The 72,089-nt window shown below is 48.0% G+C and overlaps 2 protein-coding genes across 4 annotated transcripts; both read left to right on the forward strand.

The window, feature by feature from the left end:
- Nucleotides 1-2,546: 2,546 nt before the first annotated feature.
- On the forward strand, nucleotides 2,547-7,567 carry LOC125514114 (SPX domain-containing membrane protein OsI_08463). 3 transcript variants are annotated; one of them, XM_048679377.2, is made up of 12 exons: nucleotides 2,547-2,908; nucleotides 3,007-3,115; nucleotides 4,209-4,283; nucleotides 4,471-4,591; nucleotides 4,726-5,037; nucleotides 5,165-5,269; nucleotides 5,363-5,817; nucleotides 5,906-6,210; nucleotides 6,311-6,480; nucleotides 6,563-6,753; nucleotides 6,861-6,994; nucleotides 7,116-7,567. In XM_048679377.2, exons 3-12 carry the CDS (start codon nucleotides 4,231-4,233, stop codon nucleotides 7,352-7,354), a joined length of 2,085 nt encoding a protein of 694 aa, XP_048535334.1. In that variant the 5' UTR covers nucleotides 2,547-2,908; nucleotides 3,007-3,115; nucleotides 4,209-4,230; the 3' UTR covers nucleotides 7,355-7,567. The 3 variants fall into 3 exon arrangements, with proteins under 3 accessions (XP_048535334.1, XP_048535333.1, XP_048535332.1); XM_048679376.2 differs by having other exon boundaries at nucleotides 3,007-3,096; nucleotides 4,215-4,283; XM_048679375.2 differs by having other exon boundaries at nucleotides 2,548-2,908; nucleotides 3,007-3,096.
- A 16,191-nt stretch (nucleotides 7,568-23,758) lies between these two features.
- Nucleotides 23,759-25,980, forward strand: LOC125512339 (protein HOTHEAD-like). Its single transcript, XM_048677429.2, has 4 exons — nucleotides 23,759-23,813; nucleotides 23,904-24,551; nucleotides 24,686-25,667; nucleotides 25,763-25,980. The coding sequence occupies exons 1-4, from the start codon at nucleotides 23,759-23,761 to the stop codon at nucleotides 25,824-25,826; spliced, it is 1,749 nt and encodes a 582-aa protein (XP_048533386.1). The 3' UTR covers nucleotides 25,827-25,980.
- Nucleotides 25,981-72,089: the final 46,109 nt, after the last annotated feature.

A 72,089-nucleotide genomic window follows, 5' to 3' on the forward strand; every position in this document is an offset into this window, starting at 1 on the left:
ACATATTTGTATTGTTGCTACTAAGGGTAAAACGATGGGGTTTAATCATATTGATTGATTCTACTTTGTCTATATTATGTCATCATGCTCCATGCATTACTTTGTTTGTTATGAACTTAATACCTCAAGATGCATGTTAGATAGTGGTCGAGGGATGGAGTATAGTATATTTAGTAAGATTAGCGGTCTACTTGTCTCGGACGTAATACCTATATATTGATCATGGCATGAATATCATCATAACTATGTGCTTTTTATCAATTGCCCAACAGTAATTTGTCTACACCCACTGTTACTATGCTCATGAGAGATAGCTCTAGTGAACGTTATGGCCCCTGGGTCCATTCACTCCATATTCACTAAAACCCTAAATTACTTGGTGTAATTTATTCTCTTTTATTTTCCTTTGCAATTTATCTATCACTACCTGAATTAAATCCTTGCAATTAACGAGTACAAGGGGATTGACAACCCTCTTGCCCGTGTTGGGTGCAAGTATTTGTTGTGTGTGTGAAGGTACTGTTGGAGTTTGTTTGTGTGAATGTCCTACTGGTTTGATAAACCTTGGTGCTTAATTGAGGGAAATACTATCTGCCACTATACTACATCACCCTTCCTCTTCGGGGAAGTCCCAACGTGTATCACACGTAGCAAGCTCAAGCCCTAAGCCTGATCTGACGAGGCATAGTTTTTGTCCCAAGCCCGATCTAACATCGGTGTTTGGACGCATGCGATCCGCTTACCCTTGATGTAATCTAACATCTCAAGCGGGAGACCCGGTTTCCTGTTCGTTGGGCCTAACATCCCGATGGTGGGTTGAGGTCTCGATCCAGCCTAGATGGCTGGTTGAATCGGCGAGAGGTTACTTTGGCGCCAACGTCGCGCCAACATTACGCCGATAGTCGATAATGAGCAGCATTGCACCACTTCGAATACCCAAAGGGACCTGCATGGGCCACCAATGATGGAGTCAAATCCAACAGATCTCGGGTAGAGGGTCCCGGACAAGTAGCCTTGGTGCGATGGTAATAGAGGCACATGATTTTACCCAAGTTCGCTTTCTCTCAAAGAGATAATACCCTACGTCCCGCTTTGATCGTATTCGATTTTGAGGGAGTACAAGGTGCAGGTTGATCTACCATGAGATCGTGTGTATATGAGGTGTCATCTATGATCCCTACCCCTCGGTTTGTATAGGTATCAAGGTTATCTAGGGTTTACACAAAGGTTGGTTACATCTAAGAAAATTGTGGCATAGACGATCTCTAAGTCTTGGAGTAGGCGCCAAGTTTTTTGAAACATCCTGTCTTGGCGCTCCTGGGTCTGACGAACATGGCCCACTGGTAATTCTTCATGGGGGTCCTCGGCCCGGTCCACCTGGCTGGGAGACGATGTGGTGAACACTTGCTAGTCTAGGACAACATCAGCAGGTGGGGCCTCGAGAGACGCTAGCTAGGTTTGGGCATGTTCTAAATTTAAATTTCACCTGTTTTTTATAATTAGCCAAGCAACCCCTTAGAGTTTACAGCAATACGGTCCTCCTGTACCCTTTTGTACGCGGCTCTCAGGAGATCATGCGCTAGGGTTCCCTGCCTCCCGCCAGCGCCTCGTCAATCTGCCTCGCCTCTTGTGGCCTTAGGGCCATGGAGGCGTGGTGAATCTAGGCCCTTGCCAGCGGGAGGGCTATGTTTTTAGATGTTTTTATAGTATGATTAGGGTTTGTGTCTTGCTCAAAAAGGCGAATCGACGGTGGCTCCGTGAAGATGGAATAAGGTCCCACCTACCTAGCCCCCACCCGGCGGTGCGTCTACCGTCGTCGGAGGGCGTGTGGAGGTTTGTCTTCGATTGATCCGCTTGGATCTGCTCTCCGTTCGTCTGTGTACATGAGTCTATAGATTGGATCCTTCTGATATACGATTCTCTTCATTGACGATGGTTGTTGTTCTCGCGTGTTAGGGACCTTAGCATAATGAATTCCCTTTTGTGTAATATAAAACACGGTCTTCCTGGCTCCAGTGAGGGCTTCGACTACATTGATTGTAGTCAACGGTAGGTGGTCTTGACGTAATTTATGTTACTTCTGGCGTTCTTGGTACTGCCTTGAAAGTTGATAAATACTCCCTCCGTTCCTAAATATTTGTCTTTCTAGACATTTCAAATGACTACTACATACGGATGTATGTAGACATATTTTAGAGTGTAGATTCACTCATTTTGCTCCGTATGTAGTCACTTGTTGAAATGCCTAGAAAGACAAGTATTTAGGAACGGAGGGAGTATATTGGAAGTTTTTCCGGGAAGTACTCCTTTGATTTTGTAAAAAAAAACTCCTTTTATTTTGATCATCAAATAACGGTTTAGAAAGAAACCCCGCAAGAAAAAACGGTTTAGAAAGAAAAAACCTAGTTGAGCTAAAGATTAGTGGCCGAGTTACCTCGCGCAGACCCGCAAAAGAAAAAAAGAGTTACCTCACGCACAAAGAAAACTAGGGGCAGTGAGGCGAGAGGCGTTTTTGTCCACAGCCACGGCCAGCGTATGCCAAAACGGGGCCGCGAGCCGTCCCGTCCCGGTCGAATCCGCCACGTCGGCATCGGCGACACGAGGGCGACGTCCCGGCCGCAGCCAACCCGCTCCTGTCCCGCCCCGGCCACATCCCCGGCGACGCCCCCCTCCTCCATCTCCATGTACTCCTCCGTCCTCTCTCCCTCCCCCACCGTCGCCGCGATAAATACCTCCCCCTTCCTCTCTCCCTCGCACCTCCGAAGCCGACCAAAGCCGAACCTATCCATTGCATTCGCACATAATACTGGTATACATACGCGCGCCATTACCATTGCGCCGGCCTCTTCCAACATCCCGGCCGCCTCATCTCCTTCCGGTGCCTCCCATTCGCAAGGGATCACTGTGGGTACGTGCGCGCGCCTAGGCGTATCTGTTCCCTTGTCTTTTGATTTCGGTTCGTGCTGAATCTTTTCTGAATGCGCGGTCAATTTGTCGGTGTTGCAGGCGCGATCCGTTCGTTGATGGTCATCTAATTCAGGAGATTATTTCGCCGAGCAAGGGGAGGGAGGAGCCGCCGAAGAACACGCGGACGCGGTAACCAATCTGTTCTACTGTAATTTCCAGCCCCTTGTCCGAAACAGAAATAACAATACTCATTTTTATTCAGAAGAATCAGGGACTCGTTTCCCTCGGCGTGTCTCTGTCGGCTTTAATTTTGGATTCGCCTGAAGTTATTTTTTTCCAAAAAAATTCGGAATACCTTTCCCATTTCCCGATTGATGATGCCAGAATCCCCTCTCACTGTCTCGCCGGGCCGGTGATGCGATGCGAGCGCCGAAGAAGAACCATCTGCATTTGGGCAAGCAACCGCCCCCAAGATCGCCGGAGCACCACGGCGGTGACAGGCCACCCTCCTCAGCTGAGCGGCGCTTTCCTAGGTTTATTTTAAGCAGGATACTGACAAGAGAAGCAGAGCACCACGGTCGCCGCTAGCGCACATTTATGTTTCTTGACGTGTGACCCTCAGCCCTCTCTGGGTCTTTTGCTCCTCATCATCCGGCCTGATGGTTCACTTTCCTGTAGCACATTGACTATGTGGCAAACTCCACGATAAAAACAACGAGAAGAACTGCACCCGCGCCTTTCTGGTAGTACAGTGCTACTGTAGTCTGAAGGTGATCTGATGCTCTTGTCTAAGGCACGTTCTTAGCAAGGCCAATTCAGAAAAGGAATTGTGTGCGCGCTTTAATAGAGATGCTTAGCTCTTGGGAGACCTTGGAGCCATTTTATTATGTGCCCTCTCAAGGGTTTTGTCTCACTATGTCACTAGTCGATTCTGTGCCATCTTGCTACGTGCCCTATCCCTTTTGGAGCTGTCTCGAATATCTCAAGCTTTTGCCACACATGTTAACATTATCTTAGCTTCTCCACTTATTATGAGCTATTATGTCTTTGGTCCATGTACGCACTTTGGCGCTTAGTGTGCGCATTAGTTTTTTGTCTCAAGCTCATTAAGATCTTTTGCTGAAAGCTACATATTAGCGGTGTGTGTGTGTGTGTGTGTCTTTCTTAATTTACTCTGGCATCTGAACCAATTATCTGGCTGGTATTCTAAAATGTTGACTAAATCGAAGTATTGTGCTTGAGTTGATTGGTTCTAGGCTTCTAGCCTCTATCGCTATGCTAACGATTTTGTTGATTTTTAGTTGCAGGTAGCGAAACGCCAAGATGGTTAATTTCGGGAAGGTACTGATGTCGGATCAGTTGGAAGAGTGGAAAGAGTATGTTGCCTTGCTGCTCCAAAATTTAGTTCCATGGCATTTTACTGTTATGACTGAATTGGTTAGATATGCATAACTTATGTGTTGCTGTTTTCTCGACGCAGATATACACTGACAAAAAATATCAAATTATAAGCTTGTTCAATGACCATTTCGAATCTTATGAATCATTTGCTCACTTTTCCAGATACTATATTAATTACAAAATGATGAAGAAAAAGGTAAAACAGTATGTTCAGCAGACTCAAGATGGTGGAAGTAATCATGAACAGGTTCTTAAGGAGTTCTCAAGGATGCTTGACGATCAGGTAATACCGAGCTGAGTTGCTGATAGATTCATATTTCATACAGATGCTTTATTATTGATGTATTCGTTCAACCATCAATGTTTATTCTTTTTTGCCTCACACCATCTGTGTTCATGTGAGTTTCTTCATTGCAGATTGAAAAGGTTGTGCTCTTTCTACTGAAACAGCAAGGTCATCTTGCTAGCAGGATCGAGAAATTGGGACAACAGCGTGCCGTACTCATGGAACATTCCGATATATCACAAGTTTCTCAAGTGCGAGAGGCATATAGGCAAGTCGGGCTTGACCTTGTGAAGCTCCTTAGATTTGTTGATATGAATGCTACTGGGATCCGGAAGATTCTTAAGAAGTTCGATAAGCGCTTCGGCTATCGATTTACAGATTATTACATCTCTACTCGTGCAAACCATCCCTATTCTCAGCTTCAGCCGATCTTCAAGCAAGTGGTAATTTTACTTGCTTGCATCTTCAGTTCATAAGTGGGGCTTCAGTGCATTTGTTTCTATGGTGGCTGTCCTTGATTCCTTGTAGTCTTCATCATCTTTTGCACTTATTATGCAGTTCTGAATGCAGGGTATCGTAGCTGTTGCTGGTGCTTTGACACGTAACCTTGCATCTCTGCAAGATCACCAAGGAAGCTTCATGTCCATCTATGATCATCCATCAATTACCTTGAAGGTCTCTTCTAGATTCTTAGCTGCTTCCATAATCAGATAATGCAATTCTCATATGTGCTCTAAATGAACATCTGTACACCTTTTCTATGTGCAGGACCCTATCATCGAACAAATAAATAATTCAGTACAGAAACTCACGCACAGCACAACCTTCCTTCAATTCCTTGGACAACACGCACTGATCATTCCAGAAGACGTGCAAGCTAGCTCGGAAGATCTCGTTGATGACCAGAGCTACCATTTCATGTCGCTGATGCTCAACCTAGTGAACACATTCCTCTACATGGTGAACACATACATCATCGTGCCAACTGCAGATGACTATTCTGTGAGCCTTGGTGCCGCAGCGACTGTTTGCGGTGTGATTATCGGGTCGATGGCAGTTGCCCAAGTGTTCTCTTCAGTATATTTCAGTGCCTGGTCCAACAGGTCATACTTTAGGCCCCTCGTATTCAGCAGCATCATGCTGTTTTCCGGGAACCTGCTGTATGCTTTGGCGTATGATCTGAACTCCCTAACTGTTCTCATACTTGGCCGGCTGCTCTGCGGGTATGAATTTTCTTTCTGTTCCCTAATTTACTGTTGTCATGTTTAAAATGTTTATCTGATCGATCAAATCGGCCACATTTGTATGCAGGTTGGGTTCTGCCAGAGCTGTGAACCGTCGGTATATCAGTGACTGTGTGCCTCTCAAAATGCGGCTGAAAGCCTCCGCGGGATTTGTCAGTGCTAGTGCACTTGGGATGGCATGCGGTCCTGCGCTGGCTGGTTTGCTGCAGACTGAATTTAAGATCTATGCAGTAACTTTTAATCAGAACACCTTGCCCGGGTGGATCATGTGCCTTGCTTGGGTTGGTAATTTGATTTGGGTATGGATTTCCTTCAAAGAGCCAGATCACTTTGCTAAAGAGAATGCTGTCAACGCACAGTCATCTGATTCCGGTAATCCTCGTCGTTTGCTTTGTTCAAAAGCAACTCTTGTCGTGGTCATGGAACCTAGGCTCCGGATACATTTATTGACTTAAATTCTTTGCCGTGATAGGCCATGGACGAAATGATAATCTGGAGGGCGGTTTAGCACAGCCTTTGCTCACAGAGGCAAAGGAGAGGCAGGGTGAAAATGCAGACAACAACGAAAACGACCCTAAAGAGAGTCATAAAGCAGCAACATCGATTGCCGCAGCATACAGATTGCTCACGCCATCTGTGAAGGTTTCCTCCTAACCCCTTGAATCTGATCTCTTTTTGCAGTTGTTGAATGTACTCTTACACCTGCTCTTCACAAATATATCAGGTTCAGTTATTGATCTACTTCATGCTCAAGTTTGCAATGGAGATTCTACTCTCCGAGTCTAGTGTTGTCACTACGTTCTATTTTAACTGGTCCACGAGCACGGTGGCCATCTTTCTAGCTGTTCTAGGACTGACGGTTCTTCCGGTCAACGTCATCGTCGGAAGCTATATCACCAATCTGTTCCAGGACAGGTAACTTGTGTGCTTTCATCACACCGCACGCTATAGAGCAGTTCTCTTCTCTTGATCACTGCAGTTCTCTGGCCGTTTCACATCCCTTTTTCTTTCTCCATCTGAAGGCAAATCTTGGTGGCGTCTGAGATCATGGTCCTGATTGGCATCGCCTCGAGCTTCCACTTCGGCTCCAGCTACTGCGTAGCTCAGTACGTCGTGTCGGCTCTCATCACGTTCGTATTCGCCGAGGTGCTCGAAGGTAAAGAACCTAAACAGCCCACCACCTCCAACGCAAAGCCTGAACCAGACGTGAAGTGTTACCTTTTCTGAAACTTGCATCGCATGTATTTCTCTTATGACCATGTGTCTGAACATCGCAGGGGTGAACCTGTCCCTCCTCTCCCGGGTGATGTCGTCGAGGCTCTCCCGGGGCACCTATAACGGCGGGCTCCTCTCGACGGAGGCCGGGACGCTGGCCCGTGTCGCCGCGGACATGACGATCACCGCCGCAGGGTACCTGGGGCAGAGCCAGCTCCTGAACGCCACCCTGCTGCCGTCCTTGGTGATCTGCGTAGCCTCCATCGCGGCGACATTCGGCACTTACAACACCCTGTACTGACAAACGGGCCCCCTTGATGCATATAGTTAAGCATGGATCAATGCGCGGCAAGGCCGAGCTGCTGTTCGAAGCTTTGCAGCGTCGCTGTAAATGTTAGGCCGTCGGTGCCAGTGCTAGGTGCTGCGTTTGTGGCGTACCGAAGCTTGTGGTATCCAAGCTAGCAACTGTTGTAGCAGACACACGGTTCTAAATAAAACTGTACTGATCCATCCAGTGCTGCAGATCGTGTAAGGTACTCGCACAAGCCAACGGGAAGAGCTAAAAGTATGTAAAGATTTGGAAATTTGGAGAGAGGCGCCAAACCGTTTCGGTGGCCAGGCTTTTCTTTCCTCACGCTCCTGCCGCTGGTTCCTATTTAACGCTTAGGTCGCAACGTCTATTTGGGCCGGCCCAAGTGGCGCAGGCTCCCTCTTATAGGTTTTTTTATTTTGGTTTTCTCATTTTCTTTTTCACTTTATTTTTCAGTTCTTTTTTTATTTAGTTTTCTATTTTTATTTTTCTCATGTTCGTTTTCCCTTTTCTTTTTTATGTTTCTCTTCTTTTTAGTTTTCATTTTCCAAACATTGTTCCAAGTTCATGAATATTTTTTAAAACCTTAACATTTTCTAAAATTGTGAACATGTTTTAAAATCATGAACATCTTCTATAAATTCGCAAACATCTTTGAAAATTGTGCACCTTTTTTAAAAACATGTAAAGTTTTTTTGAATCGGCGAACAATTTTTTAAATTCACAATTTTTATTTTGACCAACATTTTTTTGAATCAGCAAACATTTTTTGAATCGCTGAACATTTTTTGAAATTTGCAAACAATTTTTTAGTCCATGAACATTTTTTGAATCATGAAAAGTTCTTGAAATTAATAACTTTTTAAAATCCTGATCATTTTTTCAATTCGAGATTCGCGAATAGTTCTCAATGTAAAAACACGAAAAACAAAAGAAACAACAAAATGAAAGTATAAGAAGAAAACAAGAGAAAGACAGGAGCTCCCAGCACCCACATGGATCAACCCAAAATGCACGGTGGGGGGGGTGCGATTGGTGGCTACTTGCTGACCTACGTGCGAAATAGGGGCTCCTCCTCCTGGCATGCACACCATGGTAACAACTGGACCCTTGCACGTGTACGTTAGGGTAGCCTGGACAATGACCCTTCAAAAAATCGTGACCCAACCGGACTCCTCAAATCGGTTCTTTACGTCCGGGATGACCGTCACACCTACATTCAGCTCATATATGGGGCAGATATGGGAAGGCCCGGGCGCATTGGCCATGTCGGACCGATCCACGCAAGCTCACCTGACCCAAGAAATATCCTCACCTCGGGCAAACCATAGTCTTCCGGTCAAACACTCTCGAACAGTCCACACTCCACTGCCCGTTTCCTCCCCTCCCCTCTTGGTCCCGTCCCCTCCTCTCCCACCCCTCTCTGTCATGTCCAGTGTCGGTAGCGCGACCAACGGCGAATCTGGTTGCGACTCAGACCTCATTGACTGGGACATCCCGCTTTGCTCGGAGGACGATGAGGAACTTGCCCTTCGCATCATGTTGGCAGGATCGTGTGTGGATAGGGGTAGGAGCTTGAGCTCTACTCGTCCCCTGTCGCTCAGCACCACAATGCGAACGACGACACCGGGTCCACGCGCTCTGTTGTGCGCTCTGCATGCTCTTTCCACTAGTGAAGGAGCAGAGTCGAGCCTTAGGTCACCTCACGGGCTTCATCTCCTCTGACTCCAACGATAGCGACACGGCCAACACAGAAGACGATGACGCCCCTCCGACCACAGACGCCTACATGGAGGACAACTACCGCCACTCCGATGATTGCAAGAGCAAGGGCTCGGCGCAGATATGGTGAAGTCCGGCTCCTAGGGGTGGCGCTAGGCCCCAGGCATCGGGGACCTTGGCCTAGGGCGCGGCTGCTCCCTCCTTTGTTCATTGATTCACCGGTGCAGAGAATGTTCATTACTGTAGTTGTACTCTTGGCCTGGGATGTAGACTATTCCTAGCTCCGCTACTGCCAGCACCGTATCTATCTAGTTTACCTATCTAGTGCCTGGCGATTAACTGCCTCTTTTGATTTGGTTGTACATGGTTGCTGATGAATTTTGTTGCTATGCATGTTTCTTTCTATGATTGCTATGTAGTTTATCTCATGTTGCATATGTTGCGTGGATTTGGAAGGCCGGATATGAGGGGGACGACTGCGAACACTAAGAAATCCACAAAGTTAGCACATCTGGATTTTGGCGTTTGCTCAGACATCTGCTTCGGTTACTCCTTCTGTCACCTCGGACCATGTACCAATCTTAGTCCAGTTCTGCAATGACAAAGTCAAGAGCAGGTTTTTCAGGATGGAAAATCATTGGCTTGAGATGTAGGAAACTCGGACGCTCATTACCAACTGTTGGTGCAATGACACGAGACCAATACATTCTGCTGCCTCCCTTATCAATTTCAAGATGAGCCATGTTCGTGATTGAAGGAAATATGCCCTAGAGGCAATAATAAAGTTATTATTTATTTCCTTATTTCATGATAAATGTTTATTATTCATGCTAGAATTGTATTAACCGGAAACATAATACATGTGTGAATACATAGACAAACAGAGTGTCACTAGTATGCCTCTACTTGACTAGCTCGTTAATCAAAGATGGTTATGTTTCCTAACCATAGACAAAGAGTTGTTATTTGATTAACGAGGTCACATCATTAGTTGAATGATCTGATTGACATGACCCATTCCATTAGCTTAGCACCCGATCGTTTAGTATGTTGCTATTGCTTTCTTCATGACTTATACATGTTCCTATAACTATGAGATTATGCAACTCCCGTTTACCGGAGGAACACTTTGGGTACTACCAAACGTCACAACGTAACTGGGTGATTATAAAGGAGTACTACAGGTGTCTCCAATGGTACATGTTGGGTTGGCGTATTTCGAGATTAGGTTTTGTCACTCCGATTGTCGGAGAGGTATCTCTGGGCCCTCTCGGTAATACACATCACATAAGCCTTGCAAGAATTACAACTAATATGTTAGTTGTGAAATGATGTATTACAGAATGAGTAAAGAGACTTGTCGGTAACGAGATTGAACTAGATATTGGATACCGACGATCGAATCTCGGGCAAGTAACATACCGATGACAAAGGGAACAACGTATGTTGTTATGCGGTCTGACCGATAAAGATCTTCGTAGAATATGTAGGAGCCAATATGGGCATCCAGGTCCCGCTATTGGTTATTGACCGGAGACGTGTCTCGGTCATGTCTGCATTGTTCTCGAACCATAGGGTCCGCACGCTTAACGTTACGATGACAGTTATTATGAGTTTATGCATTTTGATGTACCGAAGGTTGTTCAGAGTCCCGGATGTGATCACGGACATTACGAGGAGTCTCGGAATGGTCGAGACATAAAGATTGATATATTGGAAGCCTATGTTTGGACATCGGAAGTGTTCCGGGTGAAATCAGGATTTTACCGGATTACCGGGAGGTTACCGGAACCCCCCGGGTGTCATATGGGCCTTAGTGGGCCTTAGTGGAAAGGTGAAAGGGCTGCGCGCCTCCCCCCCTCCCCTAGTCCTATTAGGACTAGGAGAGGTGGCCGGCATCCCCTCTCCCTCTTTCCCCCTTGGGAGTCCTAGTTGGAATAGGATTGGGGGGGGGGGAGTCCTACTCCCGGTAGGAGTAGGACTCCTCCTGCGCCTCCATAGGGCTGGCCGCACCCCTCCCCCTTGGCTCCTTTATATATGGAGGCAGGGGGCACCTCTAGACACACAAGTTGATCATTGAGATCGTTCCTTAGCCGTGTGCGGTGCCCCCTGCCACCATATTCCACCTCGATCATATCGTTGTAGTGCTTAGGTGAAGCCCTGCGTTGGTAGAACATCAAGATCGTCACCACGCCGTCGTGCTGACGAAACTCTTCCCTGACGCTTTGCTGGATCGGAGCCCGGGGATCATCATCGAGTTGTACGTCTGCTAAGAACTCGGAGGTGCCAGAGTAACGGTGCTTGGATCGGTCGGATCGGGAAGAAGACGTACGACTACTTCCTCTACGTTGTGTCAACACTTCCGTTGCGATCTACAAGGGTACGTAGATCATACTCTCCCCTCGTTGCTATGCATCACCATGATCTTGCGTGTGCGTAGGAAATTTTTTGAAATTAGTACGTTCCCCAACAGTGGTATCAGAGCCTAGGTTTTATGGTTTGATGTTATATGCACGAGTAGAACACAAGTGAGTTGTGGGCGATATAAGTCATACTGCCTACCAGCATGTCATACTTTCGTTCGGCGGTATTGTTGGATGAAGCGGCCCGGACCGACATTACGCGTACGCTTACGCGAGACCGGTTCTCCCGACGTGCTTTGCACAAAGGTGGCTAGCGGGTGACAGTTTCTCCAACTTTAGTTGAACCGAGTGTGGCTACGCCCGGTCCTTGCGAAGGTTAAAACGGAGTCTATTTGATAAACTATCGTTGTGGTTTTGATGCGTAGGTAAGATTGGTTATTGCTTAAGCCCGTAGCAGCCACATAAAACTTGCAACAACAAAGTAGAGGACGTCTAACTTGTTTTTGCAGGGCATGTTGTGATGTGATATGGTCAAAACGTGATGAGATATAAGTTGTTGTATGAGATGATCATGTTTTGTTGAAGTTATCGGCAACTGGCAAAAGCCTTATGGTTGTCTCTTTATTGCATAAGATGCAAGCGCCAAATAATTGCTTTACTTTATCGCTATGCGATAGCAATAGTTGCAAGAGCAATAGTTGGCGAGACGACCACGTGACGACACATTGATATAGATCAAGATGATGGAGATCATGGTGTCATGCCGGTGACGATAGAGATCATGACAGTACTTCGGAGATGGAGATCACAAGCACAAGATGATGATGGCCATATCATATCACTTATATTGATTGCATGTGATGTTTATCTTTTATGCATCTTATCTTGCTTTGATTGACGGTAGCATTATAAGATGATCTCTCACTAAATTATCAAGAAGTGTTCTCCCTGAGTATGCACCGTTGCCAAAGTTCGTCGTGCCCAGACACCACGTGATGATCGGGTGTGATAAGCTCTACGTCCATCTACAACGGGTGCAAGCCAGTTTTTGCACACGCAGAATACTCAGGTTAAACTTGACGAGCCTAGCATATGCAGATATGGCCTTGGAACACGGAGACCGAAAGGTCGAGCGTGAATCATATAGTAGATATGATCAACATAACGATGTTCACCATTGAAAACTACTCCATCTCACGTGATGATCGGTTATGGTTTAGTTGATTTGGATCACGTGATCACTTAGAGGATTAGAGGGATGTCTATCTAAGTGGGAGTTCTTAAGTAATATGATTAAATTGAACTTAAATTTATCATGAACTTAGTCCTGGTAGTATTTTGCAAATCATGTTGTAGATCAATAGCTCGCGTTGTTGCTTCCCTGTGTTTATTTTTGATATGTTCCTAGAGAAAATTGTGTTGAAAGATGTTAGTAGCAAAGATGCGGATTGGATCCGTGATCTGAGGTTTATCCTCATTGCTGCACAGAAGAATTATGTCCTTGATGCACCGCTAGGTGCCAGACCTATTGCAGGAGCAGATGCAGACGTTATGAACGTTTGGCTAGCTCAATATGATGACTACTTGATAGTTTAGTGCACCATGCTTAACGGCTTAGAATCGGGACTTCAAAGACGTTTTGAACGTCATGGACCATATGAGATGTTCCAGGAATTGAAGTTAATATTTCAAGCAAATACCCGAGTTGAGAGATATGAAGTCTCCAACAAGTTCTATAGCTAAAAGATGGAGGAGAATCGCTCAACTAGTGAGCATGTGCCCAGATTGTCTGAGTACAACAATCGCTTGAATCAAGTGAGAGCTAATCTTCCAGATAAGATAGTGATTGACAGAATTCTCTAGTCACCATCACCAAGTTAGTAGAACTTCGTGATGAACTATGATATGCAAGGGATAACGGAAACGATTCCCAAGCTCTTCGCAATGCGGAAATTGACGAAGGTAGAAATCGAGAAAAACATCAAGTGTTGATGGTAGACAAGACCACTAGTTTCAAGAAAAGGGCAGAGGGAAGAAGGGGAACTTCAAGAAGAACAGCAAGCAAGTTGCTGCTCAAGTGAAGAAGCCCAAGTCTGGTCCTAAGCCTGAGACTAAGTGTTTCTACTACAAAGGGACTGGTCACTGGAAGCGGAACTACCCCAAGTGATTGGCAGATAAGAAGGACGGCAAAGTGAACATAAGTATATTTGATATACATGTTATTGATGTGTACTTTACTAGTGTTTATAGCAACCCCTCCGTATTTGATACTAGTTCAGTTGCTAAGATTAGTAACTCAAAACAAGAGTTGCAGAATAAACAGAGACTAGTTAAGGGTGAAGTGACGATGTGTGTTGGAAGTGGTTCCAAGATTGATATGATCATCATCGCACACTCCCTATACTTTCGGGATTAGTGTTGAACTTGAATAAGTGTTATTTGGTGTTTGCGTTAAGCATGAATATGATTTGATCATGTTTATTGTAATACAGTTATTCATTTAAGTAAGAGAATAAATTGTTGTTCTGTTTACATGAATAAAACCTTATATGGTTACACACCCAATGAAAATAGTTCATTGGATCTCGATTGTAATGATACACATAATCATAATATTGAAACCAAAAGATGCAAAGTTAATAATGATAGTGCAACTTATTTGTGGCACTGCCGTTTAGGTCATATTGGTGTAAAGCGCATGAAGAAACTCCATGCTGATGGGCTTTTGGAATCACTTGATTATGAATCAGTTGATGCTTGCGAACTATGCCTCATGGGCAAGATGACTAAGACTCCGTTCTCCGGAGCGAGCAACTGACTTATTGGAAATAATACATACTGATGTATGCGGTCCGATGAGTGTTAAGGCTCACGGCAAGTATCATTATTTTCTGAACTTCACAGATGATTTGAGCAGATATGGGTATATCTACTTGATGAAACATAAGTCTGAAAGATTTGAAAAGTTCAAAGAATTTCAGAGTGAAGTGGAAAATCATCGTGACAAGAAAAATAAAGTTTCTACGATCTGATCGCGGAGACAAATATTTGAGTCACGAGTTTGGTCTTCAATTAAAACAATGTGGAATAGTTTCACAAACTCATGCCACATGGAACACCACAGCATAATGGTATGTCCGAACGTCATAACCGTACTTTATTGGATATAGTGCAATCTATGATGTCTCTTACCGATCTACCATTATCGTTTTGGGGTTATGCATTAGAGACAGCTGCATTCACGTTAAATAGGGCACCATCTAAATCCGTTGAGACGACACAATCTGAACTGTGGTTTGGCAAGAAACCAAAGTTGTCGTTTCTTAAAGTTTGGGGTTGTGATGCTTATGTGAAAAAGTTTCATCCTGATAAGCTCAAACCCAAATCGGAAAAGTGTGTCTTCATAGGATACCCAAAAAGTTACTGTTGGGTACATCTTCTATCACAGATCCAAAGTCAAGACATTCGTTACTAAGAATGGATCCTTTCTAGAGAAGGAGGTTCTCTCGAAAGAAGTGAGTGGGAGGAAAGTAGAACTTGATAAGGTAATTGTACCTTCTCCCTTATTGGAAAGTAGTTTATCACAGAAATTTGTTCCTGTGACTACTACATCAATTAGTGAGGAAGCTAATGATGATGATCATGTAACTTCAGATCAAGTTACTACCGAATCTCGTAGGTAAACTAGAGTGAGATCCGCACCAGAGTGGTATGGTAATCCTGTTCTGGAGGTCATGCTACTTGACCATGACGAACCTACGAACTATGAAGAAGCGATGGTGAGCCCAGATTCCGCAAAATGGCTTGAGGCCATGAAATCTGAGATAGGATCCATGTATGAGAACAAAGTGTGGACTTTGGTGGACTTGCCCGATGATCGGCAAGCCATTGATAATAAATGGATCTTCAAGAGGAAGACGGACACTGATAGTAGTGTTACTATCTACAAAGCTAGAATTGTCGCAAAAGTTTTAGACAAGTTCAAGGTGTTGACTACGATGAGAGTTTCGCACTCGTATCTATGCTTAAGTCTGTCCGAATCATGTTAGCAATTGCCGCATTTTATGAAATCTGGCAAATGGATAACAAAAACTGCAATCCTTAATGGATTTCTTAAAGAAGAGTTGTATATGATGCAACCAGAAGTTTTTGTCAATCCTAAAGGTGTTAACAAAATATGCAAACTCCAGCGATCCATCTATGGACTGGTGTAAGCATCTCAGAGTTGGAATATACGCTTTGATAAGTTGATCAAAGCATATAGTTTTATACAGACTTGCGGTGAAGCCTGTATTTACAAGAAAGTGAGTGGGAGCACTACAGCATTTCTGATAAGTATATGTGAATGACATATTGTTGATCGGAAATAATGTAGAATTATTCTGCAAAGCATAAAGGAGTGTTTGAAAGGAGTTTTTCAAAGAAAGACTTCGGTGAAGCTGCTTACATATTGAGATTCAAGATCTATAGAGATAGATCAAGACGCTTGATAAGTTTTTTCAATGAGTAGATACCTTGACAAGATTTTGAAATAATTCAAAATGGAGCAGTCAAAGAAAGAGTTATTGCCTGTATTACAAGGTGTGAAGTTGAGTAAGACTCAAAGCCCGACCACGACAGAAGATAGAAAGAGAATGAAAGTCATTCCCTATGCCTTAGCCATAGGTTCTATAAAGTATGTCATGCTGTATACCAGATCTATTGTATACCCTGCACTGATTTGGCAAGGGAGTACGATAGTGATCTAGGAGTAGATCACTGACAGCGGTCAGAATTATCTTTAGTGAAATAAGGATATGTTTCTCGACTATGGACGTGACAAAAAAGGTTCGTCGTAAAGGGTTACGTCGATGCAAGTTTTTGACACTGATCCAGATGATTCTAAGTCTCAATCTGGATACATATTGAAAGTGGGAGCAATTAGCTAGAGTAGCTCAGTACAGAGCATTGTAGACATAGAATTTTGCAAAATACATACGGATCTGAATTTGGCAGGCCCGTTGACTAAATTTCTCTCACAAGAAAAACATGATCACTCTTTGGGTGTTAATCACATAGTGATGTGAACTAGATTATTGAATCTAGTAAACCCTTTGGGTGTTAGTCACATGAAGATGTGAACAAATCACATAAAGATGTGAACTATTGGTGTTAATTAGGTAGGGATGTAAACTAGATTATTGACTCTAGTGCAAGTGGGAGACTGAAGGAAATATGCCCTAGAGGCAATAATAAAGTTATTATTTATTTCCTTATTTCATGATAAATGTTTATTATTCATGCTAGAATTGTATTAACCGGAAACATAATACATGTGTGAATACATAGACAAACAGAGTGTCACTAGTATGCCTCTACTTGACTAGCTCGTTAATCAAAGATGGTTATGTTTCCTAACCATAGACAAAGAGTTGTTATTTGATTAACGAGGTCACATCATTAGTTGAATGATCTGATTGACATGACCCATTCCATTAGCTTAGCACCCGATCGTTTAGTATGTTGCTATTGCTTTCTTCATGACTTATACATGTTCCTATAACTATGAGATTATGCAACTCCCGTTTATCGGAGGAACACTTTGGGTACTACCAAACGTCACAACGTAACTGGGTGATTATAAAGGAGTACTACAGGTGTCTCCAATGGTACATGTTGGGTTGGCGTATTTCGAGATTAGGTTTTGTCACTCCGATTGTCGGAGAGGTATCTCTGGGCCCTCTCGGTAATACACATCACATAAGCCTTGCAAGCATTACAACTAATATGTTAGTTGTGAAATGATGTATTACAGAATGAGTAAATAGACTTGTCGGTAACGAGATTGAACTAGATATTGGATACCGACGATCGAATCTCGGGCAAGTAACATACCGATGACAAAGGGAACAACGTATGTTGTTATGCGGTCTGACCGATAAAGATCTTCGTAGAATATGTAGGAGCCAATATGGGCATCCAGGTCCCGCTATTGGTTATTGACCGGAGACGTGTCTCGGTCATGTCTGCATTGTTCTCGAACCATAGGGTCCGCACGCTTAACGTTATGATGACAGTTATTATGAGTTTATGCATTTTGATGTACCGAAGGTTGTTCGGAGCCGTTTCATGCTAAAAGGGGGTTCAGGCAGGGCGATTCTATCTCACCACATCTTTTCATCTTGGTTGCTAATATTCTGCAAAGGCTATGCTGCGAATAGTTTGAGTCTGGCAATTTGATCCATCCTCTTGGCTCAAATAGGTTGTTTCCTGTGTTACAGTACGCAGACGACACGCTTATACTTTTCCAGGGTAGCACCCAATAAGCTTATATCATCAAGCATATTCTGTCATCATTCTCAGCATTCTCGGGTTTACAAATTAATTACCATAAGAGCACCTTGATCCCCATCTGCATGGATGCAAGTACTACTACAGAGATTGCTGAGCTGTTCGGCTGTCCAATTTCAAGTTTCCCCTGCACTTACCTTGGCCTACCTTTGTCTCAACACAAAATCAAGCATGGCTTGCTCCTACCAGTCATTCACAGGGTTGAAAAAAGATTGTCAGGCTGGTTAGCTATTTTTTTGTCATGAGGAGGACGTCTCACCTTAATAAATTCTGTGCTTGCCAGCATCCCAAGTTACTATATGGCTTGTTTCCCTTGGCCTAAAGTGTCCATTGCTAAACTTGAAGGTTTTCTCAGGGCTTTTTTTGGCAAGGAAAGAACTCAGTCAAGGGAGGCCAGTGCCTCGCGGCGTGGCAGTTTGTTACTTTGCCACGATCTTCTGGTGGTATAGGAGTAAGGGATCTATCAGGACACAACCAGGCGTTGCTTACTAAGCTTACTGCTAAGATTCTGCAATTTTCTGAGGTCCCTTGCTATCAGTGCCTAGCTCAGCAATACTGTCAGAATATCATACCTACGAAGAACTCGAATTGAGACACCGCTATATGGAAAGGCCTCAAGTAGTTTATTCCTCTGATCATGGCCTCCTGATGGTGCTCTTTGGGATATGGTCAGCTTCTTTCCTTCTAGCATGATTGCTGGCTACCGGTGGGCCGTCTCCGTTTTGCTCTGCCTACTCTTTTCAGCTTTGCTAGGATGGCTGCTGCACTGTCGCCTCCCAATTCTCTCAGGGAACCTGGTGCCTTCAGTTGCACCCCAATCTGTCAGCAATAGCCAACCGAGAATTGCAGTTACTCAACGATATTTTGACAACCACTATGCATCCTCTAGCCACACTGATACACGATCGTCTGCTCTCCACAATAAGGTGATAAGTACATCGTATATTTACAAGCTTCTCACCTTCATGGGGATTTCTTGCATATCTAGTTCCTGGACCTAGGATCCCATCATTCCTTTGAAGTACCGTATTTTCCTGTGGCCGACCTTCCGGGGAAGACTGAATTCATGTGACAACATGGTGAAGAAACATTGGACGTCCATTACCCCCCACCAAGATTGTGATATCTGCCCTGCCAGCGAATCTATTAATCATATTGTGTTGTGCTGTTTTCCGGCGCCGGTGCTCTGGGGTGCTTTACACATGTTTGATCTTGCTGCCAATTCCACAGACCTCATCAACTTCATGCAGGAGGCTCTGCAGGTCTGGTCGTCCTCCAGCAAAATTCATATTATGTTCGTTGCGTCGGCCGTTACACTTTGGGACGCCAGGAATGATTGGGTGTTCAACGATAAACGCTGGTCTCCAGCCTTCATCAAACAATATGCAGCACAATTACTATGCTTGTGGCAGAACAGAACGAGGAAGCCGGAAGATAGGGATGCTATAGCAGCCTGGGTACAATGGCTGATCCCTAGCTAACCTAGCCTATCCCCCTCCTTTTCCTTTTGCTGTATCTCTCCTCACATCACCCCCTTGTGCTTCTTTCTCTCATTTGTTTGGCAGCTTATAGCCAAGGCACCACAATGGTAAATATGAGCTTCATGTAATTGACCTTCGGTCTGTTTTGAAATATATAAGGTACAGCGTTATCTACCTTTCATTTCAAAAAAAAGTTAGCACATCTTTTTTTCTCTTGCGAAAACATTGGTTAAACTTATTTTTTGAGAAAGGTTAAACCGTATTATGACTACCGTGTACAACAACGAGCACCTTTTGTCTCTCCAGGGAATATATAGTCACCTTTGGTCAATAGCTGGCCAAAAATGATCTTGTTGGTTGTCAAAGAGTTGAACTGATGGTGTGTATATTGGAGTGGCTATACATTCTCGACGACCCCCTGGCGTTTTTTAAGGAAAGCCTGCTGGCACTTTAAATTATAACATGGTAATGTTACATCAAGAAGTACAAGTGGTAATAAGAAATTAGGAGTAACATCTAACCAAACACAACTAGTCTTAGACTAAAACAAGTCCTAGCCAGAAAGTGTGCCAACCTGTTTGCTTCCCTAGGACAGTGATTGAAAGAGATTGATGTAATACCATGAGCCAAGTGAAAGCAATCTGCAAGTAATGCGGAATTAGGTCCTCGAATATCCATCTTTCCGTTGCATGCACCCATCAGTTCCAAACAATCGGATTCCACTTCAACTTTTGAACATCCCAAATCAGATATCATTTGGAGCCCTCTCTGTAATGCTAGTGTTTCAGCAGCCTGTGCATTTTATGCATGATCAAACGTTTCAGAAGCTCCTGAGATCGCTTCTCCACGACAGTTGCGCAAGATTGCCGCTACTGCACCCACACCATCATCGAAGAAACACACATCAGTATTCAACTTGTATGACCCCGGTTGTGGTTTTTGCCATGTCTTTTCTAGGATGAGAATATTTTGCTTCGGAGCATGGTTAACTGTGATTGCTTGAATAGAAAAGGCTGAACTAGCGGCCTGCTTAGTCGACTCACCCTTCACGGCTTCCCGACGTTCCCATCAAATATACCATGCAGCTACGGCAACCGTTTCCTGTAAACCCAACTGTCCAAGTACCGATGATTTTCTTTGCGGGAGTCGCAAGATTTCCTCCATCACCATAGATCCTGATCGATCACTTTTTAGGGATGTATTCACAACTTCAATGAGACCCAATGACTCCCAGATTTTGCGAGCTCGTGCGCAAGTGAATAATAAATGCCGGATATCTTCGGGACCCTCTCGACACAAAGGGCACTCGGGACTGACCTTAATATGTCGATTATGCAGTATGCACTTCCTTGGAACCACTCCATGTAGTGGTGGCCAAACAAAAATTTTGACTTTACTCAGTACATGTAGCTTCCACAGGACATCCCAAACCGGATTATCTCTAGATGTTTGTGGTCGCTCTCGACCTAATCTTGCTCCAAATTGATGCTCCCATTCAATATAGTGCGCAGATCTCACTGAAAAGCAAAACGACAAAGTCTTCCGGCAAGTGTTCAGACAATGTGATTTTCAAAATTCTTTTCATGTCTATTGGAACAAAGATGCTTCTGATAAGAGCTTCATCCCATGAATGAGTGGTTGGGTCAATAAGATCTTCCACTTTCTCAGCAAGAGCTTGGCTCCTTCTGGTTAGAACCTTTCTTGTAGGGCTCTCTGATATCCATGGGTCATTCCAGATATTTATTTGAGAGCCTGTATCCACTCTCCAAATATTACCCCTCTTGAAAATTTTTGAACCAGTCACAATGCTCTGCCATGTGAAGGATGATCCCTTCGTTGTCCCTGCACTTAATAAGTTGCCATTTGTATAGTACTTAGCTCTAAGTACCTTCGCACACATTGTATCCGGATGAGTAATAAGTCTCCAACTTTGTTTAGAAAGCATGGCAAGATTAGCCTATGTAATGTTCTATACAAGGTCATTTAAAAAATGATAGCTTTCAGACTCAAATCTTTTTTAGATGACATTATATCTCCTGTACAGAGTGCTTTTGTACCAGGTAGACTTATCACAGATAACATCCTTCTGACATATGAGAGTTTGCATACAATAAAGAACAAGAAGAAAGGGAAGGTCGGATATTGTGCTGTTAAGTTGGATATGCATAAAGCTTATGATCGTGTTGAATGGAAGTTTCTAGAAAGAATGCTAGTGCAATTGGGTTTTCACAGAAACATTGTTGACTTGCTAATGACATGTGTGACTTCGGTGAAGTATAAGGTGAGATTTAATGATCAGGAGACAGAAGGTTTTGTGCCTACCAGGGGACTTCGTCAGGGGGATCCTCTATCACCTTATCTTTTCTTGATTTGTGCAGAAGGTTTGTCAAGTGCTTTGGCTCAAAAAGAGAAGGTTCGTGGCATTGAAGGTGTTCGGGTGTGCAGAAATGCACCATCAGTTTCCCACTTATTATTTGCTGATGATTCCCTAATCCTTATGAGAGCAGATATGACTAATGCAACCTCATTGAGACAGGCGCTGGATGAATATTGTGCAAGTTCGGGCCAATTGGTTAGTGATGGAAAGTGTAGCATATACTTCAGTCCAAATGTTGATGTTGAGGTGACAGCTCAAATATGTGCAGAACTGAATATTATGACCGAAGCTATTTCAGATAGATATCTGGGTTTGCCATCTATGATAGGTCTTGATAAAAGTGAAAGCTTTGAATTTTTGGTTGAAAGAATTATAAACCGTCTGAAAGGTTGGAAGGAAAAAGTACTGTCTATGGATGGTAAGGAAATTTTATTGAAAGCTGTCATCCAATCCATCCCTGTTTTTGCCATGGCAGTTTTCAATATCCCAAAAGCTCTGTTTGGATGTAGACATTCAAGGGCTTGGCATTGTATTGGCTCCAATGCCAATATCTCAGGACATTGATATTGATCTTCAATTCCAATTTTAGTGTTTGGATGTTCATATATTTGATGCTTGGAATTCAAAGTGAGCACCAATTCCAATTTGTGTTTGGATGGATAGAGATTGGAATTTCTCACTTTCTTAACATTCACAGTTACTCACACATAAACACATGGAAAGATGCATCAGTTTTAAAAAATTGACCAAGCTGTGTACACACATGAAAATTATAATGAAAAAATTAATCACTACTAAGCCCTGAAGCATAAGCAAGACTACAATTTGGGTCCAATTAACATTTGCAGACTACGTAATTCTAGTTAGCTACTACAACCTCCTTGCACCGTACCTACATGCCATACGTCAAGCTGAATGGGTTGGCATCAGTTTTAAAATTTGACAAATGTTGAGTGTCACGATATGCCGCAACTGAATGGGTTGGCATTTAGTCGAGCAGCTCATGGGCGTGGCGGCCTTAGTCCACGGCGGGCAGCCGCATGTCTTGGCTGAAGTGGGAGGATTAGGCAGTGGCTGGAGAACATGCGTGGTACGTGCAGAGCGGGTGCAGCTTAAGATGCCGCAGAAGCTTGTGTACCCTGAGGCCTGCAGCGCTCGGCTCCGGGCCACTGGCTCCCGCGCTTGCCATTGCCACACATGGTCGGTTCTGCCAAGAAGGTTGTGCCGTTCATCGAGAAGAGACGGTAAACAATGGCGACATTCAGCGGAGACAGGGATCTCGTGGATGATGTGGTGAGGAACTAGGGGCGGTGGTCAGCGGCAAACTCCATCGATGGCGGTTGCCAGTGGAGAGGTCGCGGATGGACGGCCGGAGAGGCAGCACCGGTGGCCTGGACGGCCAAGCCGTCGGTCGGAGAGGCGGTGGCAGGGCGGATTGACCTCGATCTCCTAGCGCTTCATTTTTTTTTTCCGCGTGCGAGAACGACGAAGAGATAAGCCAGCCAATACAACCCAATACGGAGGGTCGGGGCTCTGAATTTGCGAGGGGGTTAGCCAGTGCTCGGGTTGGCCTCTCGATATTGGGACCGAATTCCAGAGACGAATATCTAGACCATCCAAACGGTGGCATTCGGGACCGACAATGCCAATTCCGAATACTTGCTCCAAATGTCTACATCCAAACAGGCCGAAAAAGAAGATTTGTAAAGCACAGATGCCATGGCTAGTTTCTGATGGGGGGACAGAGAAGAGCATAGGAGAATGCATTGGTCTGCATGGTGGCGAATGTGTTTGCCCAAATGCAAAGGTGGTGTGGGTTTTCGACGACCCCCTGGCGTTTGTTTGCCGGTAGTAGAAATAGCAGACAAGTACGGGACAGAGCCAGTTATCATTGCCGAACCCGTCGAACAAATTTAGCCGACGCAAAGGCTGCGGAGCACCAAGAGCGGAGGCTTGTTCCACTAGCATGCGCCGTGGAACTACCAACCCATGCAAGATGCAACACAACGGTTTCTTTTGAAAACTCTGCTGCTTGGCCAGTATATAAAGGACACCCGCTGCTGCAAGTAAGCCACATCAGACACAGAAGTTCTCAGCGCAGGCAGACACAAGGTCACAGGCTATGGCATTCTTCATCGTCGCCATCTTGCTTGGACTCCTCTCCGTCTCTCAACCAGGTGATCAATCTTCTTCCGTTGCCCATTTCAGTCGCATTCTTGAGCATTTGCGTCGTGCGGTGTTGCTGATCTTGCGATTGTGCATGGCAGCGCGAGGTGTAAACTACACGTTCATGAGGGAGGCGATGCACGCGCCGCCGGTGACCTACTACGACTACATCGTCATCGGGGGCGGCACGGCGGGCTGCCCGCTGGCGGCGACGCTGTCCAGGCGCTACCGCGTGCTGCTGCTGGAGCGCGGCGGGTCGCCCTACGACGACGACCGCGTGCTCAACATGGCGCACTTCTCGGACGTGCTCTCGGACACGTCCGCGTCGTCCCCGTCGCAGCGGTTCGTGTCCGAGGACGGCGTGATCAACTCGCGGCCGCGGGTGCTGGGCGGCGGCAGCTGCCTCAACGCCGGCTTCTTCACGCGCGCCGGCGCCGGCTACACGAGGGCCGTCGGCTGGGACGCCAGGGAGGTGCTTAGCGCCTACAGGTGGGTGGAGGACGTGGTGGCGTTCCAGCCGGAGCTGGGGCCGTGGCAGGCGGCGGTGCGCCGCGGGCTGCTGGAGACCGGCGTGGTGCCGGACAACGGGTTCACGTTCGACCACATCCCCGGCACCAAGGTCGGCGGGTCCATCTTCGACCCGGACGGCCGGCGCCACACGGCGGCCGACCTGCTGCAGTACGCGCGCCCCGAAGGGATCGACGTGCTCCTCCGGGCCCGAGTGGCCAGGATCTTGTTCAGTTACAAAGGTATAGTCTTGTTTAAAGAACGCACTGCCAACTGACCGTTAAGTTCGTTAACGGTATAAAGTCAAGCAATATTGCCGTGGCGCGAATGATTTGGTCGACGAGTTCGGGCGCCAACGAGTTTTTTCGGTTTGCAGGGACCAAGCCCGTGGCGCGCGGCGTGGTGTACCGCGACTCGCTGGGCATGGTTCACGTGGCGTACCTCAACCAGGGCGACGCCAACGAGATCATCCTGTCGGCGGGGGCGCTTGGCAGTCCGCAGCTGCTGATGCTCAGCGGCGTCGGGCCCTCCGACCACCTCCGGTCGTTCGGCCTCGACGTCGTCGTCGACAACCCCGGGGTCGGGCAGGGCATGTCCGACAACCCCATGAACGCCATCTACGTGCCGTCGCCGTCGCCGGTCGAGGTGTCGCTCATCCAGGTCGTCGGCATCACCAGGTTCGGCAGCTACATCGAGGGCGCCAGCGGCTCCGACTGGACCACCCGCACCGCCTCCTCCAGCGGCGACGGCGCGCGACAAGCCCGCGTCTTCGGCATGTTCTCCCCGCAGACGGGGCAGCTCCCGACGGTGCCCCCGAAGCAGCGCACGCCGGAGGCCATCGCGCGCGCCGTGGAGGCCATGAGCCGGGTGCCGGACGCGGCGCTCCGCGGCGGCTTCATCCTGGAGAAGGTCCTCGGCCCGCAGTCCACGGGCAGCCTCGCGCTCCGCAACCTGGACCCCGACGACAACCCCATCGTCCAGTTCAACTACTTCGCCCACCCGGACGACCTCCGGCGCTGCGTCGCCGGCATCGAGGCCATCGAGCGGGTCATCCGCTCCAGGTCCTTCTCGCGGTTCGCGTACCCCAACTTCGCGTTCCCGGCGATGCTCAATGTCACGGCGGAGTTCCCGGCGAACCTGATGCGCATGCGCGGCGGTAGCGACCCCGCGGCGCTCGAGCGGTTCTGCAGGGACACCGTCATGACCATCTGGCATTACCACGGTGGGTGCCAGGTCGGCAGGGTCGTCGACCGCGACTACCGGGTCCTCGGCATTGATGCGCTGCGCGTCATCGACGGCTCCACGTTCAACGCCTCGCCGGGGACCAACCCGCAGGCCACCGTCATGATGCTCGGCAGGTAGTGTTTCCTCTCGTTTCACGCTAATTTCTGGCAGTGTTCGTGCCGCGATGGATCAACTGATGTGCGCCCGTGCTTTGTAACCTGACGGACAGGTACATGGGAGTCAAAATCGAAAAGGAGAGGACGCTGATCGAAGGAGGAGCGAGAAAACTGTAGCGGGGTATAACCACTAGGCTGTTATCTGCGTACAGGCGTACTGCAGTCGCTATTTGCTTTCAGGATTCTTTTAGGAGTCTCCATACAGAGTGGAATGCATGCTAATTGTAATTGATGAAGTTTTACAAATGGTGTAAGCCAATGCCGCACCTTATTGTGAGATTTGTTGATGCGTTAACTGAATCTATGTACTAAACCTGCTTTGGCCGTGTGCATCATGATGCTCCACAGGCCTAGGCCTTCCCCCTTTTCGGGAAGAAAAAGGTATACTAAACTTACGAAATCACTAATTGAGGAGTACTCGTTGCAAAGATCACTTCAATTCCTCCTGATTGTGACAAGTGGCGCACATGCAGCGCGTCACTTGTCGCAATCTGGAAGTTTTTTCCTTTTTTTTAGATTCATTTATTCAAAACGTTTTATCTCTTAAATCGTGCGTCCAAATCTCGAACCACTTTCGCTGTTGGATTCTTCGCGTTGAGATCTTCAAAACTAGATCCCATGTTGATAGGTTTTGACGAACTTTTTTTTCACGAAAAAACCCGAAAGAAAGAACCGAACCGGGAGCACGGGTTTTTTGCCTTTTCGAAAGAGGCACGCCCGTGCCTCTCACAAAATCACAACCGTACCTCTCGCGGAAGTAAAACCGTGACTCTTGCAGAACAAAAAAAAAGAAAACGTGTTTTTTTCATTTCCGAGGAGACACGGCGTGACTCTCGTGGAAGCACAACCGTGCCTATTGCGGAAGCAAACCCGTGACTCTCGCGAAAGAAAAAAAACAGAAAACATGTTTTTTCCCTTTTCGAGAGGGACGCCCGTGACTCTCACGAAAGCACAATCATGCCTCTCGCGGAAGCAAAATCGTGACTCTCGTAAAAGAACAGAAAACGCGTTTTTTTTCGTTCCCAAGAGGCACGGCCGTGACTTTCGCGAAAGCACACCCGTGCCTCTCGCGGAAGCAAAACCGTGACTCTCGCGAAAGAAAAAAAACAGAAAACACGTTTTTTTCGTTTTCGAGAGGCACGGCCGTGACTCTCGCGAAAGGACACCTGTGCCTCTCGCGGAAGCAAAACCGTGACTCTCGTGAAAGGAAAAAAAACGTGTTTTTTCGTGGAATTTTTTTTCCAATTTTTTTATTGAAAAGCTGAGGAAGACCGGTGGAAAACCAAAACATTGAAAAAACCCAAAAAAATCGTTTAAAAAGCCGAAAACATGTGCGGAAAAATAAAAAAAATCCGGAGGGAGCGCCCAGAGCGCGACACGTGGTGAATTGCTGAGAGCGCGCCAAGTGACGCTGATTGTTGCGAGACTCCCGAAGGAGCGCTCGTTAACTAGTTGCTCTCCTAAACTTGCTACAAGAATGTGCTTATTTTATTGCTAGAATGACGAGGAAACAAAAGAACTTTTATTTAGAAGAGGAAAAAAGCTTGACTTGCCAAAAGTATAGTTGACGCCTTGCCCCTTCCCCTCTCCTCCGGCACCGGGACGCTGCCAGGGACATCTCTGTCATCACCGTCACCATCAACTTCTCCTCCGTTCTCATGCATGGTGAAGTGTGAGTAGTTCATCATCGGGGCTGAGGGTATGTACTGGCAGCTCTGTGTTTGATCTCTTTCTTTGTCTCTCATGTTCTTGATGGATTTGATCTTGATGTATCATGAGCTTTATTAATAAAGTTGGATCATATGATGTTCATCTCACTCTATTTTTTTATGAATCGGGTCTTGCTCTTTGAAGTTTCTTTATGTTGGATTGAATACTTTGGATTTGAGATTACATGATGCATGTTCAGTAATTAACTTGCGGATACCCATAGTAACATTAGAGTACTCTTAGCATAAAAGTTGAACGATAAGTATTATATGTGTCGTCGTAGTACGATTTCTGGGATTGTCCTAGCACTTTGTGGGTGGTTCAATAGATCAAGATTGGAAAGACAATATGCAATTTCATCCTACTTCCTCTGATGGAAATAGAAACTTTGGAGTGATTCTTTGCTGCACTCAAAGGAATTAGCATGTGGTTTAGTTATGTTAATAATGTTGAGAGTTGGCATTAGCGAAAGTATGAACCCTAGGCCTTGTTTTCAAGGATTGATACACCATTTTTACTCACTTTTGTTAATTACTACCTTGCTATTTTTATTTGTTTAGGTTACAAAAATATATTTCTACCATTCATATTACACATTTATCATCATCTCTTCGCCAAATTAGTGCACCTATACAACTGATGATTGTATTAGGTGTGTCGGGGACATAAGAGACCACTTGTATTTTATTGCAGGGTTGTTTGAGAGAGAACCACCTTCATTCTACATCTTAATAAATCTTAGATCATCCACTTGAGGAAAATTTGCTACTTCCTACAAAACTCTACGCTTGGAAGTCCAATAAAGTCTACAAGAATAAAGTTGCGTGGTAGACATCATCGCCACATTTTAGAGGTGTTGTTGTTCTACATGGAACCTTACATGGAACTCATTACAAGAAACTTGATGGAATTGTCTTCAAAGTAGATTTTGAGAAGGCTTGTGATAAAGTTAAGTGGTCATTTCTGCAACAGGCCCTGTGTATGAAGGGGTTTCAAATTGGCCTGGAGGAAGCAGATCGAAGCCTTTGTACAAGGAGGCTGTGTCAGGATCAGGGTAAATGATAATGTAGGTCATTATTTTTAGACACAAAAAGAACTGCGTCAGGGGGGTCCAATGTCGCCTATCCTGTTCAAGATTGTTACACATATGTTAGTGGTGCTCATTGGTAGAGCCAAAGAGGAAGGCTAGGTCGTAGGGCTCATCCCACATCTTGTGGATGGGGGTGTGTCCATACTACAATACGCTGATCATACAATAATTTTCATGGAGCATGACATGACAAAAGCAAGAAATATGAAGCTGGTTTTATATCTTTTTGAACAATTATCTAGGCTAATTTTTTCATAAAAGTGAACTATTATTCAGGAGCACTAAGGAGGAATAGGAAAGTACAAAGTTGTTCGGTTCTGGAATTGGATCCCTTCCTTTTTGTTATATTGGGATCCCAATTCATCACCCAAAATTGACCAACAAAAAATGAAAATGCATTGAAGATCAATTTGAGAGGAAGCTAATTTGTTGGAAGGGCAAACTTATGTCTCATGTGGGTCAGCTCGTTCTTATTTAATTATGTGTGTACGAGCATGCTGATGTTCATGTTATCTTTGAAATACCCATAGGGGCACGAAAAACATTGGGCTTTTATCAATCGCGATTTTTTAGCAAAGTGATGAGAATAAAACAAAATACACACAAACTAAGTGGGACATATTATGTAGGCCTAAATACCAAGGGGGTTTGGGGATTAAAAATCCTGAAGTAATGAATAAATGTCTGCTTAGAAAGTGGTTATATTGGCTCTCCTCATAGGAGGAGGGGGTGTGGCTACAACTATTGTGTAACAAATATCTGCATTCTAAAACCTTAGCACAAGTTACGGCACAGCCGAATGATTCTCCCTTTTGGAAGGGGTTGATCGGAACTAAGGTCATTGTCTTCAACACGAGTAAATTTATCATTGGCAATGGGCGCACAACTAGATTCTGGGAGGACACTTAGCTAGGGAGACGTCTCTTGCTTTACATTATTCAACGATAATATTGTACACGTAAAGACACATTTATAAGTATAATACTAGGTTCGGTTCCCTTAAATATTCAGTTCAGACAGACACTAGCTAGGGAACGATGGGATACATGGCTACATGTAGTGTGTAGGTAGATGGAGGTCAACTTGTCTAAGCCAGATGTATTCCGATGGAAACTTCTAGTTTTAGGCGTGTTCTCAGTCAAATCTATGTGTGAGGACATGATTAATAATGGACCAATCCCTGATCTATTCATATATGGGAAATAAAGGTGCCTATAAAAATCAAGATTTTATATGATTTGTGCATAAGGGAGTGATTCCGACTAAGAACAATCTGGCAAAACATAGGTGGGAGGGGAGTAAGTGATATTGTTTTTGTAATCACGAGGAAACGATTCAACATCTATTTCTCATATGCCCACTAGCCAAGTTATTGTGGTGAAAAATACACGTGTCCTTTAATGTTGCATCGCCTAATAATAGTATCTCCAATCTGTTCCATAACTGGTTAGATGGAGTTGAGCCTAATACATCGGCACGAATTTGCATGTGAATTGTGCATTACTTTGAGCTATTTGGAACTCTCGGAGTGACGTTGTATTTAACAGGACAAATATAACAAACTTTTTGCAGGTTATCTACTGGGCGTCTGGATGGATCAAAAAGTGGTCATTACTACACCATGCAGAAGTGAGGGAGCTTATGGCCTTTGGATGCAACCGATGGGAGATGGTAGCACAAGCTATGTACAACCAGTTTGGATGACAATCCAGTAATAGGATTTGTGTTTAGGCACTCTATCCTATTTCTTCCTATTGTGGTTATTACATACTTTCGGAATGATGATATACGAGATAGAGTTAGGGTAGCACCAACTGAAGAGAAGCTTGTCCAACATCCTTTGAGATGGTTTGGGCATATTCATCGTATGCCTCCAAAAGTTCCAGTGCATAGTGGAAGGCTAAAGAGTGCGAGTAATGTCAAGAGAGGTCGCGCTAGACCGAATTTGACATGGAACGAGTCCGTGAAGAGAGATCTGAAGGACTTGAGTATCACCAAAGAACTAGCTATGGACAGGGGTGCATGGAAGCTTGCTATCCATGTGTCAGAACCATGAGTTGATCGCGAGATCTGATGGGTTTCACCTCTAGCCTACCCCACCGGGACTAAAGGCTTCATTGTTGTTGTTGTTGTGGTGGTGGTGGTGGTTATTACATACTTCTACGATTTTATTTATGTACCTGAGATGATACTCATACCTTGATGCTATATTCATTTAAATAAATGGTTGTATGCATCGCGTGATGTAGAGGCCTGGGTATTCCTCCTTTTTAAATATTTAGAATCCAGGTGGCCACCACATTACAAATCCTATAGTTTTCTATTTTTGTGTATCCTTAGTCTCGGTGACTGTGAGGCCCAATCTATAGCATAGTACACACTTATCTTTCTACCAAGACACATTCGAATCTAGCTCGAAAAAGAAAGAGGAAAACCTACACAAGAAGTGAAAATGCCAGCAGACCCAATTTTAGTGGGGCCTTAAAAGCTTGTAAAGATGATCACGAAGGTCGGTTATCCTATATCCTAGGGATGAAAAGGTTCATTCTCAGAACATTTGCTCCACCATATTAGGGAGAAAACACTTGGTCGGTAGTTGATGTGCCACCTTTAGGAAGGTAGAGCAAAAGGGAGAAAGAGGGGGAGGGGAGGGGGCGTTGAAGTAGGTTGACCAATGACCTTGAAAACATTAGGTCATCCATGAAAGCCCGTTAACCAAGATGAGTAACATCAACAAACCTAAGGTTAGAGAGATGGCCTCACTGAGTAGCGTCGCCCCCTTCTCAACGCTAGTGGTGGTAGATGGCCATAGCTAATAGTGAAGGCGATGGATAAGGGGGAGAGGAGAACAAATAGAGGAGCTAGAGAAGACGGTTGTGTGTACTGCCTCCGGTCCTTTTTACTCTGCATATAAGAATTGTCTGAAGTCAAACTTTATAAAGTTTGACCATATTTATATGAAAAAATATTAACATCTAGAATGCTAAATTTATACAATATGAAAACTAAAGTTGTGACGCATCTAAATGTTGATTTCACATTCCGAATGTTGGTATTTTTTCTATAAACTTGATCAAGGTTTACGAGGTTTGACTTCAAACTAATCTTATGTGCGAACTAAAAAGGACCGGAGGAAGTAAGTGATAAGATAGAAAATGAGGGTGATATGGTTAGTAAAATGAAATCAACGTAAGAAAACTCGAAATTGTGAGCTAAACGATAACTCATTACATGCCTTGAACTCACCTCCTAATTGGTCAAGTTGAATTGAAGTTTAACAAGTTAATAAGACAACTTAAACAAATCTTGTTTCACTCGTTTGACCTTAGATTTCTCTAATTGTTATGTTTTTTAGAGAACCACGCACATTATATTAGTTAATAAAGCAGAATACAACTACACACATGCAAAAACCTCCAAAAAGATCAGGACATTACAAGTGCCTAAGAAACTTCGTAGAAAGAATCCCACAAAAAAATACTCACTACAAAAAAAATACACTTCCGTGATGATACATGTTTGTCACAGTAGGTCACGTTTTCTGTCATGCATGTACATCCATGACTATTTTATGACAGAATCAAAATAGTCATACTTGTGCTATCGTAGAAGTGTCCCATGACATTACCAAAATTATCATCACGGAAGTGTCCACTTCCATGACGATAAATCGCGTGTCATAGAAGTGCTTTCGTTAAGGGTGACCGACACGTGGCATCCACCGTAACGGGTCGCCGTTAAGCTATCGGGTTCCGGTTTGGATCTGATAACCCGTTAATAGCCCGGACCAATGGGGATTTGTGATGACCTGGCTTATTAGGGATGATAGACTACTCATATCAATAAGGAATTCCTTCTTTTTCGGGAGCCCATTTGGACAGAACTCCAAAGTTAAGCGTGCTCAGCTTGGAGTAGTGTCAGGATGGGTGACCGACCGGGAAGTTGCTCCCGGGTGCGCATGAGTGAGGACAAAGTGCGCAGAAAAGACTAGTATTGATCTGTGGGGCCAGTCTAGATCCCGCCAGGAGTAACGACCACCGACGGGTGTGTCCGGGGCGTTACAAGTTGGTATCAGAGCCGACCCTCGCGGTTACACGGATGTTTGCGGACAGGTGCGCGGTCATGTTGTTCATAACGTTTGTGACCCGTCGTGGCACATGGCATGGTACATGTACCGGACTGAATGCACAAACGTATGTGCCAAGAGGGAACGTTCCTGTGGCCCGACAAGGATGTCGGTTCCTCTGAGTGCGGGTGTATGTGATGGCCTGGCTTATTAGGGATGATAGACTACTCATACCAATAAGGAATTCCTTCTTTTTTGGGAGCCCATTTGGACAGAACTCCAAAGTTAAGCGTGCTTAGCTTGGAGTAGTGTCAGGATGGGTGAACGACCGGGAAGTTGCTCCCGGGTGCGCACGAGTGAGGACAAAGTGCGCAGAAAAGACTAGTATTGATCTGTGGGGCCAGTCTAGATCCCGCCAGGAGTAACGACCACCGGCGGGTGTGTCCGGGGTGTTACAGGATTTTCCATATGTAAAATTCTCATTGGCCAGAGGAAACACGTGTTGGCTTACCGTTGGGACAGATGTCATCCACTCATTGGACAGGAGGCGCCTAAGATAGGTCAACACGTGGCATGGCCCAACAGTGGCCCATTCTGGTGAAAAAGGTCGGCCCAGTAAAACTTAGCAGGCTGGCCCATATAAGGCCTACTTGTGTCAGGTCCATTTAAGCTCACGGCCCATACGAGATGTGCCAATTCGGCCCGTCAACGATTTGACACCATTGCAGCCCATCGTCAGTTCGAACCCGTTAACAGCCTATCGGTGTCAAAACCGCAAATCTCGGGTAGGGGGTCCCGAACTGTGCATCTAAGGATCGAAGGTAACAGGAGGCAGGGGACACGATGTTTACCCAGGTCCGGGCCTCCTGATGGAGGTAAAACCCTACATCCTTCTTGATTGACTTTGATGAGTATAAGGGTTACAAGATTTAATCTACCACGAGATCATAATGGCTAAAGCCTAGATGTCTAGCCTGTATGATTATGACTATTCTTGCCTCTACGGACTAAAACCCTCCAGTTTATATAGACACCGGAGGGGGCCTAGGGTTGTACAGAGTCAGTTTACAGAGAAAGGAACCTTTATATCCGAACGACAAGCTTGCCATCCACGCAAAGGAGAGTCCAATCAGAACACGGGGGAAAGCCTTATATATTGTATCTTCGCAGCCCATTAGTCTCGCCCATATTGCATAGCCCGGACGCCCGAGGACCCCCTCATCCAGGACTCCCTCAGTAGCCCGTGAACCAGGCTTCAATGACAATGTGTCCAGCGCGCAGATTGTCTTCAGCATCGCAAGGCGGGTTCCTCCTCTGAATACTTTAAAGTAGTTTGATCAATAAGAACTATGTCCGGATCTGCTTAACAGGTTAACCAACCATAAAGGTATAATACTTAAATAAGGTATATCCATCGATAGCTTTTTTCGGTGAAACGTCATGCTTATCTCTGCTATCACTTCGAACCGTTTTTGGGCCTCCCGCCTCGCGTTTCAATACGCAACTCCTATTGACACGTCCTGCCAAAGTAGAGATCGTGTCCCCTTATTGCAGGATTCTCATCAATACGAGTTTTAGTAATCTAACTGTGTTGTTCGCACGACCTCTTGGGAACAGGCGAGTTTTAAGGCTCGAGGGAGGGGGACACTTGATATTCGCGGTCCATATAAGTGGATAGAATCCAACTCTTCCGTCCCACGCCTCATTCTCTCTCTGCCTCTCCATCCTCGAGCTCCAGCGCCCAAGTTCCAAGCTTTTCTCCCATCCACAACTCCTCTGACCATGGCCGGCTCTCAAGGCAATTGGATGGCTTCCTTCATCACGGAGGAGAACATCAAGGAGCTGCAGGAAGCGCGGTATCTAACTGTGGAAATTAAGCACAGGCTCCCTAATCCGGCGCTGGTCATCCCCACTCCGGGGCCCGGCGAGAGGGTGGTGTTCATCCCCCACTTTCTCCATGGACTCGGATTCGCCCTCCACCCCTTTGTGAGGGGTCTCATGTTCTACTAAAAGCTAGATTTTTACGATCTGGCCCCAAATTCATTCCTCCACATCTCGGCGTTCATCGTCGTGTGTGAGGCCTTCCTCCGCATCCCTCCACACTTCGGCCTATGGCTCAAGATTTTCAACGTGAAGCCAAAGGTGGTCGACGGGCAACACGCGGACTACGGTGGCGCCATGGTGAGCAAGCTCCCCAAAGTCAACTGGCCAAAGGGAGTCTTTGTGGACACTGTCAGGATATGGCAACAGGAATGGTTCTATATCACAAAGCCCTACGGCCCTAAGTGGGCAGCCGCTCCAGCCTTCAGATCCGGACCCCCGCTAAGGCTCACATCCTGGACCGACAAGGGTCCGGACTAGGGACTTGTCAATGAGGTGTTGCTGCTGTGGAAACGCGTCCAAGGCATGATAGCGAAGGACCTTACCCTCGCTAATGTGATCCAAGTGACGTTGATTCGCCGAGCACTTCCCTGCCAATGGCGACCCCTCAAGATGTGGGAGTTCAATAAGGGCCGTGGACCCTACAACGGTTCTACAACACAACACATAAGGGGGTATGGAAGCTGCTTTTTAAGAAGCAGAAGTCGTGGCCAAAGTCATCAGACGACACCTGCCTCGACTGCAACCATCCAGCCTCCGAGGTAAATTCTAAAACCTCCGAACACCAATTGGTTCGTCTATCCAAAGGAGAAGTATTGAGTAGTCCATCTCTAAACAGGTCTGGACCAAGAAGGCGGAGCAGATCCGGTGTCCGGCTCCGCTCCCCGAAAACCCAACCGATCCTCTACTAATGAGGATGCTGGTCCCGACGCCATACCAGGCGACGGTAAAGAAGGACAAGAAGAAGAAGAAGACGAAGAAAGAGGAGGGCACTTCAGACGTAATGTCCGGAGAAGATGATGCCCAGTCCTCTCACGAGGGCGACGACGACGGCGAGGAGGAGGAGGAGGAAGAAGAAGATCCTCCCCGCAAGGGCAAGAAGAGGGCGGCCTCCGAAGACCTGGAGGCCGAAGCATCCAAGAGAGACAAGATTACCCTCTCCGATGACTCGGAGTCAGACACCAAGGCCCTCCCGAAGCACCGTTGCCGGACCAAGCCCCAAGCCGACTCGTAAGTAGTCCGGGATTTTTCACATACATGCAATCTCTATGGATTGTGATGATAACTCTAAGTTCTATTTTTTTAGTCCGGCCCGCAGTCTCCCCTGGATATCCTCATCCTCGGGGGATCTGTCGCCGGAGATGATGGAGAGCGAGTCGCCTCCACTAGCTTCCCTGCCGCCTAGGTGGATGACGCTGAGGTGTCATCCCATAGGCCCTCCCCGGGCCTTGAAGAGACGCGGGGGGGGGGGGGACTTAACGGCGCCGAAGGGCAATACCTTGGCTGCTGAAGGACTGGGGGTACGGCCCCCTTAGAGACCAGCGATGGGAGCCCCGGTCAATCTGCCCCAGCCGCATACTACTCCGGAGACCCACACGGCTCCGGAGTCTAGTGAGCGACCCCTGTAGGAGAAGGGGGCAGCGGCCTCTGCTAATACGGAGGTGCCGAATACCACGGCGGACGCACTGCAAAGTGCATCCGTCCTGGATGAGCACCGCATCCTGATGGGTCCGGTGGCTGAGAAGATTCAGTCCGCCAAGAGCGGGCTGAACGAAGCCTTCTCCAGCCTGCTAGCAGGCTTCAAGGTACGCAATGTAATATTTTTGATTATTTTTATGAGAAATATGCCTATATATAGATAGTAGCCCCTGAGACTCTATTCAGTTTTTTGAAAGAAAAGCGAGCAGAGGATCAATAATCAGTTGTCAGGTGGTAACATACTATTTTATTTGGATTAAAATAGGCCTCTCTTTTGGCGGCGACTGCCCAGACCGCAGAAGTTGCCGAACTCAAACGAAAACTGGCGCGAGTCGATGAGGACCTAGTCCTTGTTAACACGCGGCTCGACCAGGCGCAAGGTATAAAATACATCTTACTTTATACCTGTTTATGTTCGTGTTCTGTGAAATTTCGAGAGCTGCAATGTGCGTATTTGTACAGATGGTGCCGCCGTGGTTGAGACCCTCAGGGGTGAGCTTGCCCAAGCCAAGGATCAAGCAAGGGTAAGCAAGGCGGCCGCTGATAAAGCGGCTACGAACTTAACGGCCGAACAGGCCGCTCGGCGCCGTTTTGAGGAACGGGTGACCGAGGTGGAGCAGAAGCTCAAGGACACCGCCCGCAAGTGCGACTCCTTAGAAGAGGAAAATAAGGCGAAGGGGACCGAACTCTCCAAGGCCCTTCAATACGCCAAGGAGGCGCGGTCTGAATCCCGCGCGGCGCGCGAGGAAATCCGTCAAGCCAGACAGATAGCGGCTGGTAAGCCTTTTCCGTTACAGGCTAAATTTGGGGATCGGCGGTATGCCTTTATTAACCGACTGTGGAGTTCTCCAGATGCATATGCGGATCTGCTGAAGAGTGATGTGGACGCTGCCAATTCTTCCCGGGCCAGGAGGGGTACGCAACGGAGAAGCTCTGGTCGCATTTTGCAGGGCAGGAGCGTCCCGCACTGCTAAATGACCAGATGGCATAATGGGCGGAGCTGCATAAGATGTCCAGCGCGGCCATGGAGGACGTCATAGTCCGGTTGTGGCCGACCGAAGCCATTCCGGACAACTACTTTGGCCTTGTGTGGCATCTCATCGATGCGCTGCCCCGAATCGACGCCGTCAAGAGGTGGTCCTGCATGGAAGGAGCGCAAATGGCCTTCGCCCGTGTCAAGATGCACTAGGCGAAGATGAAGGCCGAAAAGGTGGCAGTTGAGGGCCGCCCAAAAGCAAAGACCATCGCACACCGGAGCGCTATTTTGAGGATGTACTAAAAGGTGCCCGCCTTGTAGAAGGCCAATGCTCAAAGGATGTAGTGTTCGAGTGAACTAGTCCGAACTATTCGGGAGTTTGTATTATGAACTAAGGCTTTTGTAATATATTCATGCTTTTATGAAGAGTTTTATCCTCCTGTGCGGCTGTTTTTATATCTGAGAGGTCCCAGTCGTCGGCTTCAACCCTCATGTAGATACTACTGGGGTGTTCGGAATTGCGCATGACTACACTTAACCCAACATCTTGGTCCATGAAGGAAGTGTCTGCGCGGTGAACCAGGCAATTAGACTATGCGGTTTTATTGCTCTCACTTGGCCATAGGAGTTTGACGATGGGTCTACAAAGTAGCCCCTGGTATGTATGCGGCTATCCCAATGCGGATGGGTTGCATATGTGACCGAAAAACAGTCCTTCGTGTAATACAGAAAGAATCGCTAAAGATTTTAATGAGTCTCTGAATGGCTGACCAGCTCTCGCCATATCATTGACAGTCAATTTTCGGCTTTCTCTACTGAGGTGCTTAACTGGACGAACCAGAAACACAATCGCAGTAGTTCTCCCTTTACTACCCTAGCCGATTAGACGGAACGTAAGGTAGCAAACACAGGAGCCGGGCAACCCAACTATTGACCAAAGACATGATTTGGAGCCGATGCATATAGTGCCGAACTCGGGACCCCGAATTGTGCTATAAATCCGTTTGTACTTTTGTTTGGCAATGCATGTGTTGCCATATAGAGCCCCTGGCAATTTGTGCCGAGGTGTGTGTGCGTGAGACAACTGAAGAGACGGAATAAAGTCTATAAGTAAAGACGATACCGAAGAAGAGTTTGGTTCACTTGAATCTGGTTGATACGACAAAACGTAATCTTACAGAGGGTACCATAATCACTGAGGTCATTTTACATGCCGGGGGTCTAAGGATAAGGGGAAAAGCTCTATACAGGTTCTTGAGTGAAGTTGTTGTCTACAAAATCCTTTTCACCTTCCTGTCGCACATTTGTGCCGCTTTCGCCTGAGTAAGAATGATTCCTTGAGAGGAATGGTCTTCGAATATTTGTACGGAACCGGGCTCGGAGAGAGCCCTTGTGTGTCCGTAGGATTAGTAGGCTTTTAATTCACCTGTGGTAAAAGATAAGAAATAAAAAAGAGGGGAATGCCATATAGGGTTGAACCGTACTATAGGCATGTCCGTATTTTGCCTCCGCTGATGCCCATGGTACTTTGAATGCGTAATTGTGCACGCGCGGGTACGAATTTCGCTGATGTACGTGGCAATCGACGGAGGCAAAACTGCTAATCCGACCCTGGGATTGCCGGGTTGTTGGCATACAGAATTTGTCAGCATTGTGTAATAGAGTCTGCGGCTTAATAGCCGATGAGGTGTGCGGCTTGACAGGGCCGCTTTGTACTTCGTCTGCGATGGCCGTGGTATGTCCCTCAGTACGGAGGGAGCGTTCCATGTTTCCGTTGATTGTAATGACGCCACGTGGTCCGGGCATCTTAAGCTTTAGATAGGCGTAGTGCGGGACCGCGTTAAAGCGGGCGAAAGCGGTTCGTCCGAGTAGTGCGTGATAGCCACTATGGAACGGGACGATATCGAAGGTCAACTCTTCGCTTTGGAAGTTGTTCGGCGAACCGAAGACGACTTCCAACGTGATTGAGCCCGTGCAGCGGGCCTCTACACCAGGTATTACTCCTTTAAAGGTAGTTTTAGTGGGCTTGATTCTTGACGGATCGATGCCCATTTTGCGGACGGTGTCTTGATAAAGTAGACTGAGACTCCTGCCGTCGTCCATGAGGACTCGCGTGAAATGGAATCCATCAATGATCGGATCGAGGACCAGAGCTGCCGAACCTCCATGAAGAATATTGGTTGGGTGGTCCTTTTGATCGAAGGTGATCGGGCAAGCCGACCATGGGTTGAATTTTGGGGCGACCGGCTCTATGGCGTAGACGTCCCGTAATGCGTGCTTGCGCTCCCTCTTAGGATATGTGTGACATATATCATATTCATTGTCTTTACCTCGGGGGGAAATGTTGGGGAACGTAGCAGAATTTTAAAATTTTCTACGCATCACCAAGATCAATCTATGGAGTCATCTAGCAACGAGGGAGAGGGGAGCGCGTCTACATACCCTTGTAGATCACGCGCGGAAGCGTTCAAGAGAACGGGGTTGATGGAGTCGTACTCGTCGTGATCCAAATCACCGATGACCTAGCAGCGAACGGATGGCACCTCCGCGTTCAACACACATATGGTTGGGAAGTTGTCTCCTCCTACTTGATCCAGCAAGGGGGAAGGAGAGGTTGATGAAGATCCAGCAGCACGACGGCGTGGTGGTGGAAGCAACGGTGATCTCGGCAGGGCTTCGCCAAGCTCAAGGAGAGGGAGGAGTGTCACGGGAGGGAGAGGGAGGCGCCAGGGGCTAGGGTGCGGCTGCCCTCCCTCCCCCCACTATATATAGGACCCCTAGGGGGGGGCGCCGGCCCTAGGAGATTGAATCTCCAAGGGGGGCGGCGGCCAAGGGGGGTGGAGTGCCCCCCAAGCCAAGTGGGGCGCCCCCACCCCAACCCTAGGCGCAGGGGAGGCCCATGGGGGGCACACCAGCCCACTAGGGGATGGTTCCCTTCCCACTTCAGCCCATGGGGCCCTCCGGGATAGGTGGCCCCACCCGGTGGATCCCCGGGACCCTTCCGGTGGTCCCGGTACAATACCGATTACCCCCGAAACCTTCCCGATGGCCGAAACTTGACTTCCTATATATAAATCTTCACCTCCGGACCATTCTGAAACTCCTCTGACGTCCGGGACCTCTTCCGAGACTCCGAACAACTTTCGGGTTACCGTATGCTAATATCTCAACAACCCTAGTGTCACCGAACCTTAAGTGTGTAGACCCTACGGGTTCGGGAGACACGCAGACATGACCGAGATGACTCTCCGGTCAATAACCAACAGCGGGATCTGGATACCCATGTTGGCTCCCACATGCTCCTCGATGATCTCATTAGATGAACCACGATGTCGAGGATTCAATCAATCCCGTATACAATTCCCTTTGTCAATCGGTACGTTACTTGCCCGAGACTCGATCGTCGGTATCCCAATACCTCGTTCAATCTCGTTACCGGCAAGTCACCTTACTCGTACCATAATGCATGATCCCGTGATCAACCACTTGGTCACATTGAGCTCATTATGATGATGCATTACCGTGTTGGCCCAGAGATACCTCTCCGTCATACGGAGTGACAAATCCCAGTCTCGATTCGTGCCAACCCAACAGACACTTTCGGAGATACCTGTAGTGTACCTTTATAGTCACCCAGTTACGTTGTGACGTTTGGCACACCCAAAGAACTCCTACGGTATCCGGGAGTTGCACAATCTCATGGTCTAAGGAAATGATACTCGACATTTGGAAAAGCTATAGCAAACGAACTACACGATCTTTGAGCTATGCTTAGGATTGGGTCTTGTCCATCACATCATTCTCCTAATGATGTGATCCTGTTATCAATGACATCCAATGTCCATAGTCAGGAAACCATGACTATATTTTGATCAACGAGCTAGTCAACTAGAGGCTCACTAGGGACGTGTTGTGGTCTATGTATTCACACATGTATTACGATTTCCGGATAACACAATTATAGCATGAACAATAGACAATTATCATGAACAAAGAAATATAATAATAACCATTTTATTATTGCCTCTAGGGCATATTTCCAACAGTCTCCCACTTGCACTAGAGTCAATAGTCTAGTTACATTGTGATGAATCGAACACCCATGCAGTTCTGGTGTTGATCATGTTTTGCTCTATGGAGAGGTTTAGTCAAAGGATTTGCCACATTCAGGTCTGTATGTACTTTACAAATATCTATGTCTCCATTTTGAACACTTTCACGAATGGAGTTGAAGCGACGCTTGATATGCCTGGTCTTCCTGTGAAACCTGGGCTCCTTGGCAAGGGCAATAGCTCCAGTGTTGTCACAGAAGAGAGTCATCGGGCCCGACGCATTGGGTATGACTCCTAGGTCGGTAATGAACTCGTTCACCCAGATTGCCTCTTGTGCCGCCTCCGAGGCTGCCATGTACTCCCCTTCACATGGAGATCCCGCCACAACGCTTTGCTTGCAACTGCACCAGCTTACTGCCCCACCATTCAAAATATACACGTATCCGGTTTGCGACTTAGAGTCATCCAGATCTGTGTCAAAGCTAGCATCGACGTAACCCTTTACGACGAGCTCTTCGTCACCTCCATAAACGAGAAACATATCCTTAGTCCTCTTCAGGTACTTCAGGATATTCTTGACCGCTGTCCGGTGTTCCATGCCGGGATTACTTTTGTACCTTCCTACTAAACTTACGGCAAGGTTTACATCAGGTCTGGTACACAGCATAGCATACATGATATACCCTATGGCCGAGGCATAGGGGACGACACTCATCTTTTCTCTATCTTCTGCCGTGGTCGGGCATTGAGCCGTGCTCAATCTCGTACCTTGCAATACAGGCAAGAACCCCTTCTTTGAATGATCCATTTTGAACTTCTTCAATATCTTGTCAAGGTACGTACTCTGTGAAAGACCAATGAGGCGTCTCGATCTATCTCTATAGATCTTGATGCCTAATATATAAGCAGCTTCTCCAAGGTCCTTCATTGAAAAACACTTGTTCAAGTAGGCCTTTATGCTTTCCAAGAATTCTATATCATTTCCCATCAACAATATGTCATCCACATACAATATGAGAAATGCTACAAAGCTCCCACTCACTTTCTTGTAAATGCAGGCTTCTCCATAAGTCTGCGTAAACCCAAACACTTTGATCATCTCATCAAAACGAATGTTCCAACTCTGAGATGCTTGCACCAGCCCATAAATCGAGCATCGGAGCTTGCACACCTTGTCAGCATTCTTAGGATCGACAAAACCTTCCGGCTGCATCATATACAATTCTTCCTTAAGGAAACCATTAAGGAATGCCGTTTTGACGTCCATTTGCCATATCTCATAATCATAGAATACGGCAATTGCTAACATGATTCGGACGGACTTCAGCTTCGCTACGGGTGAGAAAGTCTCATCGTAGTCAACCCCTTGAACTTGTCGATAACCCTTAGCGACAAGCCGAGCTTTATAGATGGTTACATTACCATCCGCGTCTGTCTTCTTCTTAAAGATCCATTTATTTTCTATGGCTCGCCGATCATCGGGCAAGTCAGTCAAAGTTCATTCTTCGTTTTCATACATGGATCCTATCTCAGATTTTATGGCTTCCAGCCATTTGTCGGAATCTGGGCCCGCCATCGCTTCTTCATAGTTTGAAGGTTCACCATTGTCTAACAACATGATTTCCAAGACAGGGTTGCCATACCACTCTGGTGCGGAACGTGTCCTTGTGGACCTACGAAGTTCAGTAGCAACTTGATCTGAAGTTTCATGATCATCATCATTAACTTCCTCTCTAGTCGGTGCAGGCACCTCAGGAACATTTTCTTGAGCTGCGCCACTTACCGGTTCAAGAGGTAATACTTCATCGAGTTCTACTTTCCTCCCACTTATTTCTTTCAAGAGAAACTCTTTCTCTAGAAAGGATCCATTCTTGGCAACAAAGATCTTGCCTTCGGATCTGAGGTAGAAGGTATACCCAATAGTTTCTTTAGGGTACCCTATGAAGACGCATTTTTCCGACTTGGGTTCGAGCTTTTCAGGTTGAAGTTTCTTGACATAAGCATCGTATCCCCAAACTTTTAGAAACGACAGCTTAGGTTTCTTCCCAAACCATAATTCATATGGTGTCGTCTCAACGGATTTCGATGGAGCCCTATTTAAAGTGAATGCGCAGTCTCTAAAGCATAGCCCCAGAATGACAGCGGTAAATCGGTAAGAGACATCATAGATCGCACCATATCCAATAGAGCACGATTACGACGTTTGGACACACCATTACGCTGAGGTGTTCCAGGCGGCGTGAGTTGTGAAACTATTCCACATTTCCTTAAGTGTGTGCCAAATTCGTGACTCAAGTATTCTCCCCCATGATCTGATCGCAAGAACTTGATTTTCTTGTCACGTTGATTCTCAACCTCACTCTGAAATTCCTTGAACTTTTCAAAGGTCTCAGACTTGTGTTTCATTAAGTAGACATACCCATATCTACTCAAGTCATCAATGAGGGTGAGAACATAACGATAGCCACCGCGAGCTTCAACACTCATTGGACTGCACACATCAGTATGTATGATTTCCAATAAGTTGGTTGCTCGCTCCATTGTTCCTGAGAACGGAGTCTTGGTCATTTTACCCATGAGGCATGGTTCGCACGTATCAAATGATTCGTAATCAAGAGACTCCAAAAGTCCATCTGCATGGAGCTTCTTCATGCGTTTGACACCTATGTGACCAAGGCGGCAGTGCCACAAGTATGTGGGACTATCATTATCAACCTTACATCTTTTGGTATTCACACTATGCATATGTGTAACATTACGCTCGAGATTCATTAAGAATAAACCATTCACCAGCGGAGGATGACCATAAAACATATCTCTCATATAAATAGAACAACCATTATTCTCGGATTTAAATGAGTAGCCATCTTGAATTAAACGAGATCCTGATACAATGTTCAAGCTCAAAGCTGGCCCTAAATGACAATTATTGAGGTTTAAAACTAATCCCGTAGGTAAATGTAGAGGTAGCGTGTCGACGACGATCACATCGACCTTGGAACCATTCCCGACGCGCATCGTCACCTCGTCCTTCGCCAGTCTCCGCTTATTCCGCAGCTCCTGCATTGAGTTACAAATGTGAGCAACCACACCGGTATCAAATACCCAGGAGCTACTAGGAATACTGGTAAGTTACACATCAATTACATGTATATCACATATACCTTTAGTGTTGCCGGCCTTCTTGTCCGCTAAGTATTTGGGGTAGTTCCGCTTCCAGTGACCACTTCCCTTACAATAAAAACACTCAGTCTCAGGCTTGGGTCCATTCTTTGACTTCTTCCCGGCAGCTTGGTTACCGGGCACGGCAACTCCCTTGCCGTCCTTCTTGAAGTTCTTTTTACCCTTGCCTTTCTTGAACTTAGTGGTTTTATTCACCATCAACACTTGATGTTCCTTTTTGATTTCCACCTCCTCCGATTTCAGCATTGAATATACCTCGGGAATGGTCTTTTCCATCCCCTGCATATTGAAGTTCATCACAAAGCTCTTGTAGCTCGGTGGAAGCGACTGAAGGATTCTGTCAATGATCGCGTCATCTGGGAGATTAACTCCTAGCTGAGTCAAGCGGTTATGCAACCCAGATATTTTGAGTATGTGCTCACTAACAGAACTATTTTCCTCCATCTTACAACTGAAGAACTTGTCAGAGACTTCATATCTCTCGACCCGGGCATGAGCTTGGAAAACCATTTTCAGCTCTTCGAACATCTGATATGCTCCGTATCTCTCAAAACGCTTTTGGAGCCCCGGTTCTAAGCTGTAAAGCATGCCGCACTGAACGAGGGAGTAATCATCAGCACCTGACTGCCAAGCGTTCATAACGTCTTGGTTCTCTGGGATGGGTGCGTCACCTAGCGGTGCTTCTAGGACATAATCTTTCTTGGCAGCTATGAGGATGATCCTCAGGTTCCAGACCCAGTCCGTATAGTTGCTACCATCATCTTTCAACTTGGTTTTCTCTAGGAACACGTTGAAGTTGAGGGCAACATTAGCATGGGCCATTTGATCTACAAGACATAGTGTAAAGATTTTAGACTAAGTTCATGATAATTAAGTTCATCTAATCAAATTATTCAATGAACTCCCACTCAGATAGACATCCCTCTAGTCATCTAAGTGAAACATGATCCGAGTCAACTAGGTTGTGTCCGATCATCACGTGAGACGGACTAGTCAACATCGGTGAACATCTTCATGTTGATCGTATCTTCTATACGACTCATGCTCGACCTTTCGGTCTTCTGTGTTCCGAGGCCATGTCTGTACGTGCTAGGCTCGTCAAGTCAACCTAAGTGTATTGCGTGTGTAAATCTGGCTTACACCCGTTGTATTCGAACGTTAGAATCTATCACACCCGATCATCACGTGGTGCTTCGAAACAACGAACCTTCGCAACGGTGCACAGTTAGGGGGAACACTTTCTTGAAATTATTACGAGGGATCATCTTATTTAAGATACCGTCGTTCTAAGCAAATAATATGCAAAACATGATAAACATCACATGCAATCAAATAGTGACATGATATGGCCAATATCATTTGCTCCTTTCGATCTCCATCTTCGGGGCTTCATGATCATCGTTGTCACCGGCATGAAACCATGATCTCCATCATCGTGTCTTCTTGAAGTTGTCTCGTCATCTATTACTTCTACTACTATGGCTAACGCTTTAGCAATAAAGTAAAGTAATTACATGATGTTTATGTTGACACGCAGGTCATAAATAAATTAAGACAACTCCTATGGCTCCTGCCGGTTGTCATACTCATCGACATGCAAGTCATGATTCCTATTACAAGAACATGATCAATCTCATACATCACATATATCATTCATCACATCCTTTTGGCCATATCACATCACATGGCACATGCTGCAAAAACAAGTTAGACGTCCTCTAATTGTTGTTGCAAGTTTTTACGTGGCTGCTATAGGTTTCTAGCAAGAACGTTTCTTAGCTACGCCAAAACCACAAGGTGATATGCTAATTTCTATTTACCCTTCATAAGGACCCTTTTCATCGAATCCGATCCGACTAAAGTGGGAGAGACAGACACCCGCCAGCCACCTTATGCAACTAGTGCATGTAAATCGGTGGAACTAGTCTCACGTAAGCGTACGTGTAAGGTCGGTCCGGGCCGCTTCATCCCACGATGCCGCCGAATCAAGATAAGACTAGTAACGGCAAGCAAATTGACAATATCCACGCCCACAACTGCTTTGTGTTCTACTCGTGCATAGAAACTACGCATAGACGTGGCTCTGATGCCACTGTTGGGGAACGTAGCAGAATTTTAAAATTCTCTACGCATCACCAAGATCAATCTATGGAGTCATCTAGTAACGAGGGAGAGGGGAGTGCATCTACATACCCTTGTAGATCGCGCGCGGAAGCGTTCAAGAGAACAGGGTTGATGGAGTCGTACTCGTCGTGACCCAAATCACCAATGACCTAGCGCGGAACGGACGGCACCTCCGCGTTCAACACACGTACGATTGGGAAGATGTCTCCTCCAACTTTATCCAGCAAGGGGGAAGGAGAGGTTGATGAAGATCCAGCAGCACGACGGCGTGGTGGTGGAAGCAACGGTGATCTCGGCAGGGCTTCGCCAAGCTCAGGGAGAGGGAGGAGTGTCACGGGAAGGAGAGGGAGGCGCCAGGGGCTAGGGTGCGGCTGCCCTCCCTCCCCCCACTATATATAGGACCCCTAGGGGGGAGCCGGCCCTAGGAGATTGAATCTCCAAGGGGGGGGCGGCGGCCAAGGGGGGTGGAGTGCCCCCCAAGCCAAGTGGGGCGCCCCCACCCCAACCCTAGGCGCAGGGGAGGCCCATGGGGGAGCGCACCAGCCCACTAGGGGCTGGTTGCCTTCCCACTTCAGCCCATGGGGCCCTCCGGGATAGGTGGCCCCACCCGGTGGACCCCCGGGACCCTTCCGGTGGTCCCGGTACAATACCGATTACCCCCAAAACCTTCCCGATGGCCGAAACTTGACTTCCTATATATAAATCTTCACCTCCTGACCATTCCGAAACTCCTCGTGACGTCCGGGACCTCATCCGGGACTCCGAACAACTTTCGGGTTACCGTATGCTAATATCTCAACAACCCTAGCGTCACCGAACCTTAAGTGTGTAGACCCTACGGGTCCGGGAGACACGCAGACATGACCGAGACGACTCTCCGGTCAATAACCAACAGCGGGATCTGGATACCCATGTTGGCTCCCACATGCTCCTCGATGATCTCATCGGATGAACCACGATGTCGAGGATTCAATCAATCCCGTATACAATTCCCTTTGTCAATCGGTACGTTACTTGCCCGAGACTCGATCGCCGGTATCCCAATACCTCGTTCAATCTCGTTACCGGCAAGTCACTTTACTCGTACCGTAATGCATGATCCCGTGATCAACCACTTGGTCACATTGAGCTCATTATGATGATGCATTACCGAGTGGGCCCAGAGATACCTCTCCATCATACGGAGTGACAAATCCCAGTCTCGATTTGTGCCAACCCAACAGACACTTTCGGAGATACCTATAGTGTACCTTTATAGTCACCCAGTTACGTTGTGACGTTTGGCACACCCAAAGCACTCCTACGGTATCCGGGAGTTGCACAATGTCATGGTCCAAGGAAATGATACTCGACATTCGGAAAAGCTATAGCAAACGAACTACACGATCTTTGAGCTATGCTTAGGATTGGGTCTTGTCCATCACATCATTCTCCTAATGATGTGATCCCGTTATCAATGACATCCAATGTCCATAGTCAGGAAACCATGACTATCTTTTGATCAACGAGCTAGTCAACTAGAGGCTCACTAGGGACGTGTTGTGGTCTATGTATTCACACATGTATTACGATTTCCGGATAACACAATTATAGCATGAACAATAGACAATTATCATGAACAAAGAAATATAATAATAACCATTTTATTATTGCCTCTAGGGCATATTTCCAACAGGAAATTGCTTCTGTCCCCCTGTGTTCGGTTGACGAGGCTCCTGGTCATCGTCGTCGCTGGGCGACCCTTTCCCCTTGTGTTCGGCGTTGAGTTTGCCGGCCCGTTTAAAGACACAGCAATTTCAGTTGGTGTGATTGGCGGGTTTATCGGGGGTGCCATGAATCTAGCAAGGCCGATCTAGTATTTTGTCTAAACTAGATGGGCCATCTCTATTTGCCTTGAATGGCTTCTTCCGTTGACCGGGTTTGGAGCCACTGAATCCAGCGTTGACCGCTGTGTCTTGGGTTCCTTCGTTATTGTTTCGACGCTTGTGCTTGTTGCGTCGTGGCTTGCCATTGCCGTCCCTGGGTTCGGAGGTGCCAGGGTCACTGGTGCTATTGCTTCTATGAGCAAGCCAGCTATCCTCTCCCGCGCAAAAGCGGATCATAAGTGCGGTAAGGGCTGCCATGGACTTTAGCTTTTCTTGGCCAAGGTGTCGGGCGAGCCACTTATCTCAGACGCTATGTTTGAAGGCCGCGAGGGCTTCGGCTTCCGGACAATCCATAATCTGGTTCTTTTTGATTAAGAACCTGGTCCAGAGCTGTCGGGCTGATTCTTCGGGTTGCTGGATTATGTGATAAGATCATCAGCGTCTGGAGGACGAACATAGGTACCTTGGAAGTTGTCTCTGAATGCGTCATCCAAATCTTCCCAGCTACCAATAGATTTTTTTGGTAGGTTGTTTAGCCAGTGTCGTGCTGGCCCCTTGAGTTTTAGGGGGAGGTACTTGATGGCATGTAGATCATCACCGCGTGCCATGTGAATGTGGAGAAAAAAATCTTCAATCCATATTGTGGGATCTGTTGTGCCATCGTATGATTCGATGTTCACGGGTTTAAACCCTTCCGGGAACTGGTGATCCATTACCTCATCGGTGAGGCATAGGGGGTGCGCGACGCCTCTGTATCGGGCAACGTCACGACGCAGTTCGGATGAAGTCCGTATGCAGTTTTCGGCCCTGGTGAGGTTGCGTTTGTCATGCCAGGCCTGATGTCCGTCTTCTTGTGCTTGGGCACGCCCCCTTGATCTATAGATTGACCTGGTCTGACCGGCTCTATTGTCCAGGTCCTGACATGGGTCATAAGTGTATCCCCGAGCTGTTGTTTCTCTGCTTTTACGGCGAGGTGGTGCGGGCTAGTGCTCGGCTTGAGTTGCAGTTCTGTCCCGGCCACATGGTGGTCGGTCAGGTTCATCAGCCGTGTTACACGCGGGTGGTACAGGCTCCAGCACCTCATCATCGAATTGGGGTAGCAGCTTACGCTTCGGGTAACTCTTTATTGGGCGCTCAAGGCCATATTCTTCGGCTGCCAGGACATTAGTCCATTTGTCGTTGAGCAGATCTTGGTCAGCTTGAAGCTGCTTCTTCTTCTTCTTTAGGCTTCTTGCAGTGACTATTAGCCGGCACTTAAAGCACTCTTGTTTGAGGGGTTCCTCTGGCACAATAAAATCTTCATCGCCGAGGCTCACGTCGTCCTAGGAGAGTGGTAGATAGTTACTATCCTCCGAGTCTTCGTTCCCTGCTTGCTTGGCAGGGTCAACTTGCCCGTCCTCCCGATCATCCTGTTCGGATGTTGGTTCGATGGGGTCTTCTTGGTCTTCGGCGTTCTCCGGAGTATCATTATCTCCAGTGCGGGTGTTGCTGTCTTTTCCGCGACGCGGTTTAGAGCGGCGCCGCTGACGTCAACGCTTTGATGGTATCTCAGGAGGTTTGTCCTGGACTGGGTCCTTCCCATCATCGTTGTCGCCTTGTTTGGGTATGTCCACCATGTACACACCGTATGAGGAAGTGGCCGTCCCGCGTCCGGTGAACGGCGGGTTTTGGGCCTGCTCCTCTCCGTCATCGTCGTCTATACCGTCGATGTCTTCGGAGGCGTAGTCGAGCATGTCGGTTAGATCCTCGACAGTGGCAATGAAGTGGGTGGTGGGTGGAAAGTAAAATTCCCTATTTCCAGCCCCTAGTCCGGGCTGGGCATAATTCGGAAGCAGTTCCTCTGTGATGGCGAGGGATCGCATTAAGTCCAAAGCCTCATTTAAGTGCGAGGTTTAGACGGGGACAAAAGTTTCCTGGCCGAGCTCGCATGACATGGATTTCGAGGGTTCGGAGCTAGTGTCCGGAGAAGAGTCCGGCTTTGTGATGAATACCGGTGACGCTATTCTCTCCGGTTCTCCAGCGTTGAGCTCTATGGCCGCAGAGAGTCCGGCGGGCTCTAGACTCCCGTCTTCGTACCTGGTGACACTCTAGATCTAAGGCCAAAGCAGTGGTTGGGGCCGCGAACCCTTGGAAGATCAAGTCTCCTCGGATATCAGCGACATAGTTCAGATTTCCAAAACTGATCTGGTGCCCAGGGGCGTAGCTATCGATCTGCTCTAGGTGGCCAACCGAGTTGGCACACAGTGCGAAGCCGCCGAATACAAAGATCTGGCCGGGGAGAAAAATCTCCTTCACAGCAGCATTGTTGTAGATGATCGTTGGAGCCATCGAATCCTTTGTCGACGACACAGAGGAACTCTCAATGAAAGCACCAATGTCGGTGTCAAAACCGGCAGATCTCGGGTACGGGGTCCCGAACTGTGCGTCTAAGGATCGAAGGTAACAGGAGGCAGGGGACACGATGTTGACCCAGGTTCGGGCCCTCTTGATGGAGGTAAAACCCTACATCCTGCTTGATTGACTTTGATGAGTATAGGGGTTACAAGAGTTGATCTACCATGAGATCGTAATGGCTAAACCCTAGATTTCTAGCCTGCATGATTATGACTATTCTTGCCTCTACGGACTAAAACCCTCCAGTTTATATAGACACCGGAGGGGGCCTAGGGTTGTACAGAGTCGGTTTACAGAGAAATGAATCTTTATATCCGAACGCCAAGCATGCCATCCACGCAAAGGAGAGTCCCATCTGAACACGGGGGAAAGTCTTCTATCTTGTATTTTCGCAACCCATTAGTCCGGTCCATATTGCATAGCCCCGACGCCCGAGGACCCCCTCATCCAGGACTCCCTCACAGCCCGCTATATATTTGGGCTCAATATCAGCCCGATATGGTTTCGGCTTGTTAACGGCCCATTCAAGGGATGGGACAATTTTCAGGATGTACATCTTTTGGCCTTTTAGCGACCCATTTAAGTGTTGGGCCAATTTCCGGCCCGGTGTGTCTTTCAGCCTGTTGATGACCCATAAATGAGTTGGGCCATTTGCAGTCGGACCTGATTTTTGGCCTTTTAACGGCCCATGCTCTTCATGGTCCAATACCAGCCTGGTTTATCTTTTGGCCTGCTAAAGGCCCACAACACAGTTGGGCCATTTACAGTACGACCAGACTTTCGGCCTCTTAGCGGCCCAAGCTCTTCATGGTCCAGTACGAGCCCGCTATCTCTTTCGGCCTACTAAAGGCCCACAGTATAGTTGGGCCATATGTAGCCCGACCTTAGTATCGGCCTGTTAACGGCCCGTGAAATCAAATGGGCCCACCTGTTGCCCGCTTCGATGTTGGCTTGTTAACGACCCGGGAGGTAAGAGGGCCGGCCATTAACTTTCGGCCTGGTAACAGCCCATTAACTTAATGGGCCCACTAAAGTTCGTACATGTCTTTAGGCCCAATTAGATAATTTGATCCCATTACGGCGAGCAATTATACACAGGACCAAAACCGATCAAGCAAAGGTACGACATACAGGGAAAAACATTGCTCATCCAGCATATATTACAGGAAATTACACCCACTTGGCAATCAAAGATTGATGCCAGTGCAAATAAATGAACAGAACCTAGCAATCTACAATGTCACAATCTGCAACCTCAGCGCGGATGACGCCCATAAGCATGTGGGAAAGTTCTTACTGCTTTGCTACACTATCTCTAAAAACATTGATCAGTTGTCGTTGCGCACGAATGTGCACCTCTGATTCCTCCACCATTTCCATCATTGCTTCAGCCATTAATTGGTTCGCAAACATATATATTTTCCATTGCATTCGAGACAGAGGAAACTGAATAGATTTAGATGGCGATTTTGGCAGGCTTGTATTATTGATAGTGGAGAGTGTCTCGACCACTACATCATAACATAAATTGGGAGGGGAACCGAACAGATTAATCAAGAGTTATTGCCATATTCCCTGGCCTAGATTTATTGGAAAGAAACAATGGGGTTGCCTTGTTGTTTTCAGAGTTTGTATTCTTATCTTTAGCAGCCTGCACGAAATTAACACACTAGCATTGCTATCATTGGCTAGGTCAGATAATAGGAAAGCAACATTGACACAACGAACGTTTGGGCAACCAGACCACTCCAGCCTACACCAAATTAACACAATATGGCACAACTATCATCAGCCAGGTAAGGTAATACGTTAACAACATTAGCACAATGAATGAATGGACAACCAGAGCAACACTACAATTCAGTAATGTGCGTGATATGATATAGTACACTCATGCCACTCAGTATGCAAAACTACCAGGCGGTTTTGCTTACAAAAATCAACATTGTCGCCTTTAACATTTTGCTACAACTAATTTTAGATCAGATAAAGGTTGCATTCACGCTGATTAACAAAATACATGCTGATGTAAAAATATAGTTATATACAACAGGTACTTACATCAGCATTGGAGCACAGAGAATTCCCGCAAGATACTTTCCTAGAATACGATCCCAATGGAGGAAGTCTTCTATCATTTAACCTTATTTTCTAAAAGAGACATGGGTAAGAAACATGTAGCAAATATGATCAGAATGCTATAAAATTTCATGATGCGAGGATACGCACACGCTTCTTAGAATGGAGTTGACATATTTTTGCTGGACTGGAGTGGACTAGTTCTTTGGCCACTGGAATCTGCTTATTATCAATGGGAGTTGGGTTTCTTTGTGCTGGAGCAGTATCTATGAAAAATGGAGTTGGTTTATTATCTCCTGGTGTTTGGATCTTTTGCAAAGACCTAGTTTGTAACTCTTCAGATTCTAACATGGCCGTCTTCCCCTTGCATGCCTTATATAGAAGAATGGTGCTTCAATTATAAAACATGCTACATCAGAGATGGAATAGGTACTGAAGAATAGAAAGGCATGACATATTGACATGTACTCCCTCCATCCGGAAATAAATGGATGGGTCTAGGTGTATTTCAGTTCTAGATACATCCAGTTTTATCCATTTCTGCGACATGTAATCTGGACGGAGGGAGTATGATGTAAGAGTTATGGATACGACAGGACAACAGTGTAAAAAAACACTACTTGAATAAAACTGTATGCTAGCAGAATACATACAGAAAAACACTAAGCCAACATATGCGTGTATGATTGGGAAACTAAGATGGCATTGCAAGAGACCACTAGAAGAACACTACAGTGTAAAAAGAAGAACATGGTATGGTAGACAGATGAAGTACATACTGATGATTAACAATGCATAAGATATTCAGAAGCATGATGTCCAAACTAAGAAGATGGCATTGCGATAGAGTAGAATGACAGTACATGTTATCATGAATGGAATAGGTACTGAAAAACAGGAAGGCATGCCATATTTACATGCATGATCAGCAGGCTAAGCACAAGGCATTGCAACAGAGTAGATGCACTCCAGGACATTATATGCATGTTGTACCCATATCATGGGCCAAGTTAGAGCAAGGACCTCGTGGGGTGAATAGGATTCATCATCTTTCTGCAAGTCTTGTGAAGAACTGCCTTTACATGTTCCATCATATTGGGTATCATTGACGTCAAGTTTGTTGGCCGTTACATTGCTCCATGATGTTCTTGTGGATAAATCAGTGTGTGCAATTATATCTGACATGCATGGAAGACAACTAGTAGTTAGATTTATGTTATGAGTGCATGTAGGAGACGACATAAATAGTAGGACTGGGGTTAACTAGCAGTAACAGGTCTCAAAAACTAAAGGGAGAACACAGATGAAAGCTACAGAATATGTATCGTTTGTACTCGAGATTAACTAGATGGCACACAAAAGTATTAAAAACAACATAGGTAATACTAGAAGTGGTATAATACTATAATCACCAGTCTGTGGGATAACATTGGTTGATGGATGATAACTATGGAACAACGTTACCTAAGGAACAAGTCTCTTAGCTGAACTATGGAACAATGTTAACTCCTAAACAAGACCCGTAAGACATCAGCACGAATATACAGTGAAATGTGATAATCTATTTTCCATGCTTAGATGAATAACAAATCCATAAATGTTGCACACAAGTAAGATGAGGGTACAACGTATCTGGCTGCCATCCATAGGAGTGAGCATCATGTGCTGACTTGTCGATGGCCCTATAGTTGTTGTGGCTGTCCATGTCGGGCATGCGCATTCGATGCAGGGAACTATTGAGTGGGGACTATAGCTCCCTTCTGGTGTATGCTTCCCTTGTTGGAGCAGCTGCGGTGAGTCGGAAGACAGTGTGGCTGAAGATGCAGAAAACGCATAATGTTAAGAATGACACATCTCTCTGATCTGAAGAAATATCCTAAGAGATCAACAACAAGGTACGAGAGTGGTCACACGTCTGTTGACTGAAGACTAAATTGGGGTCACACAATTTTATTTAATTTTGGTACTGTCCGATCTACGTCGGATGGCTTGATGGCCGTCTTGTGCCTCTCGGCTTACACTGTTCGGAATCTTCCCCGAAGAGCCAGCGACCACCGGCAGAGCAGCCTGCCTCCGTCGTCCATGGCCCCGACCAAAACCCCGCTCCCCGCCCCACCGCACTGCTGTGGTTGTGCCACCCCGGGCCAATCCACAAAGACTCGCCGTCATCCAGATCCGGCGGCGACAGTACCATCAACCCACACAACTCTAAGATAGCCATCTAAGCGCTGCTTCTGCGGTGAACTTGTGCCCCCGCACCCTTACATTAGACACCAGCCAACCGGCAGCCTAGGAGCTCCGCTGCCTCGAGGGGTGTTTCTTCCCATTGGGAATCGATTGGCCCAAAATAAAAATTCAGACAACTGACGCCTAAATAAAGTGATTTGAGATGAGGATGCAGCCTATCTGGCGGCCCGGTGAAGTAGGAAGCTCCAGTTGCCGAGTCGGTGAGGGCGGCGCGGTTGCGGTGGCTACCGGCGACAGGGAAGCAGAGATATCGCGGCGGTCGACGGCTACGGGGAAGCAGCATCGGGGCTCTGGACGGATCCAAAGTTGGAGCCGCTCCAGCGCCGTGAACAATGGCGGGGATGAATAGGCTCCGGTAGGGTTCACGCGGCCGTCATCGAGGCACCTCCGACAGCACGGAGTAAGAGGCACACGACCAATGCACAACGGCAAATGGATAGCGTCTCCGGCATTAGGGAGGAGGGCGGCTGTGAATTTGATGCGGTGGGGGCGCCATGGAGGAGGGGCTGAGGTTTCGTGGCTCGGGAGAAGGGAGCTTCCGGGGAGAAGGTGATTTGGCGCCCACGAGGTATGAATGGGGAATTGGGAGGTGGAACCATGTCTTACGGACGTATTTGTCTGAAATGTGTGTGTGTGTGTGGGGGGGGGGGTTACAGTTCTACCCCTGCCTTTAGGTTTCTCGTCTTGGGTCTGTGTACTGAGGGTCAAGGGTCATAGAGTAACTTTGCATCTCCCAAATAGTGGGCGCGAGCGATTTCGGACAAGGGGGGAGAGTTTTGAAATATAGTGGGCGCGAACGATTTCGGGTGAGGCGGGCGTGTTTTGAAATAGTGGGCGCGAGCTATTTCGGGCGAGGAGGCCGTGTTTTGAAATAGTCAATGCGAGTGATTTCGGGCGAGGAGAGGGTGTTTTGCCGACCATGGTTTATGAATTATTCGGCACATGTCATTTCGGCCGAGGAGAAGGCGTGTTTGGATGAAGTCACGAACCTACCCTCGATGTACAACGGACCAATTGATGCATGTCCCACATAGGCCGGTAATTTCGCGTCTCCCATTTATTTGCTCGGGCGAATTCCACCGAGAAGAGGGTGTTTAATGGTTCATTCAAATTTTGGGAGAACGAGCATCCACGTGTACCTTACCAAGTCGATTCGAATCAAATTTTGAAATATTAGCTTGCCACTTCTTTTTTAAATGGAGAGATGATGCTCGGGAGTATTGTGTTTTTACATGCTTATTGCTAACGATTTACTATATGACAAATAGTTGACCCACTCAAAATAGGGAATCAAACCCAAAATGAAATATCTCGATTTAATGAAATAGCTCATTCACCAAGTCAAAATAGTGAACTAAATCCAAAATTGAACACCTCAATCGAGCAGCATGTTGTATAGTATTATAGTACACCATGAACATGTTGAAAGTCAAATTAATGAACTTGTTTGATATACGCATATCTCTGTTCATGTGTGGATTGCAGACAACATGTTCTCCAATTTAAATATTTGAATGCAAGTTTATATCGAAACATGGTTTATATCAGTCTTTGATGCATAAATCACGACCCCCCCTCTCCCGGGCTCCTGCTCTCTCTCTCTCTCGCTGACAATTTTCAATTATGTCGCACGCATCCAACACACAAACCTTGTTGGTCCCTCTCCCTCTCTCTCTGAGGGAGTCCTGGATTAGGGGGTCTCTGCACAGCCGGACTATATCCTTTGGCCGGACTGTTGGACTATGAAGATACAAGATTGAAGACTTCGTCCCGTGTCCGGATGGGACTCTCCTTGGCATGGAAGGCAAGCTAGGCAATACGGATATGTAGATATCCTCCCTTGTAACTGACTCTGTGTAACCCTAGCCCCCTCCGGTGTCTATATAAACCGGAGGGTTTAGTCCGTAGGACAATATACAATCATACCATAGGCTAGCTTCTAGGGTTTAGCCTCTACGATCTCGTGGTAGATCAACTCTTGTAATACTCATATCATCAAGAACAATCAAGCAGGACGTAGGGTATTACCTCCTTCAAGAGGGCCCGAACCTGGGTAAACATCGTGTCCCTTGTCTCCTGTTACCATCCGCCTTAGACGCACAGTTCGGGACCCCCTACCCGAGATCCGCCGGTTTTGACACCGACATTGGTGCTTTCATTGAGAGTTCCACTGTGTCGTCACCATAAGGCTCGATGGCTCCTTCAATCATCGGTAACGATGCGGTCCAGGGTGAGGTTTTCTTCCCCGGACAGATCTTCGTATTCGGTGGCTTCGCACTGCGGGCCAATTCGCTTGGCCATCTGGAGCAGATCGAGGGCTACGCCCTTGGCCATCAGGTCAGGTTCGGATACTTAAACTACACTGCCGACATCCACGGAGACTTGATCTTCGAAGGATTCGAGCCCATGTCAGGTGCGCCACAGTCACGACGAGCATGACGTAACTCTGCCGTCGGACAATATTTGGGAGATCGCATCTGCCACTACTCCGGCCGTTAATCCGGAGAAAATTGCGCCATCCGAGAGCGGAGGGATAGACCCCTCCATGGAGGCCGCACTCTCAGTGGCGATAGAGCCGGATACTGACTTCACCCCGTACGAGAGCCATGTCGCCAAACCACTGGATTCACCTTCGGCCACGGACTCCGAGCTGCTAACATCCGTGCCCGTCGAATCCGACTGGGCGCCAATCATGGAGTTCACCTCCGCGGATATCTTTCAGCACTCACCCTTCGGCGATGTGCTAAATTTATTAAGGTCTCTCTCCCTTTCAGGAGAACCTTGGCCGAACTATGTCCGGCTAGAATGGGATGCGGACGACGAAGAAAATCGCTGCCCACCCACCACTCACTTAGTAGCCACTGTCGACGATTTAACCGACATGCTCGACTTCGACTCCGAAGACATCGACGGTATGGACGACGATGCAGGACCATCTTGGCATTGGCTGAATAGCTTGCCAGCAGACTCCGTCGGCAGTTGGGAGGATCTGGAAGACGCATTCCTTGACAACTTCCAAGGCACTTATGTGCGACCACCGGATGTTGATGACTTGAGCCATATAACTCAGCAGCCAGGGGAATCGGCTAGACAATTCTGGACTCAGTTCCTGACTAAGAAAAACCAAATTGTCGACTGTCTGGACGCGGAGGCCCTCGCGGCATTCAAGCACAACATCCGTGACGAGTGGCTTGCCCGCCACCTTGGCCAGGAGAAGTCGAAGTCTATGGCAGCCCTCACGACACTCATGACCCGCTTTTGTGCGGGCGAGGATAGCTGGCTGGCTCACAGCAATAACACATCGAGGAATCCGGGCACTTCGGATACCAAAGATGCCAACGGCAGACAACGTCGTAACAGACCAAAGCGCCGCAATAACGGCGATAACACCGAGGATACGGCAGTCAATGCCGGATTCAGAGGCTCTAGATCTGGTCAGCGGAAAAAGCCATTTAAAAGAAGTACTCCGGCTCCGTCCAGTTTGGATCGCATACTGGATCACTCGTGTCAAATCCACGGCACCCCCGACAAGCCAGCCAATCACACTAACAGAGAATGTTGGGTGTTCAAGCAGGCCGGCAAGTTAAATGCAGAAAACAAGGACAAGGGGTTGCATAGTGATGACGAGGAGGAGCCCCGGCCGCCGAACACGGGAGGACAGAAGGGGTTCCCCCCACAAGTGAAGACGGCGAACAAGATATACGCAACCCACATTCCCAAGAGGGAGCGGAAGCGTGCACTAAGGGACGTCTATGCGATGGAGCCCGTCGCCCCAAAGTTCAACCCATGGTTTGCTTGCCCGATCACCTTTGATCGCAGGGATCACCCCACTAGTACCCGTCATGGTGGATCCGCCACACTGGTCCTAGACCCCATCATCGACGGATTTCATCTCACTCGAGTCCTTATGGACAGCGGCAGCAGCCTGAACCTGCTCTATCAGGATACAGTGCGAAAAATGGGTATTGATCCCTTGAGGATCAAACCCACCAAAACCACCTTTAAGGGCATCATCCCATGTGCAGAGGCCCATTGCACGGGCTCAATCACACTGGAAGTGGTCTTCGGATCACCGGACAACTTCTGAAGCGAGGAGTTAATCTTCGACATCGTCCCATTTCGTAGTGGCTATCATGCACTGCTCGGACGAACTGCATTTGCATAATTCAATGTAGTACCGCATTACGCATACCTCAAGCTCAAGATGACAGGACCTCAGGGGGTCATAACAGTGAATGGAAATACAGAACGCTCGCTCCGCATGGAAGAGCACACTGCGGCCCTCGCAGCAGAAGCACAAAGAAGCCTTTCAAGGCAAACCGCTAATTCGACGATACAGCCCCCGAACACCTTCAAGTGTGTCCGGAGTAAACTGCAACAGGATCGCCTGGCACGTTCAGAGCTCGCCTAGCAATTCAGCCCCCATCCCAGTCCTAGTCAAGCGACGAAATCCGTGCCGTGCGTACATAATTACGCACTAAAAATACCATGGACATAGGCGGGGGCACGATCAGGGCACGTCCCGCAATGCGGCTTAACCGCCCTAGGTGTTGTATATCTTTATCATTTCTTTTCTCTTTCAGGGCCTAACTCTCTGGAAGCCCTTTCCGGCAGTATGATTGCCGAACACATTACGGGGAGGAACAACCAAGGCGGCAAGAAGCTAAGATGTACACGGGAACCCCTAGGTGGTCTCTAATAATAATACCCGCTTTCTACTATCCATACGCAGCTTGCCCTTGGATAGGACATTTCAAAATAGTCCTACTTTCTGATTACTGAACTATCTGTACCAGTACGTTTCGACGTATTATTTAAATAACAATGCATAGCATTAGTCTATTATTGCATTATTCATTCCTTTTTTCCTTTATATCCATTTACGGCAATCCGCACCCGTAAATTCGGGTACGGTCAGTATGCCAGGGGCTTTCGTTTACCCCATAATACGGCGCGAGAAGTCCGAACACTTTCGACAGTGCGGCACCCCGAACTTATAGCATCATATGCATCATCTCCGAATCATGTCTTGGGTCAATAGTTGGGTTTGCCCGGCTCCCATGCTTTGGTACCTTACGTTACGCTATATCGGCTAAGGTAGCGGTGGGAGAACTACTGCGATTGTGTCCTGGTTCTTCCGGACGAGCACCTCAGTAGAGAAAGCCGAAAACTGACTGTCATGATAAGGCGTGAGACTGGTCGCTATTTGTCGGTGTCAAAACCGGCGGATGTCAGGTAGGGGGTCCCGAACTGTGCATCTAGGCGAATGGTAACAGGAGACAAGGGACACGATGTTTTTACCCAGGTTCGGGCCCTCTCGATGGAGGTAAACCCCTACTCCTGCTTGATTAATATTGATGATATGGGTAGTACAAGAGTAGATGTACCACGAGATCAAGGAGGCTAAACCCTAGAAGCTAGCCTATGGTATGATTGTTGTTCGTCCTACGGACTAAAACTCTCCGGTTTATATAGACATCAGAGAGGGCTAGGGTTACACAGAGTCAGTTACAATGGTAGGAGATCTACATATCCGTATCGCCAAGCTTGCCTTCCACGCCAAGGAAAGTCCCTTCCGGACACGGGACGAAGTCTTCAATCTTGTATCTTCATAGTCCAGGAGTCCAGCCGAAGGTATAGTCCGGCTATCCGGACACCCCCTAATCCAGGACTCCCTCAGTAGCCCCTGAACCAGGCTTCAATGACGACGAGTCCGGCGCGCAGATTGTCTTCAACATTGCAAGGCGGGTTCCTCCTCCAAGTACTTCATAGAAGATTTTGAACACAAAGGTAGTGTCCCTCTCTGCAAAATAAGTTTCCACATATTGCCACAGAGAGAATAATATTTACACAAATCTAATCTGCTGACGTATTCCGTAGCGTGACATCACACCACGACCAAGTCTTTATTCGAATCGTTTTACTGTCCCACCTCAGCGCGTTTAGCGAGGCGGTTTCCTTGGCACGTCTTGTCAAAGCAGAGATCATGTCCCCTTATTCCGGGATTCTCATTAATACGGGCATGGGTAACCCAACCGCGCCATTGATTACGGCGCTTGGGAGATAAGCGAATTTTACCAGGCTGGTGGGGACGCATAGTCGCGTCCGCCCATATAAAGGGATAAGGATCCACCTTTTCATCCACGCCTTCTTCCTCCTTTGCCTATCCATTTCCGCGCACTCGAGCTCCAGCGCCCAAGTCCGCACACCCCACCTCAACCTTCTCCAGCCATGTCCGGAGTGGGAGGCAAGTGGATGGTCTCCTCCGTCACGGAGGGACACATCAAAAACCGAGGAAGGCAGGATACTTGTTTAACGACATTGCGCACCGGCTTCCCGAAGAGGGGCAGCTCATCCCCACCCCTAGGCCCCATGAGAGGGTGGTGTTCCTCCCCCATTTCCTCCGCGGACTGGGCTTCCCTCTCCACCCATTTGTCCGGGGGCTCATGTTCTACTATGGCCTGGATTTCCATGATCTGGCCCCGAACTTTGTCCTCAACATCTCGGCGTTTATCGTCGTGTGTGAGGCTTTCCTCTGCATCCGTCCCCATTTAGGCCTATGGCTCAAGACTTTCAATGTCAAGCCAAAGTGGTGCGCGGCAACCAGGCGGAATGCGGAGGCGCCATGGTGGGCAATATGCCCAACGTCCTATGGCTTGAGGGCTCCTTCATGGAGACCCTAAAGGGGTGGCAATCGGGGTGGTTTTACATCACCGAGCCGCGCGACCCTGAATGGGTCGCAGCCCCCGAGTTCCGATCCGGACCCCTATGCGGCTCACCTCCTGGAAAGAGACGGGCCTGTCGTGGGGTAAAAAAGGAGAGCTGACCGGACTCCAAACATGCGTCCAAACCCTGGTGGACAATAAGCTCAAACTTGTCAACGTAGTCCAGGTTATGCTCATCCGCCGGATCCTCCCGTGTCAACAACGGGCTTTCAACCTATGGGAGTTCGACCCGGCACAGCACCAAACTCTGAGCAGGCTCTTCGACACGACGTACGAAGATGCCTGGAAGGTGCTTTTCAAGGGCGCCGAGGCCCCCGCATCCGCTACCGAGGATCGTGGATTCAGCACGCAGCGTCATGCTAGTGCGGTAAGCTGTTTTTACCTTTTACAGGGTATTAGTTTTTCATAGTTTGACTCCATGCGGGATCTAAGCTCCCTTACCTTTGACAGGATTGGCAGGAGACGTCCGGACAGATCAACTGTCCGGCCCCTTTGCCCGAAGGCCCAGCGGACGCTCGCTTGGCGAAGCTGCTGGTTCCGGCACCCTATGTGGTGCCGGAGAAGAAGGCCAAGAAGAAGGCCACGGGGAATTGACAGAGTGCCCGGCGGCTGGAGGTGTCGGATTCATCATCCGACGACTCCACGACGCACTCCTCCCGTGAAGACGAGGAGGAGGAAAAAGAGACCTCTCCCCCTCCAGCGGGGGGAGGGAAGAAAAGGAAGGCCGCCCCAACTGGGGAGGCCGAAGGGTCCAAGAAGGGGAAGACCCCTCCTCCATACTACTCCACCAACGCCGACGATGGCGAAGAGGAGTGGCCGCACATGGCCAAGCCCCTGGCGAGATCATAAGTATTCAGACACCAGAGCAATTCATAGTGTTCCTTTCTTGCACAGCTCCTCCTTACGTCGAATATGACTATGCAGTTCGCCCAAGGCCGGGCTCGACGAGTCGTCGAGCGGCTCCCTTGATCCGTTGGACGTGAATTCACTTCCGCCCGCTACCTCCCCCCACCCTACGAACGACGCCGAGGTGCTGTCCCAACAGCTTCCAAGCCAGGAGGAGGTGGTCCTGGAGGCGCCGCAAGGCGACCTCCCGGACTCCAGGCGCAAAGGGGTTAGAACCCCCAAGGGCTCCAAGTCCGGCCTTGAGCCGGACACCGCGCCGGAACCTTCAATGGTTCTGGACTCCGGTAGGCAGCCTCCTTCCAAGAGGAGCAAGCCTACCGAGCCGGTGACCTCCGTCCAACCGGAGGCACTGGACAATTTGCTGGACGTGCTTAATGGCGCCTCCATCGATGAGGAGCACCGCATTATTATGAGTGCGGTGATCCAGAAGGTTCAGTCCGCCAAGAGCGGACTGACTGAAGCTTGTGCCAGCCTTCTAATAGGCTTTGAGGTAAGTAAAGAATATGTAAAAATATTACCGCATAGACAGTAGCCCCTGATGCTCTGTTCGGCGTTTGGCAAGAAAAGCCGAATAGAGGATCTAATAACATTCGCAGGAGTCTAACATAATCAAGTCAATATGCGTATGCAGGCTTCGCTGCTGGCCTCTGCCGCACTGACTATGGAGGTGGATACGCTGAAGCAAAACCTCGCGCGGTCCAAGAACGAGCTCGGCCATGCCAAGAGGCAACTCCAGGAGAAGGAAGGTAAGCAATACCTTGTGCAAGTATATAGAGAAGATGTGGTTGCAAAAAATGACAGGATCAACGTGCTATTATAGGGGCCATGACCGAGGTGGCAACCCTTAAGAAAGCGCTGTCCGAGGCCGAAAACAGAGCGGCTGCGGAGCGCACAGAGAGAGGGAAGCAGGAGGCGCGGGTGGAGGAGATGCAGAAAGAGCTCCAGGCTCTCGTGAAAAAACACGAGAGTTTGGAGCTTGACTCAAAGACGCAAGCGTCCGACGGCAGCCCTCGAAAGCGCGAAGTCTGCCAAGGCCGAAGCCCAGAAAGCCCTCCAAGAAATTGAAGCGATGAAGAAGATAGCGGCAGGTAAGGCATTCATTATGCAAAGCAAGCACGTGAAAGTGAATTACTTGTTACTTACCCGAGTCCGGAGCTCTCCAGGAGCATTCGCAGATTTGCCCCGCAGTGCGTCTGATGCCGCCGCCTACTACCGATCCGAGGAGGGGAGCTCGACGGAGAAGGTGTTCTGGTCTCAGTATGCCGAGGCCGGACACCTGGTGCCTTTGAGCGACCAGCTGATGCAAATGGTCGAGCTCCACAAGGTGGCCGAACAGGCCATAAAGGGCCTCATAGTTCGGCTTTGGCCTGGAGAGGCTCTGCCTGGTAGCTACTTCGGGCTGGTGAGGCGGCTGGTGGATGCCTGTCCATGGCTTGAAGTAATCAAGTGCTCCGTCTGCATCGAAGGTGCCCGTAGGGCGCTTGCCCGTGCTAAAGTGCACTGGGGCAAGATGGATGCAGAGAAGCTGGTGAAGGACGGGCCGCCGCCGGGCAAGGAGCACCGCGTCCTGGAAGCATATTATGAGGGCGTCCTGAACGGTGCCCACCTTATAGCGGATGAATGCTCCAAAGATGTAATTTTTGAGTAAACTCGCATTTGTGATCCTGTACGCTGAAAACTTGTTCATATGCGCTAAGCAACGCTTTTGAATTTAAAATTTACCTTCTGTGCGGCCGTTTATCAAATTTGAGAGATGGCGAGTCGTCGGCTTCTGCCCCCCATGCCACGAGTGCTGGGGTGTTCGGGATAAACATGAGCGCTCTTTTCCCATTCTTGGTTCCTTCGAGGGAGGCGCTCAACACAACGAACAAGGCAATCAGACTATAATGCTTGAACACTCTCACTTAGCCATAGAATTCTATAATTTTAAATTTCGGCGAAGCCCCTAGTGTTCGGAAGACCGAGTTCGGGGCGCTATCCACGCCTAGGCCGGACAAAGCCGACTCCTCGCTCTAAGCGGCATAAGTCTTTAGGGACTCGAAAACCTCTCGAACAGCGACCAGCTCTCGCCTCATCATGACGGTCAGTTTTAGCTTTCTCTATTGAGGTGCTTAGCCCAGCTCAACTGGGGCACAATTGCAGTAGTTCTCCTAGTGCTACCTTAGCCGATATAACGGAACGTAAGGTACCAAAACATAGGAGCCGGGCAAACCCAACTATTGACCCAAGACATGATTCGGAGCCGATGCATATAATGTTATAAGTTCGGGGTGCCGCACTTGTGAAAGTGTTCGGACTTCTCACACCATATTGTGGGGTACTTAAGCCCCTGGCGTGTTGGCCGTACCAAAGTGTACGGGTGCAACATGTCATTAATGAACATATATTCATAAAAAAGAGTAATGCAATAATAGACGGAAGCTATGCATTGTTTATTTAAAAAAGCTGCGATCAAAGCAGAACGATACAAATAGTGCAATAAGCAAAAGATGGGACTATTTAACATGTCCTTTCCAGGGGCGAGCTGCGGAATGGTATGTGAAACAGGTATACTGCTCGTTATAGAGACCACCTTAGAGTTCCATAGTGCGGCGTAGCTTTCTGCTTCCCTGGTTGTATCGTTTGTGCGGCAATTGTACTGCCGGACAAGCCTTCTGAAGAATGGGGTCCTGAAAATAAGAGAAAAATAAGAAATCGGCAGCCCCTTGTGCGGTTTAAGCCGCGTTTCGGGCGTGCCGTGATGGTGCCCCTCCCCCTGTGCCCATGGTATTTCCAGAGCGTAGTTATGTACACGCAACACTGGTTTCGCAAGTTCGCGAGGGCTGGGGTTGGGGCCGCATTGCTACGCTTACTCGGAATGTGCCAGGCGGTCTTGTTGTAGGTTACTCCGGGCGCGCTTGACGGTGTCCAGACGTTTAATGGACGGACTGGAGAATTGCCTTGAGAGGTTGTTTTGTACTTCCGCTGCGATAGCCGCCGTATGCTGCTCCGTTTGGAGAGAGCGTTCGGTGTTTCCATCGACCGTGATGACTCCTCGAGGGCCTGGCATTTAGAGCTTGAGGTATGCGTAGTGCGGCACCGCATTGAACTTGGCAAATGCGGTTCGCCCGAGCAGTGCGTGATAGTCACTGCAGAACGGGACTATGTCGAAGATTAACTCCTCGCTTCGGAAATTATCCGAAGATCCGAAGACCACTTCAAGTGTAACTGAGCCTGTACAGTTGGCCTCTACACCTGGTATGACGCCTTTAAAGGTCGTTTTAGTGGGTTTAATCCTCGAGGGATCGATGCCCATTTTCCACACTGTATCTTGGTAAAGCAGGTTCAGGCTGCTGCCGCCGTCCATAAGGACTCTAGTGAGGTGGAATCCATCAATACTTGGGTCTAGAACCAATGCGGCGAATCCGCCATGACGGATGCTAGTGGGGTGGTCCCTTCGATCAAAAGTGATCGGCAGGAAGACCATGGGTTGAACTTTGGGGCGACTGGCTCCATCGCCTATACGTCCCTTAGCGCACGCTTCCGCTCCCTCTTGGGGACGTGGGTTGCGTATATCATGTTCACCGTCCGCACTTGTGGGGGAAAACCTTTCTGTCCACTGTTTTTCGGCGGCCGGGGCTCCTCCTCGTCATCGCTATGCAGCCCCTTGTGTCTGCTTTTGGCATTTAACTTGCCTGCCTACTTGAACACCCAACAATCCTTGTTGGTGTGATTGGCTGGTTTTTCGGGGGTGCCATGTATCTGGCATGATCGGTCGAGTATTCGGTCCAAACTGGACGGGGCCGGAGTATTTCTTTTGAATGGCTTTTTCCGCTGACCGGGTTTAGAGCCTCTGAATCCGGCATTAACTGTCGTATCCTCAGCATTGTCGCCGTTAATGCGGCGCTTTTGCTTGTTGCGACGCGACCTGCCACTACTGTCCTTGGTATTCGAATTACCAGGGCTCTTGGTCATGTTATTGCTGCGAGCTAGCCAGCTGTCTTCTCCCGCGCAAAAGCGGGTCATAAGTGTCGTGAGGGCTGCCATAGATTTCGGCTTTTCCTGTCTTAGGTGCCGTGCAAGCCACTCATCGCGGATGTTATGCTTGAAGGCTGCTAGGGCCTCTGCGTCCAGACAGTCGACGATTTGATTTTTCTTGGTTAGGAACCGTGTCCAGAATTGTCTGGCCGATTCCTCTGGCTGCTAAATTATGTGGCTAAGGTCATCGGCGTCTGGTGGTCACACATAAGTGCCCTAGAAATTGTCGAGGAATGCGGTTTCCAGGTCTTCCCAACAACCAATTGATTCTGATGGCAAGCTGTTAATCCAATGACGAGCTGGTCCTTTAAGCTTGAGTGGGAGGTATTTGATGGCATGTAGGTCATCACCGCAGGCCATGTGGATATGAAGGAGATAGTCCTCGATCCATACCGCAGGATCTGTTGTACCATCGTATGATTCGATGTTCACGGGTTTGAAACCCTCGGGGATTTGATGATCCATTACTTCATCTGTGAAGCATAGTGGGTGTGCGGTGCCTCTGTATTGGGCTATATCACGACGCAGCTCAAACGAGCTTTGTCTACTGTGTTCGGCCCGGCCGGATTGACTGTATCCAAAGTGACGATTACCGTCTCGTGCCGTGGGGCGCGATCCGTAGATCAATCTTGTTTGCCTTGCCTTGTCCTCCAATATATCTTGCAGGTCTGGCGCATTTTCCCGTGCCTTGGTATTTTTTGAGCGGCGCCGGGGTCCGGCTTGAGTGGAGGGCCGAGAGGCCTCTCTGTCGCAGCCACGGGGTGGCCGGTCGGCCGCATCATGCGCTGGTGATGTAGGTTTAGGTGCTTCTTCCTCTAATCAGGGTAGCAACCTGCGCTTTGGGTAGCTCTTGGAGGGGCGTTCGAGTTCATACTCTTCGGCCGCAAGGACTTCAGTCCATCTGTCGGCTAGCAAATCTTGATCAGCTCTAAGTTGTTGCTGTTTTTTCTTGAGGCTGCTCACCGTGGCCATAAGCCTGCGTTTGAAATGCTCTTGTTCGACGGGATCCTCCGGCATGACAAATTTGTCGTCGTCGAGGCTTGCCTCGTCTTCGGAGGGAGGCGTATAATTATCGTCCTCGACCTCTCTGTCTGTCGCTCTCTCATGAGGGCTGGCTTCTCCATCCTCCTGTGCTGAATCTTGCTGGAGGTGGTTTTCTTCGTCACTGTCCGGGGTGTTATTATCTCCCGTGCTGGAATCACCGTTTTTGCTTTGGCGGGATTTAGAGCGGTGCCGCTGACGCCGGCGCTTAGGCTGCTTCCTGGAGGGGTCATCCTCCGCTGTTCCATCGCCATTGCCTTCTTTTGGGGTGTCCACCATGTATATATCATACGACGAGGTGGCTTTCCAGTGCCCTATAGGCGCTGGTTCTTGATCGTCTCCTGCATCGGCGTCCATACCGTCGATGTCTTCAGAGTCGAAGTCGAGCATGTCGGTTAAATCATCGACAGTGGCTACGAAGTGGGTGGTGGGTGGGCTTTGAATTTCTTCATCATCCGCATCCCAACCTTGCTGACCATAGTCCGGCCAGGGCTCTCCTGATAAAGAGAGAGACTTTAGTGAATTCAGAATATCGCCGAAGGGCGAGTGCTGAAAGATGTCCGCGGTGGTGAACTCCATGATCGGCGCCCAATCGGGTTCGATCGGTAGGGGCGCGGAGGGCTCGGAGTCTGGAGAGGAGTCTGGCTCCTTGGAGTCACGGGCTTCGCAGAGAATAGGGCTGGTGTTCGGCTCGATCGCCATAGAGATTGCAGCCCCCGAGGCGGTGTCCAACCACCCATCCTCGATTGGCGCAGTTGGCTCCGAATTAAGGGTCGGAGCTGATGCAGGTGCGGCCTCCAGGGCACTGTTCGGCGGCAGAGCTAGATCATGCCCATCGTGATAGTGCGGCGCGCTCGGCTGCGGCTCGAATCCGTCGAAGATCAAGTCTCCGCGGAGGTCGGCCGTGTAGCTCAAACTTCCAAATCTGACCTGATGGCCAGGGGCGTAGCTTTCGATCTGCTCCAGATGACCAAGCGAATTGGCCCGTAGTGCAAAGCCACCGAATACGAAGATCTGTCCGGGGAGAAAGGTCTCACCCTGGATCGCATCGCTGTTGATGATCGGAGAAGCCATCAGGCCTAAAAGTGACGACATAGAGGAACTCTCAATGAAAGCACCAATGTCGGTGTCAAAACCGGCGGATCTCGGGTAGGGGGTCCCGAACTGTGCGTCTAGGCGGATGGTAACAGGAGACAAGGGACACGATGTTTTTACCCAGGTTCGGGCCCTCTCGATGGAGGTAAAACCCTACTCTTGCTTGATTAATATTGATGATATGGGTAGTACAAGAGTAGATCTACCACGAGATCAAGGATGCTAAACCCTAGAAGCTAGCCTATGGTATGATTGTTGTTCGTCCTACGAACTAAAACTCTCCGGTTTATATAGACACCAGAGAGGGCTAGGGTTACACAGAGTCGGTTACAATGGTAGGAGATCTACATATCCGTATCGCCAAGCTTGCCTTCCACGCCAAGGAAAGTCCCTTCCGGACACGGGACGAAGTCTTCAATCTTGTATCTTCATAGTCCAGGAGTCCGGCTGAAGGTATAGTCCGGCTATCCGGACACCCCCTAATCCAGGACTCCCTCACTGTTCGAGAGGTCTCAAGTCCTTAAAGACTTTTTCCGCTTCGGGCGAGGAGTCGGCCTTGTCCGGCTTAGGCGTGTATAGCGCCCCAAATTCGGCCTTCCGAATACCAGGGGCTGCACCAAAATTTAAAATTGTAGACTTCTATGGCTAAGTGAGAGTGATAAAGCATTATAGTCTGATTGCCTGGTTCGTTGCGCTGAACACCTCCCTTGAAGGACCCAAAATTGGGGTAAAGAGTGCTCAGGTTTATCCCGAACACCACAGTACTAGTTACAAGGGGGCAGAAGCCGATGACTGGCCAACTCTCAGATTTTATAAACGGACGCACAGAAGGTAATATTTTAAATTAAAAAAGCGTAGCATGGCGCAAATGAACTCGTTTCATATTACAGGATCACATGAGCATGTTCATTCAAAAATTACATCCTTGGCACACTCATCCGCCACAAGGCGGGAACCCTTCAGGACACTCTCATAATACATTTCGGGGCAGCGATTCTCCTTGCCCTCCGGCGGCTCTCCTTCACTAGCTTCACGGCATCCAGCTTCGCCCAGTGCACCTTCGCCCGGGAAAAAGCCCTGCGCGCACCCTCGATGCAGACAAACCGCTTTATAACTTCAAGCCGTGGGCAGGCATCCACCAGCTGCCTCACCAGACCGAAGTAGCTACCGGGCAGGGGCTCGCCAGGCCACATCCGGACAATAAGGCCCCTCATGGCCTGTTCAGCCGCCTTGTGAAGCTCGACCAATTGCTTCAGCTGGCCGCTCAAGGGCATGGGGTGCTCGGTCCCAGTATACTGAGACCAGAACAACTTTTCCGTCGAGCTCCCCTCCCGATCTCGGTAAAACTCCACGGCATCCAGTACACTGCGGGGAAGATCTGCGAACGCCCCTAGAGAGCTCCGAATTCGGGTAAGTAAAAGGAAAGTTTCCTCCACATGCTTTCTTTGCATAATGAATGCCTTACCCGCTGCTATCTTCTTCACCGCATCAATCTCCTGGAGGGCCTTGTGGGCTTCGGCCTTGGCGCCCCGGACGCTTTCAAGCGCCTGCGCGAGCTCGGACTCTCGCGTCTTAGAGTCAAGCTCCAAGGACTCGTGCTTTTTGGCGAGAGCCTCGAGCTCTTGCTGCACCTCGCCTACTCGGGCTTCTTGCTTCTCCCGCTCAATGCGCTCCTTGGCCGCTTTGTCTTCGGCCTCGGACAGCGCCTTCCTCAGGGTTGCCACTTCGGTCGCGGCCCCTGGCAAATCCATGATGATCCTATTACTTTACAACCGAACTTCTTTTATTTTATATAGACAAGGTATTGCTTACCTTTGCTCTCCTTGAGCTGCCTCTTGGTAAGGCCAAGCTCGTTCTCAGACCGCTCCAGGTCCTGCTTCAGCGCAGAGATCTCCGCAGTACGTGCGGCTGCGGCCAGCAGTGAAGCCTGCACTTACACATAGATATATTCTGATTAGACTCCTGAGTCATCATTTGATCCTCTATTCGGCCTTTCTACTCGAACACCGAACAGAGCATCAAGGGCTACTATCTATGCGGTAATATTTTCTTATATTTTGATTGCTTACGTCAAAACCTGTTAGGAGGCTGGTGCAAGCTTCAGTCAGTCTGTTTTTGGCGGACTGAACTTTCTCGATCGCCGCACTCATGATAGTACGGTGCTCTTCGTCAATGGAAGCACCGCGAAGCGCTTCCAGTAAGTTGTCTGGTGCCTTTGGGTAGACAGAGGACACTGGCACGGGCAGCTTGCCCCCCTTAACAGGGGGTCGCCCTCCAGAGTCCAGAACCACCGAAGATTCGGGTGCAGTGTTCGGATGGGGGCCGAACCTGGAGCCCATGGGAGTCCGGCTCCCTTTGCGCCCAGGGCCCGGAAGGTCGCCTCGAGGCGCCCCAAGGACTGCCTCCCCTTGGCCTGGTGCCTGTTGAGACAACACCTCTATGTTGTCCGCAGGGCAAGGGGTGGTGGCGGTCGGAAGAGAACCGATGTTCATATCCGACGAGTCCAACAAACCGCTCGACGAAGATACGTCGAGATGAGCTCGGGACGGACTGCCTAATCATGTTTGGCATGAGGAGAAGCAGTGCAGTAAAATATACTATGAATTACTATGGTGTCCGGATACTTACAACTTCGCCAGGGGCTTGACCCTGGGTAGCCACTCGTCGCTACTGTAGGCGGCCGTTGTGGAGCAGTCCGGAGGGAGGGTCCTGCCCTTCTTGGACCCTTCGGCCTCCCCGGTCCGGTGGGCCTTCCTTTTCTTGTCTCCCCCGGCTGGTGGGGGAGAACTTTCCTCTTCCTCCTCCTCGTTTTCATGGGAGGAGGGCGCGTCGGAGTTATCGGACGATGAGTCCGATACAACCTTACGCCGGAGACCCTTTCGGGTCCCCGCGGCCTTCTTCTTGGCCTTCTTCACCGGCACCTCGTAAGGTGCCGGAACCAGCATCTCTGTTAGGAGAGCATCTGCAGGATCTTCCAGCAGGGGGGTGGAGCAATCGATTTGCTCCGCTGTCTTCACCCAGACCTGTTAAAGGCATGGAAGGCTTAGATCCCACACATGATTAAACTGGGGCAAATGGATACCCTGTGAAATATAAAAACTTACGGGATTGGCGCGGCACTTTGCACTGAGTCCGCGGTCCTCGGTGAGGGAAGGAGGTACCTCGGCGCCCTTGAACAGCACCCTCCAGACGTCCTCGTGCGTCGTGCCATAGAGCTCTCGCAACGTCTGG

Source organism: Triticum urartu, chromosome 6A (genome assembly GCF_056163025.1).
Source record: "Triticum urartu cultivar PI428250 chromosome 6A, HENAU_Tu73, whole genome shotgun sequence".
NCBI lineage: Eukaryota > Viridiplantae > Streptophyta > Magnoliopsida > Poales > Poaceae > Triticum > Triticum urartu.

Bases quoted from the DNA above. Each gene is read 5' to 3' on its own strand.
- LOC125514114 (XM_048679377.2), top strand. From the start codon at position 4,231: ATGGTTAATTTCGGGAAGGTACTGATGTCGGATCAGTTGGAAGAGTGG. The intron at 6,211-6,310 runs GTAATCCTCGTC...TTGCCGTGATAG, and splicing joins CGCACAGTCATCTGATTCCG to GCCATGGACGAAATGATAAT. The intron at 6,754-6,860 runs GTAACTTGTGTG...CTCCATCTGAAG, and splicing joins ACCAATCTGTTCCAGGACAG to GCAAATCTTGGTGGCGTCTG.
- LOC125512339 (XM_048677429.2), top strand. From the start codon at position 23,759: ATGGCATTCTTCATCGTCGCCATCTTGCTTGGACTCCTCTCCGTCTCT. The intron at 23,814-23,903 runs GTGATCAATCTT...TGTGCATGGCAG, and splicing joins CCTCTCCGTCTCTCAACCAG to CGCGAGGTGTAAACTACACG. The intron at 25,668-25,762 runs GTAGTGTTTCCT...CCTGACGGACAG, and splicing joins ACCGTCATGATGCTCGGCAG to GTACATGGGAGTCAAAATCG.